The following is a 72089-nucleotide window of genomic DNA, read 5'->3' as shown; positions in this document are numbered from 1 at the left end:
TCATCAAACAGACACTAACATCGATGACTTAACACATGCCCTTTTATCTTTTTTTTTTTTTTTGGGGGGGGGGGGGCTATCGTTTTGTCATAAAGGTGACAACGTTTTTTCCAAAATCGCCAAGGATTCCTCCCCTTTGTTGACGCCTCTTTTTCTTGGAACGACTGTGTCTTTTCTTAGGGTAACGTCGATGCTTGGCTAAGCGCTTTCGCGGATGACGAGTCTGTCTTTGTCTCTTTCTTTTTTGACTTCTTGGAGGTGACATCTTTTGGAAGTTCACTGATACCCTACTTGGTCGCAGGCCTTTTTTATACTGGAACGCGTCGCCACTGATTGTCTTTACGGCGTATCAACTTGAGGACAGGCATGACACGTCGTGTAGGGGTACGCAACGGACTAAATCGAGCCAGTTCTTGCTTGGACAAATCCAGTAAACTTTGTAACATGCCCGATCTCACTTGGACTTTGATTTTGGGAGCAGGTACTTTGTGAGCCACAGCCACTGCATCTAAATGGGAAGGTCCTGCCACTGGGGAAGTTCTTGGGGTCATCAACGGAGAAGTTCTTGGTGTGATCAACGTCTCCAAGTCGTGGCATGGATTCCTGTTTTTATACTCTCTTTGTTTCGGAAGCAATACACGTACGTTCTAGCCAGAGATCTTCGTTCTCCAGTGGGGAATCTAAATCTTGCATACTGTAACCTAAACTTCAGAGTTCGATTAGAAGTTTCCTCTTCCTCTAAGTAGATTCCACGTAAAATATGTTGGTAATCCTTTAACTTGTCTTCCTCAATGCGATGCACTAGGTGAATCTCGAAGTAACCAAAATGATGAACATTTCGTTCATTCACTAACTCAAAGTGTTGAACAAGGTCTGACCACTGAAACAATTTCTGACGAATCAGATCTTTTATACCATTCAGATACCAGTGGCTAAAGATCTGGTGACGTAACGGATGCAACTGTTCTTTACGTTTCACTTGTATTTTGACCAGCTCTCGGTAAATGCGTTCTCTCAACTCCATAGGCAAAGCACAAATGTTCTCTTGTAAAGTATCCATGAATAGGTCATACTAAATTCTCTTTCTGACACAATAAATGTACTGTTTGCACAGACATGGTTTTAATTCATTGTCGAATCTAAATCGTTTAATCACTAATTTACACATTACAATTCGTTCAGAAGTTTCCTCTTTCACTAAGTTGACATTGCGTAAAAGATGTTGGTAATTCGTTAACTCTTCCTCTGGAATTCGATCCAGTAAGTTTACAATGTAGAAGATAGACTTATCAATACCAAACCAATTCTTTTTAAAACCAGGGGGTCGTTGATCAATGTCTGTCCAATGGAACACTTTCAACTCAATCAGTCCTTGTATATCATTCAGATACCAGTGGTTCAAACACCGGTGACGTAACGGATGCAATTGTTCTTTAGGTTTCACTTGCATTTTGACTAGTTCTCGATAAATGCATTCTCTCAACTCCACAGGCAAAGCACGAATGTTCTCTTATAAAGTATCCACGAATAGGTCAGTCCGTACAATTCACAATCTTCTCCTAGAGCAAAAGTAATCCACATAGTGAGTAATTTCTGACCACTGCCATTCAGGGTAACTTCCAAGAATGTCACTGAACTCTTTTGATGTAAACGGTCTAGAGTAATATAATAGGACGAATGCACACTTGACCCAGAGAAATCTAACACATTGATTGATATTTTTCACTTTCCTTTTGTCAATTTCTCGGTACAAAAGTTCTACAGTTACCCATTGAGATTTCACTCTGGCAAGTCCCTGCCAAACTTCCTTGTAAATCTTTTCTTGCAGTTCTTTAGGTAATGATTCAATATCGTTTTTGAAATGAAGTTTAAATACTGGTCTCGGTGACGTCCAACATTTGACTCCTAACCAATCTGGTTTCTTCTTCAATGACATGGTAAGTTCCTTTAATGTCTCGGTCCCACTAAGTGTAAGTAATGACAATTCGGTGACCAACGAGCATGTTCTAGGTAGGCTGAATCTTGTGGTTCCAGTGGTGAAGTGACACATCGCAACTGAAGCACTTGACCTTATCTCCTTCGCCCAAGTAGAAAAATCCGGCTCTGGCTAATTCTTCGGGGGTCGGGCCTCCCAGATACTTAGGCCATTTTCCTTTGAACGATTGCAGACGATTTTCAAAGTCGCAGTATTCCGACAAACGCACAGGGAACGAATATTCGTCTTTCACATGTTCGTTTCGATGAGGGTTGGCTGACATGGACAGGAGTTTGCTCAGGGCTGGATGACATCCGTAGGGGGGTAGACGTGAAGGTGAACATCCACCTTTAAAACGAAACCCAGTAAAGTGTCCAAGAGGACGAGCGGCATCGCTTTCGCATCCCTGAGGTTTGGCACGCACAGCATCACTTTCCATGATAGGGGTAGTGAGAACAAAATTCACATGATGCTTTACGGCATCGCTAAGGTCGCAGCGTACAGCATCGTTCCCATCGCAAGGCTCACAGTCGCATTCTACTTCCGAAGCCCCACACTTGAATTGTGCCTGTCTAAACTTGTTGTGTGTTTCTCTGAAAGTATTCATCTTGTTCGCTTGGTCTTGGTAGTCACAATGAACTATCGATCTTGACCATTGCCCCTTTTCATACTGGTCGCAATGCAGTCTCAAGCTTGTACATCGTTCCTTTTTTATGTTTTTATGTCTAGTTTTGGAAGGTACCGTCTCTAAGGTACCGTCATCATTGTACCGTAGTGTCATGGGTGGAAAGGCCATAGAAAGATAAGGACAGTGCGGAGACCATCGAGTATGTTCCAGAATAGCTGAATCTTTATAGATACATAGATCCATTCGTAATATCAGTCCACAACTGAAACACTGTACTTCGTATCCCAATCCAGTCTCAGGTCCCAAGTAGACAAATCCTGTTCTAGCTAAAACATTTGAAGTAGGTAATCCTTCCCTATCCGTGGGCCATTTTTGAAACGTGTCCAATCGACGGGCACAATCACGATAGTCAGGCAAGAAGACTGGAAAATGGTGGGGTTTGAACTTGGAGTTCTCATCGGGTTTCTCACTCGATTCTTGCTGTGACGAAGTCATGCTTCTGGTGAGTGGCTATCCTCTTACAACCAATGTTTTATACCAACCTGTTCATACGGCAAAGTAAAGTGGTTGGGAAGTCGCACTCGCTTCTGGTACACGATATGATAGACTTTTTCCAAGGGTCGACTGACGATGTGGTGAGTGGGTAAACGTACAATCTTGTTGGGTTGATAGGTGGTCACTTTAAAGTGTTGATCTTTTCCAGACTGTAAGGCGTCTTTCAATACGCCAAAGTTGACCACTCGACTGGTACGATAATTCAGAGTCAATCCTTTCACTTTACACTTCGTGTGTACTTCTCCTTGTTTGTCCCGGTATTCGTAGCCGTAATTTTTAGGACCGCCACTGGCGAAACTTAGAATCTTGTCGTCGGGGTGTTCGTCTGTCCAGGCTCTTAAACGGTCTCCTTCGATGTCAGGGTCCTGTTGACTCGGGTGATCGATGTAAATGCAACTGTTCGTGTCAAAGTACAGGACACGTTCCCCTAACAGTTCTATAGCTTCGTACAATTTTAAGCGAGCATGAGCTTGTCACGTAAGCCGCAATGATGACATTTCCAAAGGGGTCGTCTTGTACAAAGTCCAGATCTTCTTCGTAATTGACTAAGATCAAATCCTCGCGAACGACGTCCACGTGTTTCATGAATTTGGTTTTGTCGTGAATCATCTGAAAGTAGCGGGAAGGTTCTGTCAAATATTCCGTCTTGGGTAAACACGGTCGTTGTGCCATTTTACCCCACAAGCAATTTAACATCACTTTGGCAAACGATCGCCTGCCTTCGTTTTTCTCGATGTGGTCTAAAGAGATGCCTTCTTGTGCCCAGTATTTCTCTTTGAATGTATTTTGGTCTTCGGGAGTGTGACACCAGGAAGGATAGCCACTGGCTTCTTGCTTTAGTTTCAAAAAGGCATCCACGTAGTCTGCGAAAATGCCTTTCTGAGTGGGGTCACCCTTGTGGTATTGTTGTGTCTTGGGAAAGTGACAAATTTCGTACAATTCTAATAGTTGGTATCCCATGTCCAGAGCGTTGAACAATTCTACGCTGACCCACGTCCCCGTCAAGGCCCGTTCTTCCTGGGTGTGCTGACAAGTCTGGTTGTACGTTTCGGCACAAGTACGGCACAAGGGAAACATCAGTTTGCCTTAGCAATGGTGAAGTAAGACGGGATGGTACAAGTCCGTGGGAGGCAAAACTTTACACTTGATCAGACCTTCGTATTGTCGAATGTGGTCCAGGTCGATGTGTTCCGTCAACAATTGTGGGTGCCCTGCAGGAAAGCGACAATATTTACACACGCAGGGATACAGCGAACACACGTCCAAGTATTTGATTTCTTCTCCTTTCTCTTCGTCGACTTGGTACAGCAAACAGGTGGCATTGGTCCTTCCTCCGTACAAACTATCCCTCGGGTTCAGCGGGTCCATGAACTGGTAACTTTCCACGACACGTTTAAACTCGGGATCGGTTTTCAAACGGTGATCGTATTCGTGTTCCCACAGTTCCACCACATGGTATCCTTCCTGTTCTAACTTTAGACGTCGCTGACAAGTGGCCTGGTACAAGTCTTCCATGGTTCGTTGTAAAAATTGATTTTTAGTGCCGCGGTCAGGGTAACAGACGGGACATCCGTGAAATAAGCAACCGTTAAACTCGTACACGATCTTGGGGTTTTCTAAGTCCCAGCCATCGACCGAATACGTTCCGATGGTCTTTTCGCCCCCTCCGTTGCGGGCATGCTCAATCCATTTGTCTTCCTTGTCGCACATTTAATGTAACCAGCGTAGGGTTTTGACCGAGTATTGACGTTTGACATAGTTGGTATTTTGAGGACTGATGACTGCCACGATGTTTTCAGGCATGAATCGTTGCCTGTACACTAAGGAACACGCTTTGGCAATGGTGCAAGCTTCTTTCAAAGGATCGACCCCTCCGTGTTCCATGAACAGTTCTCCAAATTTTCCACAGCAACGTCGTAAAATGTCCACGTCGGAACGACAATACTTTAACATTTCTTCCTGAAAGTCGGAAGGGTCTGAGGCGTGAGCCTGGTACCAAGCGTAGAAAGCTTTTCGTTGTTCGGTACGCATGTTGTCGTGGTCGTAGTCTTTAGCCTCAGGCAGATGGGGCAGAACGGCGTGTTGATTGGCTTCCGTATTGAAAAAGTGTGGAAAGTACCCTTTAGCCATTTCTGTCATTCCAAACGTTTTAGGCATTCGACTCAAAGGCATGGCCAAGTAACTCATCGAATCTTTAAACTGCACTTGTCCCACTTGCATGAAAATGATTTTGGCTCCGTTCAAAGTGACTTTAGGACGTTCGGTACCATGTTCCGTATAGTACCTCAAAAGAAACTGTCCATCGTATCCGGAGAAATTGTGAGCCATCACCGTGGCATGGCGATGACAATCTCCGTAACGTTCGATGTCCTCTTGGCTCCACGTCTTGTCGATGGGGTCTAAGACCCATCGGGCTAAATCGGCTAGCGTGTTCGGTCCCCGAAAGATTTGTTCACGCCCTCCAGGAATCTTACTGTAGTGAGGACAATGACTGAAAATAGGTTCTTCAATGCACTTCTCACACGCTCGATGAGCCACGCAGAAATTAGGAATGTGAATGCCGGTCTCTTGCATGCATTCGAAATCGAACAAGATGAAATTGCCTTTTTTATTCTTGTGACCGTCCTCTTTCTCTGGTTGGGGTTGGTATTTTTGTACGTGGCATTGGTGTTCCAAGTCCACGATGTGGTGACAAATGTGACATTTTTTCTTTCCTCGCCATACGTGTGCCTTGGCATTATTGGTAAGTATGCCTTGTCCACACGTAGGGCACAATCTCAGCAGTTGACAAGCACATTTCTTCTGTGAACCTTGCGTCTTCAAATGTTGTTGGTAACAGGATGGGCTGACAAACGTGCGCAGACAAGTTGAACAATGCACTGGTTCTTGTCCTTCGCTCAGACAGGGTGGAGAGGCCAAACATGCTGAGCATTTCGATCCACAATGCTTGTGTTGCTCTCGATTGTTATAGCCATAGTCACATTTCTCACAGTAATAACCGTATCCCAGGAGTGCGGTGATACTTTTAATGGTATCGAAATGGTCATCGTGATGATAAAGGTGAATGTATTTTCCATCCTTAAAGTCTTTCCCTCGAAACAACAGAGACCCGCGCACTTCTTGAGGGTGCACTTTCAAGGTGTAGCGTGGAGCTATTATATCTTGCAAGTTTTGCAGCTCAGGAATGCCACAGGGTGTATCTGTGGACAGACCAGCTTGCTGCAACAGGAGTTCTGCTTCGTTTCGTTGTTTGGCTCGGTCCGATTGTCGAACAGTTTTCCAGGCTCTTTTCCATTCTGCCGTGTCGTTCTTGTTGACATAAGTTCGTCCCACCATGATAGCCCTGGCTAAACACATCTGGTCTTGAATTTGGACGAGGCTACGCTTAATGCTGCGAAGGTCGTTCACCAATAACACCTTATTCCGTTGTCCGGTCCCTTGAGGAGGTGAAACGTGGGTCATGTCCAGTGTGGCTTTTCCATCGGTCAAACTGGTCATTGGATTGTTGTACGTGTTGAATCTTGTCCATGACTTTGGATGCGGTCAATTCTGCAGGGCTGCTAAACTCGATCCAAACAGGGGATTTCAAACCGTCGTGTTGTATGGAAAGTCTCAAGCGATCGTCTTCTTTGGGTTGACATTGTCTCTTGAGTGTGGTAAGCAAAGAATTCCACACCCCGGTGATGAACCCTTTTGCTTTCTCCAACGGTACTTCGGACTTGAAATCTTTAAACTTCACCGTGTATTTGTAAGCCGTGGATCTACATTTTCTAGAGGAGCGCTTTTCCGTCTCTCGAATGGAATAGTACTTTTCAGGGTTGACTAAGGGTGGTGAACTTTGTTTAGAGGGTTTGGATTCTGGTTCACTCATGTCCTCTTCAAAATCACTGGCAAGAATTTGTGCCAAGACTTCAGCCCTGGTAAGAGGCGATAGATCACGTTTCTGCCTCTTACTTTCCTCTTCTTTCTTCTCATATGAATTGGATCGTTTCATCTTGAGTGTAAAAAGTCAAATGACTAAAGTTTAAACACCATAGGTTACTTTATAGTCATGGCAGACCAGCGTATATAAAGGGTATGTGTCTTGTCCTTTCACTATTCATTTCACTCTCTAACCGAGAACAACGATGGAAGAGACTAGCCAAATCGAACGTTTCATCAGAGCTTTGCGATGGGTCATTAGAAAATTTTCTTCAGACCAGCCTTCGGACTACTCTCCTTCTTTTCGAGATAAAAGTGAAGATACTTGCTATATCTGTCAGAAGAAAGGGCATTGGTCTTCAGAGTGTCCAGACCGTCAAAAAAGCAAAAAAGGGGTTAGAAAAGACAAAAGTCAAGACACCTGCTATCATTGTCAAGAAAAAGGACATTGGTCTCCAGATTGCCCAAAAAAGAAACAAGAGGAGTCAGAAGAAGAAGAAAGGGATTCTTCAGAGATAGAAAAGGAAGAAGAAGAAGAGGGGAAAGAAAGTAGACAGGTAAAGAAAAAGAAACAGGAGAAGGAAAGAAGAAGGGAAGAAAGTGAGGAGGAAGAAGAGGAAAGTCTGTGACTGTGAAGAAATTTAAAAAACAGAGAGAGTAATTAATGAGACAGAAGAAGTCTATGAACTTTTTTAGAGTGTTTTGTTGTGAATTGTGAATTGTATTGTAAATATTTATAAAAGAATAAATTAATTATAAAGGTAAGTGTCTTTGGGTTTTTTGATTTTAAAATAAGAACCTACACTCACGCACTCATACACAGACACGTACAATAGGGGTAATTTTTTTTTTTTTTTTTTTTTTTTGTTATTGGCAACTGAAAGTCTATCTCTTTTCGAGAGACGTGGGTGGCCCTGAAAAGGGCCTTTTTTTTGGTGTAGGGGTGAGTTTAAGCAACCAACTTTAACTGTCTTACGCCTTTGCCACGGCCGAGGCCTACTTCTGATGATGATGATGATTTGGTTGAAATCGCTAAGGGTGGTACGGTAGGCTTAGTCACAGGGCTGGAGTGTTTAGCTCGGGAAGGTCGTATTCTCTTCGGTCGTGATAAAGAAGTTTGATAAATTTGTTTCAGACTTCTTAACTCCGCTAAAATATCCAACACTACCGTAACTGTTTGACTTTCACCCTCTTGTTTCTTTGCTACTTCTTCTTCTTCTTGTTTTTTTCTTACCTCTTCTTCTTGCTGCTGTTGCTGTAGGAGAAAAGCTTGTTCTGCTTCCTTTTGCTGCTGTATAAATTTCTCCAATTCTTCTTTCTGTCTCTGTCTAAAATTCTCCACGTGTGTTAATGAAGGAGAAGGTGACGAAGGTTCTGGAACAAATTCTTGCGAGGTAAGAAAATCCACATAATCCCAATTCACCTCTTCTGAAAGTAAGTCCGGGTTCCCTTGTGTAGTCTCAACGGCTGGTGCACCCCAATTGATCGTTTTCTGAGTTTCCGTCATGTTGAAAAACTGTCGCATGGATTGACTGCACACAGGCGGTAGCGAATCTATATAGACTACGTGACGTCACAGACTGCTCTCTTCGGATTGGACGTGGGCTGACTGAATTTTGTATCGCGTGTTTTGATTGGTCAACGAACTCTATCCGTTTCAATCCTTTCTCTCCCTATAAATAAGTGCAGTTCACTGAATTCATTCACCTGTTACTCAGCGCCTCAAGATGTGGACTGACGTACAATCTTCCACGCTTGTGTCTTCAATGATGTTCCGGACGGACATACCCATGTATGTCCTATCCAACTGGGCAGTTGTCCGTAGGACAGACACGAGTCTATGGATACGTAGGATTTACGTGGAGAGGCAAGGATGCCTCAAAAGGGTCCTGATTAACGGTCCTACAGTGAGATGCAGCCTAAGGACAAGAAGAAGACCAATGCGGTGCCCTTTATGTTAATATACCCTTAATATTAACATAAAACCAAAGGCCCTTTTCAGGGCCACTCCAATCTCTCGAAAAGAGATAGACTTTCAATTGCCTACCCCATTTTTTATTTTATGTGTGTGTGTGTGTGTGTGTGTTCTATCCCTCTCCCCTGTTCCATTTCCATAGACCCATCAGGTCGGGACCGTATTAAAATAGGGTCCCGACCCTGTTCCATTTTCCATTTTAATTTCCCTTGAGGCTATACAGTCCCAAAATCTATTGCCATGTTTATTTCCCCTTGAGGCTATACAGTCCCACTATCTATTCCCATGTTAATTTCCCCTTGAGGCTATACAGTCCCAAAATCTATTCCCATGTTAATTTCCCTTTGAGGCTATACAGTCCCAAAATCTATTCCCATGTTAATTTCCCTTGAGGCTATATAGTCCCAGGGGTTTGGGTAACGTTAAATTTCCCATTGAGGCTATATGGTCCCAGGGGTGTTTTTAATGCTAATTCCCATTGAGGCTATATCGTCCCACTTTACTACTAATGTCCATTCGAACCGGTTAGAATTTCTGTATGTTTTTCCAGGTAAATATTCACCACATGAATTTCTTTATCTTTTACGAATTACATTTCTTCTTCCATATCCCTATTTGCAGACAAGCATGATGATGACAACAATACTTATGAAAACATCCTGATAGGAATCGATGTTAGAAATCGAAGGAAAATGTGCATGTAAGAATGGTGTCCAGGTAATTGTCTTAGCAAGTCATAAAATAATCACTGAACATTTCATATGGAAACTGTACAGGGAAAAAAGCTATTTCTTTTTAGATTAGAGACATACCAGAACGGAGGTATCAAAACGGATGTGACGATGGCGATTAATTTAGGCATATGGACGAGAATGAAGACAACGAACCGGTAATCTCAAGTCACATAAAAAACCAAAGCTACTAAATATTTAATTGCAATATTTAAATGGTTCAGCGGCAAATCTAAACATTTAGCTGGTAAAATATAATCGATGACAAGGTTGGGTGTTGATTTGGATTTTTAAAGTAACTTTAACAATTTTTCAGTCATATCGTTACGATGTATGCAATGTGGCAGTTTATGGCGATGTCTAGTACTGGGTCATCATGCTGCAGACATGTAGCATGCTGTCCCACCCAGTCACATTATCCTGACACCAAGCAAATCAGTCCTAACACTAACCTCTTAATGCTGAGCGCCAAGCAAGGTAGCTGTTAATAACATTTGTATAAGTCTTTGATATGACTCGGCCGGGGATCTAACCCACTACCTATCGTATCCGAGATGGACGCTCTGTCCACTTGGCCACCGGAGCGGTCTCCATTACGATTAGAAAATCATCGAAATTAATGAAACACAAAGGCTAAGTGTGAGAGAACCGTTTCCCAAATCGGAATTTCCTTATCTAACATTAATAGATATACAAATTTTACGATATATAATATAATACATTGTTGCCCACCTTGCCAAATTTTTGTTTCATTTTGTCCACTCTGTTTTGAGAAAGACTTGTGCACAAAAGTGTTCATAATAAAATATGTTCAGCATCTGGAGCAAAAACGTCATCGTCACTTTCTTATCTAAGGCCGTACGATGACGTCAGCCATTTTTAAGGAATCGAGAAAGAATAGCATGTATCTAATGCTTGATTCGTAATGTGAAAATGTAGATTTTTTGCTCGCGTCTCCATATCAGAAAACTGCGTGAAACCGCCTGCAAAAGAAAACCATGGATACATGCATATAATATCAATGATCCGTCTCCAGTTGACGTTTAATGTGAGATCCGTTCAATCATTCATTCTCATTTCCTTCTTTTTAAGGAATAACCCTACCAAGCGCCTCTCCGTGCAAGAAATACCAAAACATTGATGGTTTGAGAAATTCCGCTTAGAGGACTTAAGAATAAAAACATTGAAACCACCTTTCATTCCAAAGGTTAGAATCTCTCTCTCTCTCTCTCTCTCTCTCTCTCTCTCTCTCATATATATATGCCCATCATGTCCGCCAGTTCTGTGCGTCGGGTAATCCTGCCCAACGATACGACAATTTTGTAAACTTTGGATCATATGTTGGTTTTTGCCCGAATATCCAATTTGTATCAATAAATAACAACGTCCATTAATTCAGGAAGTTGTATTAAAAAAGTTTGAAAACATATCCCACATTTCTATCCTAAATGCACATGAAAAGAAATCTATTATTTTTTTATGATTTTTAAATGTTTAAATAGCCTGCTGCTATTTCTAATTTTTCTAGAGCATAATGTCTGCAAGATAATTCATTAATACTTTAATCCTGAGGGTTGACCCATAATAATTTCAACGCACACAATTAAAATGTGAGGAATTCAGAGAGCGGGGAGAACGTTAATTAAATTAGCGAAGATGTAAACAATGAAGGCTCCTGTTAATCAATACTAGCTTTGCTTTAGATCTACACTTATCTTCTACCACAACAAGTCTGAGCTGAAGCTAAATGGGTCACTCTAACTATTGTTCTCACTGATTTCATTTCGGCAATTTGGATTCAACTATATGCACTGAGGTATGTTTATTTGCATGGTTTTTATGTTTAATTTTTACATTAGCTTTCACAGTTTGAGTCATATCGCAACGATGTCTGCAATGAGACAGTTTACAGTGATGTCTAGCACTGGAGCATCATGTTGGAGACATGTAGCATCATGTCCCATCCAGTCACATTATCCTGACATCAGGCCGACCAGTCCTAACACTAACCTCTTAATGCTTGACGCCAAGCAAGGCAACTGTTAATGCGCATATATATATGCATATATATATATATATATATATATATATATATATATATATATATATATATATATATATATATATATATATATATTCCATGTCGGCCAATTCAGGGCGTCGGTTAATTCTGCGTCATTTCTGTATACATTGTATCACGTGTTATTTTGGGTCGAAAATCCATTTTGTATCAAGAAAGAACGATCGTACTTTAATTAGGAAAAGTGACATTCATAAGGTGTACAAAAATATCCCACATTTCGACTCGAAATGCATATGAAAATGTGATTTCTAGATGACAACATGAAGACCCACTCCATTACCTTCTTGAACTTGCAACCCAGAAAATACTATTTACTATGTATCTTTTAGAATCATACAAATAAATACATTATATATAAGATGGAAATTTATACCTAAAAACAATAATGCATTTTAATCCAAATTACAATTTTTGCAAGAAGTTGTCCACACGTACCAAATCGTTTGCTATCCAAAATGTCAACTTGCTGCGAGAACTGGATATTGAAGAAATTCTCCGGCGTATAGTCTGTTTCTGAATTCTCTAGTATTTTTCCCCATAAACGAGATGTTGTAAACACATTACGTACTATTCATTGCTGTTTCTCTTCAACATAATAGCTTATTTAAGTTATAAAATGTTCAACTTAACTGATTTTGTTATAAGATTGGTTTAGTTTGCTTAATATCTCTTGCCATTTATTGGCATTTTTACGTTGAATTTTGTAAAACCACCTATAAACCTGACCTAATTATTCGACAAAATGCTGACAGAAACAGTCCAAAATAATGTATTTAATTGTCATTCCCTGATGAATAAACATTACATCTTATCAAAGCTATGCGCATATAAGGACGACATATCGCGAGTCAGGAAAAGACGGGTGTGATATCACGTGTGTCCAAAATTCATGATTTGAACAGAATATTCTGGTGACAATTGCCTCTTTTCAAATAGTAAGCATTGCATTATTTATAAGTTTCTGCAATTGTATGGGAAAATATGAACGAGTTTTTGGATGGAATACTGCACGACCTTGTGAGTGCAATATATCCATCTGACAAAACGAGTTCATATTTTCCCATACAAATGCAGTAGCTTTTTATTATATGCTCATTTTCTCAGTGGCTTCACTAGGATTGGTGTCACCCAGTGAGGTAACTCATGATGTCACCCCCATGGACCTTCTTTCTGCACAAAAATTCTAACTTTTTATAGACAGTCATGTACGGTAACTCATGGTGTCACCCCCATGGAACACTTCCTGCACAAAAGTCGAAAATTTTATTAACAGTTATTTGGGTGTCACCCCCTCTGATGGTGTCACCCGGTGCGGTCCGCACCACCCGCACCCCTCCCCCACCCCCCAGTGACGCCACTGCATTTTCTTATTCTGCCTTAGGCTTAATTGTATAAACAAAATGCACTACAATAAACAAAGTAAATGAATGCATACCGTATTCCAAACGAAATTTACAAGCGCAGATTCATCATTACACACAAACACCATTATTAATGCGCACATAACTCCGTCCAGATACATTTGAACTTAGTCGCGCGCTCGGCATAACTTTCGAAAGAAAATGGCTTGTCTAGTTAAAATGGAAATTTGCAGTCATATTGTGAATGAATGAGCATTGCAACAACTTTTCCAATAGATTTTGGTATTTTGTTTCGATTCTACGAAAGTTCGTGATTGTCGACTAGATTCATCTGTGCAAATTATACATGAAATACATAGGTTTAAAGGAGCGTGAGAGAAGCGTGTTTACATCTGCAAGTGTGTTTGTTCTGTTATTGACTTTTTGAAATCATAATGTTGGAAAAATATGAAGTGTTTCAATTACACTAATAAAAAAGACTATTGAAATTAATGTTTATTTCATTTTGAGTGCAGTAAGGAAGACGTAATTTCACTAGGAATATAGTCGAAATTACACTTAAATTTCGAAATGTGTAATCAAACTGTAAGTATATTTTTTTGCCATTCTAATTACTAACTAACGGAGACAGTTTATGCCTTTATAGCTTGCATGTTATCTGTAGCTAGCAAGCAATTTTATGCAATCTGGTGTCTACCGCAAAATCTGAAACAATGTATCAGAAAGTTAACGTGGAATGTAACAAAGCAGTTGGTATGTTGCAGTCCACGAAACATCTGCTTTAGTTCATTCAGAAACAAATTTAATCAACCAAAACGTACTGCGCCTACTCTGCAAATGTACCTGATTTGTTTACAAAGCAGTTCCTAATGCACTATTGTGCACACGTGTCCTGCGCTTGCGTACAATACGAATGTGTGCAATATCGTAAACTATTGAACGATTCTGATAACGTAAAGTTAACGGAGAAACAAAATGAGCAAATAATAGTTTATTTTCTTCAATCGGTCGAATTCGGTATGCATGTTGCGTCAATATTGGTGTCATAAGTTACAAAATCACCTTGCTAATATAATTAAAGTCACAACAAGATTGGGAATTTCTTTAAATTGCATAATGACGGAAACCATTAATATACCGGTACAGTGAAAACCCACAGTAGTAGGTACCTCAAGAAACAAAGATACCGCAGCACCCGGTATAGTGGTAATCCCGGGCACCTCTAATCGCCGGTCTAATGTCAACCACATTACGTATTATTTTCCCTAACTAAATTGGATTTTCGCTATTAATATTGTTTACGAATTATCTATCCACCAATTTATCTTGATATATAATTTAGTTTATTCGGGTTTTTGTTTTGTTCCTTCGTTTGTTCTCTTCAAACTGAATGTTAAACCAAGGTTTATAGTTTTGGTTTATTCAGATCCCATCACCAGTTGATACCAGGAATTTCGATGTTGATGGCTTGCCAATAGAGGCAAAGTATTCATGCACATTTAACGTTTCAAGCTGGGACACAGAATTGTAGCTAAATCTCATCACTCCAACCTTTCGGCGGTCAACTTCGATTATTCTCAATCAGCGCGAGTTTGAAGCTGAGATACAATGGGACGGGATTTGAGTAATAGTTCATCCTGATGATGGTGGCTATAAAAAATACTTACCTTGATCATGTGAACTTCATTAATTAAAATCAGGTAAAGAGTGAAAGAAATTAAAATAAATATATCGATATGTATGTAACTAAACATTTGCTGGATATTCAGGTGATGGCAGCAGTCACTTTGTGTGAAGGCAATTACCATATTTGAATTGGACATACTTGAATTTGATACTCACAATATATGTATTTCTCAATCATCAGTTAGTAATTTCTTCAGAATACACTTACAACAAGCACATTAATTGTTTTTTTATGTTACAGGAAAAACAGAAATGACGATTAAATTCAACGTTTTATTGAACATTGTATGCGTCATTTTCGGTGAATGAATCCTGAGTTTCTCGTAGTAATACACGCCGCTATACTTTATGAAAGTGCGCGGGTAAGTGCGGTGATCATCTGAGAGCAATGAAAGAAACTAGAGTTATTAAGGAGTATGGAATATCCTGTTGTTAAAGAATGACAGGATAACATCGAGATTAGGATGAACACAAAAAAAACCTCAGTGAAATGACGCAGTACAAAATTGAAGATACAACTATGTACAAATTTTCACGGGGTGGGGGTGCTTTTGTCCTTTTAAGCTTCATTCTTTGCTGTCATGAAATAAGTAATCATGTGGCAGTTATATTTGCAACACAGTCTGCGTCAGGTTTAAAGAATATAACTTCTGTTTCTTTACGCTTAGTTCTGAGTCGTACACTGTCATTCGTGAGATAGTTATATGTAATGTGACATGAATAATTTAGACTGGTTCGACTCCAGCTTTGGAGAATTGTATAACTTTTGTTTCCAGGCTGGCAAATTCTACTGTGAAGATCCGCATTTTCATCCTTCATCAGTGAGTACTGGGTATTGTGGTCCATCAGTCCTATATAATACTGAAAAATAAGGATCAAGTCCTTTATTTATGTTATGGTATTAGCCAAGACAGATGAGACACAATACCCATTGTTTATATGTGAGCACGACGCTCAAAAGTGAAGCCTTTAAAGTAGAATTGTCAATCACTCCGTTTAAAAACAACAGTTACGAACTCTTCGAAGCCGTAGCCCCTCAAACGAAAATTATGCAGTTCACAAATGTCTCACGAATCACATCATACGAATCCAACCTAAGCGCAAAGTAACATAAACATTCCTGACACACACTGCCGTTGCAAGTTCCAGCAGGACAACAATAATGAATAAGAACAAAGTCACCCTCACCACCAGCTTTGTGGGATCTTCATCACTGTACTTATCATATTATTAAGGTACTAATTTGTTAATTTTTCAATATTATTATTTGGATGTTTCTCTGACAACATGTATGTCATCTATGCACCTATATTACACTCAAGTCTACATCCTATTACGCTCACCCTCACGTGACCCTCACATTAATTTGCCATTTATAAAATTGGATTCTTAATTTGGTTTGTTTATTTGTTTGCTTGGCTTTGTGAATTGTACCTCTAAATGAGACAAACGTATATACATTTGTTGAGAAAGGTACTTGGTCATTCTGAATATATCATCTCAGATTAGGTCATTCTTACAAACGTAGTCCAACTTTTTTCAGCCCAATGAAACAATTATTGTCATCTTTCTGTGGCTGATGATTCGTCTACCCATCGGGTATGTTACATTGCAACCAGGTAACATTGCATATTCTTCGGACGGACAATTCGTAAATTAACTTCAAGATATTTGTATGATTTGGTAACCTTATAGCTAGCATCCAAGTACTGAAGAAAAGGTAGTATACTACCACTAGGACGTCAACACACACACACACACACACACACACACACACACACACACACATATATATATATATATATATATATATATATATATATATATATATATATATATATATATATATATATATATATATATATATATATATATATATATATAGTTAAGAGTTGAAAGAGCTCGGACTAGTTAGATACTAGTTGTGCAATGTTCGTTGTCAGTTTATGTCATCGATTTGTATTCTTAGTGTGTGTGTGTGTGTGTGTGTGTGTGTGTGTCTGTGTCTGTATGTGTGTGTATTATTTCAATGCATTGCAACCATCATATTTAATAAATTTAGTTCAATCAAACTTTGTTTCCTCCGTGGCCGTAGTTGCAAATGGACTGGGTTATGTTGCACTATCGATTGACTGTGATGAAAGTGGAATACAGTTGTGCGTGCATGCGAATGTATTATATCTTCATTTTCGAAAGCGCTTGCTTTGGTCAAGGTTTCTGTCACAAGGTTCTATATAGAAATTCGGAGCTTAACTAGGAGCTGCTTATTTACAAGCATTCCATCCTAATTAGAAAAAAGCCACTGTGACCCATATTTCATGTTGTACTATGATTAAATTGTGTGTTCACTTTTTCAGTCTGTGTGCATCACAGAGTTATCAGGTTAGATGAAAAAGTGCGGTACATACATTTATTAGTACCACGTCTGTAAAACAACAAAAGGTCAATGTGATCTATATTTAAATGTAATACCTTATGCTAAGATTTGATTTAACTAATGACCACACATCTTTCCTGCACCCTGTATATATATTGATATACCTGGAATATTACTTGGTGCATGTATGCATGTATGCATGTATTACAACTTCATAAGACAACCCAGGCACTGCAACCATTATTACAAGCTTCACTGATTTTTGTTGGCCATGTCAAAATAAAAAAAATTAGAGTTTAAAACTGACCGTAAGATAACTGTTGCGCTACCACAAGGAACGTATCGTTAATAACAATTAATATCACATGGACTGCTAAGTCAACGTGTAGATGAAGTGATATTCCTGTGTTATTGCTAAATATAAATACTAGGACTAGTGGACAACATACCGCAGAGACAGTGAGTAGAATATTACCTTAAGAAGTATTGTAAATGTTGGCCAAGACTGGTGTTGACTGATCAAGTTTCATTTCAGTTCTCCGTTGAATATTAGGATGACCATGTAGAAGAAGATATCTGAATCATCCCATATCTGCATTATTCAAAATCTAACAATGAAAACGCTCTGTTGACAACACTTTCACAGGTAGATTAATTCGATCATGTTTTAATTCATTACTCAAGAAATAAATTATAATAAAATAAAAAGATAATATATTGGGATTTACATTAATCTTAGTTTACATAATATTACCAGATTCATAATTTGCTCTTAACTATCATTGTCATAAACCATGTGTAATGAGAAATATAAAATGTTGTTTGTTTATTTTTAGTTACACGAGGAAGAAAATTTTATGTTTAAGTCTTCATTGCTATTTCATATAAAACATATACTTTGCTACTTCTGTAATTAATAAAATATTCTTCATCTTAAAATTAATATTTTTCACAGCATACAATATAAAAAGTTCTTAAATAAATAAATGATAAGAAAAGGATTACATAATGCCAAATGTAATAATTTGGCATTACCTTACCAAAGTAGTTCATAATACACTACTGGGCACATGTGTCGTGCGGAGGCCCCTAGTGGCCGAGTGGTCTAAAACGCTCACCGTTACGGATCACTATCATCTCACCTCTATCTACGTTGGTTCGAGTCTCGGATTCGGCAAATGTGGTTATGTGAGAAAGCTTGCCAGTAGCTTCTCGTGGGTCGGTGTTTTTTCCGGGGGTTTTCCGGGTTCTTCCTCCACCATTAATACTGGCCGCCATGTATAGCCTATCTTGTGCTGAAAAATGGCGTTTAGCCCTACAACAACAACGACAACGTGTCGTGCACGTGAGTGCAATAACAAGTGTGCATTATCGTAAATTATTGCACTATCCTGACAATGTAAAGTTAACGGAGACAAAAATGAGCATATAATAACAATCATAGGATTAGTTAGACCCTTAGATTGGCTACTATTGGTTTAAGTATTGATACGATGATGACGTTATTACTTTCATGCAGGACCTTCCCATGAGCGATAAAGAGATACGTAACAGAAACCCCAAACTAGTATTATAACTGTGAATGAATTTGATTTTTAATAACATAACGATTAAGTAAAATAAATTTCAATTTCAATTTTAAGACCTTAATATTTCTTTTTTAGTTTATAGTGGTATAACAGGTCAGTCTCCGAATCGTACAGAAAGTAACTCTCGAATACCGTTATGAGAGTTGTTTGCATCGGCAACTGACAATTTATACCATGATAAACAAAGAAGAAAACAACATAAACTCTTATATATTTAAATTGTGTTACAAAAATGTGCATTTAGTATTCATATATTGTTATATCTTCAAAAAATTAGATGTTACCCTTTCTCCTTTTAATTAAGTTATTGATTACACTTTTCTGTGCGTGTTGCAGATTTTTGAGAATCTAAATATTATATGATTGATAAAACAAATGCGGAAAAATATGAACACATAAACATAAGCAGCCATGCACATAAAACAAGTAAGAAGTAAAGTAAATGTATATCGGCTTAGCCAACGAATACAATCGCCTTCTAGGAGCTATATTTTACAGCTTTAATAAGCGTATGAATATTCACGTGTGCCAATAAAATGCCAGACGATCTCCGTGTTGCCTACACACAATGAATCACCATTCTAGATTACTGTATACCTCCGCTAGTGAATGTCATAATGTGTTAATATTATCTTTGAAACCATTGTGTGATTTAAATTAGTTCGTGGTTATCTCCGGTTTGGAGAAGGAGCAGTTGTCCATATCAGGATCAAATCGATAAACATCTGCTCCGTAGACAAGTGAAGTTATGATTATAAACATTATATGACGCACAATAATCGCATTGTTTTCACACAGTAAGTCATCATACGTGAACTTTGGTGTGTAGATCTGTTTTCCTTTCACAATGCCGATTGTATTCCTTATATTATTAAGAAATGATGTTCGCATTCAAGGATTTGCATATGTATCCTTAGTTTTAATCGAAATGAACATTTAAGCGATTGCAAATCATGTGATTTAATTTGGTTGAATTTCAGGCGCCAAACGAGGCGTCTCTGTCTTTAAACTGTTGAAAATATCTTCATATTCAACAACATATCAGCTGTTATAAGGCTATATTTAGCTACCAAAGAAAAGGAAGCTATAGTAAATATAAGCTTCAGTATACTGAAGTTCATTTGAAACTTTCATCTTCTAACCAAATCTTTATGAAGTCATAACTTCAAATCTTTCTTTTGGTAATGTAGTGTCCAAGATGTCAAAATGTCTTCTTTCCAAGTCGCTCCGTGTTCATAGAAATAAAAAAAGTTTTTCATGCACTGATAATAGGAAAAGATGCAACTTTAGACTAGGCGAATTAATCCTTTCAAAATTGTATTTGTAATGTTAGCTAGGTAATCCCACACGCATGGTATAAATTTCAGGCATCTAGTTCTGTGTAAATCGAGCTCCGTCAATTTTCACTTTAAAATTGTACACTTAACAAGCACCTCAATGGACAAGGGCTGAATTATTAATTAATGTGACTTATAGCATTGAAAATGGTAACAAAGAGAAAATAATACATTTCAATCTTCACATATATGTTTCCTCTTTCTTATCACAAATACATCAAATAAGATTAATTGATCGTTCAATCCAATTTCAAAGGGGTTTTCTAATTTTAATCTAAATATTTGCAATGACGATCACTTTTTTATTATTATAACCATTTTGTTATAAATCTAGGCAAAATGTAAACAAATTAAATAAAAAGTGTTGCATTAATAACGTTATGTTGACATATGAAAGTAGCCTCATCGCAGACTCGAGTTCGAGGAGCTATGTTCAAAAAGTTTACTTCCTCATGACGTTGTGGAGAGTCTGGTAACACAATTTTACAGCTACTTATGTATTTCAAAAGTGATGTTTCTTAATGCATATTCAGTCTATAATAACACATTCAGTGATACATATCATTTACACAGTGTTGGTATAGAAACAAACCTCGATCCGCGTTTGCTCAGGTCACTTGCACAATTATTCATCTCAGATAATTTATTATGCAATTTCTTTACGAGCATAGTTCTAGTTTTAAATCGTGTTCAAATGTGTAAGGTTTTTAAATTAAGCCCCAGCCCCCAATTTGCCCTTGGTTTAATTCCACTATTCGTAAACAAATTTAAATGTAGACAAGATTATGCGTTTTGTCCAATGCGTTAGTTACTTTATGCAATGGGTTTTATAAAGGGATCGTGGGTAAACAATTTTAATTATCACAACATAAATGTGTCTCCAAACCCAGGTATGAAAGTTTAGAATAAATTGTATGTCTTGCATTGGAACCAAAAGACACAATAATTATGATCGTTTAAAAGTGCAGGAATTGGCTCTGCGAATGGGTCAAAGGAATAAATTTCGTCGTAGCCATCTCATATATGCCGAAGGATTCGTGATCCAAACCAATGTCAAATAGATAAACATCTGCTTTGATGTCAAGTGGGGTTAATTTCGGAACAACATGTAACGACCATCGTTCACAATCTGATTACACCGGCAGTATTCATTGCACCACATTAGAGACAGACTCGGCATTCGTCTAGAAAGGTTCGGCTTTTAAAAATAGATATTTCAGTATGGCAATAGTCTTTCCTTTTCAGCTTTAAAGTCTTGTCGTTCTCGAATAGTCGATCTAGTTCAGCATTGGCATATTTAAAGGAATGACCGTTAAATCGTTTAAATCTATACTATAAATTTCGGTCGAAATTAAGTCATGTGCCATACTAGCAAATTATGACTGTACACTATTTGAAATATGCCCGTTTCAGATGATCTAATGTGTATTAATTAAATAGATTATTAATATATCGTTTATCAGTAAGACGCCATTGTTAATCTGTATGGACACTATTTTAATGTGCTGTCTTCTAACTGGAAGGGGGTGTAAACTATATTAATCCCATGATCATCTGTCTCATTACACTTTACAGGACGTACTATCACCGGCGCAGAAAGCCAATCATTGCTTTGGGAAAAAGTGTGTATCCATGTGTGCATATAAAGCGCAATGCATAACCGCTATACATTCCTCTCAATGTCTCCACTTTGTATCAAAGAATATTGCATATCAAGTACCTATGGATAAGCAACAATCTTCACTTCATTTGTTATTATTATTATTATTATTATTATTATCAAACACCTGATTTAATAATGTCGATTAGTAGATACAGTGACAATACTTCACACTCGCAAATTCAGTAATTGAAAGAAAGGAAACAAATGTTTAATGAAAAATGTGGAAATCTTATATTATTACTACGTAAGACAAAATTACTTTAATTGTTGAAAATTAATAAATCACATTATAAGAAATCGTATTATGCCTTTTTTTCTTCCTTTCATCTTTTAATTCACTTCATTCCTTTTTCGCTGCATTTATTACGATTATGCCTCATGATGTTGGTATTGTCCTTAAACTAGGTTGTATACATTTTGCATATGTGTTTTGGTGGTTATTTCAAATTTGTAATCTGACAGAAAAGCGCCAATAAAACGTAAATTTAAGACAACTCTCTCCACTTTCTAAAACGTCCCATCTATATAGGATATAAACACATATTACGGATCAGAGATTAATGTTGCAACGTATGACATTTTCACACAAGTACAGCGTGTAAGCGCATCCTTTACTTGCCAATGTAAGTGATAATATAAGGAAAATAAATGTTTCTTCTATCATAAATTGGGAGTATAAAAGGTAATTTTGATCCTAAGGATAAATTAACATTCGGCGAAAAAATGTTAAGATAACTTATAATAATAATAATAATAATAATAATAATAATAATGTTCAAGATAAAATACACACGATTTTATTAAGTATGTAAAAATATTTTTATTTTGCTAGGCTTTGTTGAAAAGTAGACAGAAGCTATAGTTCAGCGTCGTATATGACAAAAACTCATAAAATTTTAAACGGAATTCAGATGGAATATCCATATGTATTTGCGTATCCAACTTCAACCGTTTCAAGATATCAATAGATATTATTTGTTAAGTCACATCATCTAAGGCAATCATGCTAATGAGTAAAGGTTTTGGTATTAGCGTCACTTATTGAAATGGCTTATATTATAATTACTTATCCATTTGGACTATCTTGCAAACTCACTCATTTTAACTGTCTTTTGAAAATAACTGAGTTTAGTTTTATATGTACCAAATATATATATATATATATATATATATATATATATATATATATATATATATATATATATATATATCGTCATAATGACTAAATACACATTTCACAATGAGAGAGATGGTGGGGAGGGAGAGAGAGAAAGAGAGAATTCATACATAACACATTGGGGTTCATTTCTCAGTTTTTGCAATATTATTTATTTCAGATTCGGCCATGACAGAAGCAGTGCTGAAATATTTCTTCTTCGTTAGTTTAATAGTTTTGAGGTTTCTGGGACAGTTATGTAATATATTAATAACAATTTTGAACAAATTAAACAATTTTAAGAATAAATATATAACAAAATAAATAAATATCAACAGAAAGAAAACGTTTCAATTATATTTACGTGAAATTGTTATTAAATACGTAAATATTCTCTTTTTGATCATTTTTTTCCTTGAAATGTTGATAACAGTGATGGATGTTAACATAACTATTACCTGATATTGTTGTTTAGTTTATGATTCTGTTATATAACTCGGGTTACTTATCCTATCAACCAGTACACTGTCTAGCCTGATGTATTGTGTATCCTGCCTAAAGTTGCATTTCTATTTGTCTTTTTAACTCTGTAAGCTGAAGTCGTCTACAGGTGCCTTTTGTTGGTATGTAGTTACAAATACTCTTAAAATCTGTCAATGCGTTGTCTTTTTGCCATTTCGATGGGTTGTTTTACGTTTGTATGTTGGTGCTTGTTCGTTCGTCATTGTCTTTGAGAAGCCAATTGCAATTCAAAAGGTCATGCATCCTTAATAGCGCTTTCATTGACTGGGATGTTTCCAAAGTTTTGTTGTCTTCTTTCCCTAGATTATTTTCTCGAATCTTGTTATAGAGATTTGTTTGCTATATGCATTCTTCTGGCATTGCACATGCATGTACTTTGTTATTTTCTCTTGTTTCTTGTACTTGTAGTCGACATGAAAAACACCGATGCTACTTTGTCTATGAGGATATGAAAGAGGTCATTTTTTTGTCTTTATTGACCAGTTTTCTTTCTAGCTATCTGTGTTTTATCTTGTGTTTCATGTCATCAGATTATATTCTATTTTTCAACTTACCTTTCCAAGCTAATGCCATTTCCGGCTGTGCTGCCGAATTGTTGCTCAGTTTCTCTCACATATTCTATGTATACACATTTCCTTTTTCTCGTCTTTGCGATGTTCTTTCATTGTGCATCTATATTGGTATAGCATTTTCAGTCTGGATTATGAAAGTCATATTCTTTTATGGAGGAAAAAAAAATAAGAATTAGTTTTAACTCTCTGTTTCATTTTCTCAGATTCTTTCTCCTTTGCATCTTTTTTGTTTGTCAAAACATGATTCACACCTTCAGTTGATTTATCTTGTTAGACGATTGATGTATATTAGAGTGCTCAAAGCTTGAATATGCACAGTGTCAATGTATATATAGTTTGTTAAATGAGTATTGATGTTATCTATTATGTTTTAGGAAATTTCGAACAATTTGTAGGATAACGTGGTATCCAAAATGATTAAATGATAATAACAAATATGCCACACTCTTAATGTTATTGCTAGCACGCTAAACACTATAAATTAATTACATTCGGATTGTTTTAGCCAATGCTCAAGAAAATGGACAAGAGCCAGTTGTATTTACCTTGGGACAAGAATCTCATTACATTTGTTATTGGTTCAACGCTTAGTTTCAGCAAGGTACTTTTCAATATATTTCTTTAACATGCTTTCTTTACAAAGGATACATAACGTGGCATTTGAACCTTTTGTTAACTTGCTATGTAAAAATTTGTATCTTTAAGTTGTATCTATGTAACAATTTGTATATATATAACCAACACATATCTTCATCTGAAATAAGAACGTCGTTTGCAACTATTGTAAACCAATGGAATCATTCGTAACCATTTCTTTTAAAACTGCAGTTTCGAGATATCAATAACAATATTCATGCGTTTTTAGATGATCGCATGAGTTATATTGTATTTTGTTTTGATAATTCAAGATCACGTATTTTGTATAAATATTGAAATGTCTGTCTCTGTCATTTTTCTTTGACTTCCCGATCGTTACTATGTAGATATCTGTTTTACTCTGTATACTAGTATTACGGTGATCATTTCAAGGCCTTACCTTGTTTACAAATCTAGAATATTCCGGAAGCGAACTTCTGACCCATATCCTGGTCAGCAGAATTATACATTCTTCCTTTCAGTTCCATCTGTATAGTTATTTATTGTTGTATTCAGATATAATTTCAAACAATGCATTTATTTACGTTATCTATTGGACTATCATCGTGCTCGTTTTAGATTACTGTGTGTTCATTTATATTTTATATTTTTATAATATATCAAAGCTGTAGACAAATCCACCTATTCAAGACTATCAATACATCAGTACATTCAATACTGAAATTCAATCGGAGCCTAATGCACCTTTGGACGTTTGATAGAACTATTAGGATTATTTGGGACTCAATTTAAAATGCTGTAAATAGCTCTCAAGTAGTCACTTTCACTATCAAAGAAATAAATGTATCAGTTGAGTTTACAACATGTTGATGGTTTTGGTTCTTTCGGTTACATTGTTTAATAGCTTAAAGTCATAATAAGTGTCTGATTTCACTTCATTCGCCTGCTACTGTAAGCAAGAATAGACGATACTCTCTACTACTATTGGTCCATAATGAACAGTTACAACTGGCTCCGTCTGGAGAGTATCTTCTGGTGGATAAAGCGGATGAGCAGATGTGCTCATCCATCGGCTGTGAAGGGAGATATTAAGAGCTGTGCTGACAGCGAATGAGGATCAGCTCAAGTGCAATAGGAACTGATGGCCATCATGTGCATCTTGACATGATTCCAGAAGTATCGATAATTTTCCGGCAATGTTCAAACAGGCCCAGAAAATTTAGTCAAGGCTACTATACACAACGTGTCGTCACTCACATCCAGCTCACGCACAAGAACGACACTATTCCCTTTCACCACCAGACACTTTCTATTCCTGCGGCGATGATCGAGCGGCACAGAAGCAGTTGAATATACAATCAGAGCTGTTGATGCAGACCTGCAGTCATGCGGATCAGAATGTAGGGTCGCCTTTCACTGGAGGGAAGTAGCAGTACCTTATAAGCATTTCTATGATCACAATGCTTACCGCCATAGCACGAGGAAGGGGCTAAACTTGCCTGTTTAACATTAACACTTTCATTACACCGTGGCCGATCGGAATGTCATATATAACCGTAGAAAACCAAACATGAATACGAATGTGATGCAACTCACCATTAGTGCCTGGAAGTACGACGCTAATGGACAATACATCAGAACGTAGACCAGAGAGAACCAGAGCCATAATTAGTAGAGAAATGGACAGACAAAATATTTCGAAAGCACCTTTGAGTGAAACCAAACGTACCGAATTAGGAGCTGATTGCATTTTCTTTGGGAGTGTCAAAGTAGAGAAGTCTAGGGCGGTGTGAAATTAATGTTGGATTTGCCATCAAATCTCAGCTAATTAGCAAGCTTAAAGACCTTCACATGGTCGTGCATGACTGACCAGCAGACAAGTGTTTTATGAAGATCTGCAGGCTCTTACTGCAGAACTACCAAAAAGGCAAGAAATCTCATCAGCCTTTAGACTTCAATTCTAGGGTTGGCACAGATCACCAGACACGGTCAGGTGTCATTGGAAAACATGGAAGTGACAAATGCAACAGCGATGGTCTGCTTCTACTGAGATAATGTGCTGAACATGATCTCCTAATCACGAACATATTATTCCTTTTGCTCAACCTAAATAAGACGTGTTGGATACACCTAAATTCAAGGCTCTAACAACTAACTGATTACTTTACAGTCAGGAGAAGAGACATGCAAGATATCCGAGTGACGAAGGGAAGTACATAATATTGGACTGACCTCAGGCGCATAGATTCCAAACTCAATATTTAGATCCAGTCTAGGAAACGTTCACAAGTAAATAAAATAAATAAAAGGCTAATGTTACCAATTTGAAAAAGTGAATGTTTAACATGCACTTGTTGAAGAATTATGCAGTCAACTGGATACACCCGATACCATCCTCGAGAATGTAAAGGGAAAATCTATATTCCTAAGCCACATTGTGTATTAAACAGCATCTAAATACTCAGTCATACCAAACGTTCACATCACGATTGATTTGGTGAGATCGATAGTGCCAATGGGAAAAATTGGCAACATAAAACCTATCTAGAAGACAGCACTTCATTATCGAAGAAGGCAGCCTTTAAGAATATGAAGATGACTGTCTAATGTAAACCTAAAGAGCTACAGGACCCGTGGTTGGGCATTAAGCAGATGATATTCATTCCTATGAAGACAATAATTATATGAAGCACTTCTATGATGCTTTGAAAACAATCGCCGGAATCAGTGATCACACATGTATCTAATACTGAATGCTGGTTGTGCCACATTGCTCATTGACAAGCAAAAGATGCATTAAAGACGGGAAACAGACTTCACAAACAACCACAGTCAGTGTTCGTCTATTAGCAGTGATGCAATTGATCGAGTGCCCCAAGTGAAAATCAACATGTCTTTGACTGATCCCCCAAAGCTGACTGAAACTTTAAACGCAATCCACCTAAAGTTAAATGGAAAATAGTTGGAGCAGATACTGCGACAGCAGAAGTCTATAAGGTAGGAGGCTTGCACATGGCACTTAAAGTGACTGAACCATTACAATCATGTGGATGATGGTAACGCATTTACACCATTCCCAGGCACCAATGGAGTTAAGCAATGTTGTGTGTTAGCCCCAGTTTTCTTGAGGATTATTTTATTTGCAAAGCTTACAAAAGCCTTTCGTGGCCATGAAACTGGGATCCACATCACATACCGGTCGGAAGCTAGCCAAGCTGTTTAATTTGAGTAGAATACAGACAAAGAAAAAGTAACTCGATGTGACTGTTTCTGATCTCATATTTGCTGATGACTGTTCGCTGAAAGCAAATTCTGAGTCTGATATGCAACACAATACAGACCGTTTCTCTGCAGCTTGTGACAATTTCTGTCTCCAAATTAAAACCAAGAAGTCAAAGGTGATTCACAAACCTGCACTATTATAGTAAATGGCCAAACAATCGAGGCAGTGGACGAGTTCACGTATCTCGACATCAAAATGTCACGTACTGTCAACATAAATGATGAAAATCAAAGCTATAATTCTTGCAAACGAAATGCAAATGTGTAGGAGCGTAGGAGTCTCAATCTATAAACAAAATTAAAGGTCTACAAAGTCAATGCATTGTCCAACTTGCCGTATGTTTGGAAACACTGGACGGTGTACAGATGTCATGCGAAGAAGCTGAACCATTCTGGCATAGGCTGTCTTTTGAAACTGAAGGAGGGAAAGCAATTTCAGGGTGGTCAGAAGAAACGCTTTAAAGATTCTCTCAAATCATTTTTGAAACACTTAAATAATGACCTTGAGTCATGGGACGATCTCGCACAATATCGCACCATCTGGCCTGAGTCTTATTCATACCGGAGCTACAGAGTTTGAATGCAGGAGGACTGCATACAGTGGATAAGACAGAGCAGTGCAAATCTCCGAGAAACGTCACATCATCATTTGATCAGGCAAACACAAGTGGCATCCCATCTTAACTATGACACAGACTGTTCAGGACACAATTTGACCTTGACAGCCATTTACACACTCACAGAAACCACACCGGTCAGTGAGTTCAAACTCCAAGGACGAACAAAAAATGACTTATTTCATGCATGTTTGTCTTAACTAAGTTTCGAATCGCATGCTCTAGATGTACAACAATATAGCATAAGCTATGCTACTAATGGACGTGTATTGAACGTAAGCATTTATAGTATAAAAATCCAGTTTGAAAAGCATGTGTAATCTACCAATATTGGTTGCTGTTTACATAAGACTGTTTAAAAATTATAATGCTTATAGGCATGATTACTGTAATTGATTGAGAATAATAACTATAACAGATGTATCGCTGCTAAATGCTATCATTTTGGTAGCTTTCTGTCTCTTTTTGTCGCTACTAAAAATTTAAGTTGATTATATATTTTAAATCTTCCATTGCACAAAAGCGTCTATTTCAACTATGTCATGCACACACATCGTTGGATATGGAATACAAGTAGGTGATAACTGGTATTGGTCCGGATTAAACTTTCTCCTTACCTGGGGTTTTCACAAGTCACTTTCATGGAATCTTTAAGATTCAGTTGTATGTCTTAAGCCATATATCGTGAAATCGGTTCAACTTTACAAACATCAATCCACTTAAATGCATTATACCTCTTTTTATTTAAAGGTAATAACTCGTATGGGTCCGGATACAGAGTTTTCTTTCCCTGGGGTTTTCACCAGCCCAGCAGACGGAATATATAAGTTTCAGGTGTACGCAATGAATCAGTCGTCTGGTCGAGTTTGGCTTGAACTTACCAAAAATCAAGATCTGGTCGCATCTCTCAACGGCTGGTCTTCCAATGACTTTGCTACGACAGGAAATGCAGTTATACTTTACTTGAACCAAGGAGATGAGGTTTCAGTACAAGCAAATGTTCAAGCAGATGTAAGTTTGTACGGTTCGTCATATGAGCTCAAAACAACGTTTTCTGGAGTTCTAATGGTTGCCGGTGAGTTACATAGATAGCGTTGTATCTAATCAATCCAACAGAATGGTCTCTTGTCTTAAAGGTCTAAAACTCTATGATGTACAACCAAACTTCAACTCTTTAATTTGCACAGACCAAACACTAGAACACCTAATAATATACAGCAAATAAAATTCGTCTCGTTCTCAGATTACTCATTAACGATGAAAAATTCCCAAATGACTCGAAATAAAAACTAGCATGTCTGATTTCAGAAATTAATCTCTTTTTCACAGTCCTGCTTATATTTAACAGTATTTTATTCATGATAAATTGTACTTATCAGAAAGCCTTGGTTGCATTTGTTCATCCAATTGCTAGTTATGACAATCTTCTTCTTGCTGTATCTGTAACAACGAGTTTTTTTTTCAAATAACATTCAGTATCTGATCTAAAATGAACTAAACTGCCGAAATACAATATTAAAAATTCCCTACCAAAATATTGCCTTTTAGTACATGAAATTTAAGGAAATCCGCAACTCTTTTGCATAATTACCACATATATTTATAATATTTTCAAAAAATAGTTTTATTATCTCCAGTATCATTAGCACAATAATACATGCTCTCAGACTGAATAAAATTTTGAATGAATTTTAGTGAAACCGTTGCCAGATGTTTTAAATCTCGTCGTGTAATCCGCATGTTTTATCAACAGCGAATGGTTCTGACACGAGCATTGTATTCTCTGCGACCTTGACCTCACATGAGACTTTTCTTCCGGGATATCCAATTTTGTACGACAAGTTACTACTCAGTCAAGGCAACGGATACAACACCAATACCGGAGTATTCACAGCACGTGTCCCTGGCGTCTATATTTTCCAATATATTTGTTCGCTATCTTTGCTATCAGCGACAGACCGGGCGCAAGCCGGAAACACAGTCATTTTGCAGTTGCATTTGGGTGATTATGTGGCGGTTAAAGCGAAACGAACAAACAAGCTGTTCCGGGAAGCAAAGCAGATATACAGCACGTTTTCTGGGTCCCTTATTGGATCCGATAACATCTTCAGGTACATATATTTCTATTTCATTATGCTAGTGTCTTACACGTGATATTGTATTTTCCCGCTTTTCCAAAACAATAAACTCGGGAACTAAGATATTCTGCCATTCTCTCGGAAGTTTCTAATGACTATGAATGTAATGTTTAATATTATTCATCTCTTTTTTCATCAAGCGTGTCAGTCTTGAGTGTTGGTATTGTTGGTCTTACTTGTGGTACGTTCTATGGATAACTTATAGAGAAGGCGTTTGCTTCTTTACTGCTTATTTATAATTTCACGATTTTACCAACATTTTCATAAATAACGCAGACTAGTCAGTGTACCTTAGTAGTGAAGGGGGACACCCTAGGGACTAGGGGAGTTCCATGTTAAAAAGGCAATATCCACTCTGGGGCATATAGAAAATTTAACATGGGAGAAAAAGATATCCACTCTGGGGACAAGGGAATTTAACATGGGAGAAAAAAATATCCATTCTAGGGACAAGGGGAATTGAACATGGGAGAAAAAAATATCTATTCTAGGGACAAGGGGAAATTAACATGGGATTTGTTTTGTCTTTTTTGTTTTTAAAAAAAGAGGGTTGGCAATTGAAAGTCAATCTCTTTTCGAGACCTATGAGTGGCCCTGAAAAGGGCCTTTGGGTTTCTTCTTCTTCTTCTTCTTCTAACTCCTCAACTTCTTTATCCATCCTCTTATTCTTTCCATCATTCCTTTCTTCTTCTTCTTTTCTGTTTCCGGTATCCAGTCCGGGTGACCCATGGCTCGGAACTTCTGTTGGATTTTTATCCAGTTAGCGTTCAGTTTCTCTAGTTCTTCCTTTTTCTTTCTATTTTCTTCTTCTTTTCTATCTTTTGCCCACCTGTCCTTTATTTTCTCCACTTCTTCATCTATCACCTTTCTCATCTTTTCTTCCCCTTTTTTCAATCTTTCAACACTCCTTTTGACAAAGGGCCACTCTGACCTTTTTTCTATCTCTTCCACAAACCTTCTTACTTCTTCTACCTTCTCCAGGGCCTCTTTTAATGTTCCCACTCTGACATAAGGGGGATTTATTAGACCTCTCAGTCTCTTCAATTAATCCTTCTATCATCTCCCTGGCTAATTTTAGTTCGTTCACGTAGTGCACACTGGTTCTTAACCTCCAATCTCTTTCAATCCTTTCAACTCCATATTCACCATCCACCATCCAAAAATAAACATGCCTTAAATCATTGAACAGTTGGGACACTTCCATCTTCTTTTTTTATTCTTTGTAGAATGGTTTGAACGACGAATTATGTGGGTTCTTATAGTGAAAGCGCGGACGTGATGGAAAACATCCCCCAAGACATAAAATTGATATTACCTAGATCATGACCAAACAACGCGCGGACGTGAAGGAAAACATCCCCTACTTTTCTCATTTCATATGATCTACTATCCACATACGTGAACCAGCAATAAACAAACCCCAAATCTACTATTTACCCACGCAAATCATTAAAACTAAATTCATAATCTACTATCTACACAAACGTACGTGAGCGCTTACAAAACCCCATAATCTACCATTCACACAAACCTACTTGATCACTTACAAACACTAATACATACACTCGCAATTAAAAAAAGAGTCAGTGTTTATATTCACACTACTCTACATACACACAATGGCAAATCGATTGTTATTTCTTTTCTAGATTATTGGGTAGCCCTGAAAAGGGCTGTTTGTGTTTGAACTCCAGTGACACCTGGTTAATGATAGCACCTTCCAGGCCTGGCACCACACACACATCTTCTTCCCCAGTCTCCTTTTACTTTTTTTCTTGAAAGCGCAGAGGGAGGATGATTGGCTTCAGCACCCCAATCCTCTGTCTCTGGTATCTTGTAAGCCATCCTCTCTCGTATTTTCTTTTCCTCCTCTTCTCTCTGCCTTCTCTCCTCCTCTTCCTTCTTTATTCTTTCCTCTTCTACTATGGCCTCCGCGGCCAGTTCATTTAACAGGCGCCTGACATATTCCAGATGTATCTGGAGTTCAAGAAGTTTGCTTATTCTGGTATTCATTGTCTTGTTAACGAATGAACAGGGTAGCTAGACTGCCCAGTGAGTTTCAATTTATATTGAAAGCGCGGACGTGATGGAAAACATCCCCCTAAAACAAAATTGATCTTACCTAGATCATGACCAAACAACGCGCGGACCTAAAAGAAACACTCACTCACTTTTTTATACTGCCTATTACTAATTTAAAAATTTTCATTAATCACTTCAACATACTATCCACATACGCAAAGCAATCAAACCCCAAATCTACTCTCCCCACACGTCAAACACGCAAAAAACATGATCTTAATCTACTATCCACACAAACGTACGTGAGCACTTACAAACAAACAATCATATACACAAACACATACACTCACACTATAAAAAAGTGTCAGTGTTTATATTCACACTACTCTACAAACACACATTGGCAAATGGATTGTTATTTCTTTTCTAGAGTATTGGGTAGCCCTGAAAAGGGCTGTTTTTTTTTTTTTTTTTTTTTTTGCTATGGCAATCTTTTACTTTCTAAGAATGCGACATCCTTTGAGGATAGACTTTCTGACGATAGGTCTGCTTCTTCGGAAAGAGAAGAACTCTTTGGTGTCGATACGACATTCGACAAAGACTCTGTCAGGTTCAGGTTCCTGCTGCTGCTGCTGCTGTTGTTGTTGCTGTTGCAGCTGTCTCTGAAGTCTGTACTTCTCTGTCCATTCTTCTTTCTCCCTGTTCACTTCTTCTCTGAAGAGCTCTTTTATCAGGTCTTCAGTGACTTTTAAAATTTTCACATTCTCTATCTCTTCAGCTTTCGGTATCAGACTGTGTCTGACCCTATGCAAATTCACGTAGGCTTCGTTTAGCTTAGCTAGTTTGGAGCACATCTTCGTAGGAGGATGAGTCGACAATGGATGGTTTGACTGGAAACTGCCCCGGTTCTTAAAGTCAAAGCGCGGACGTGAAGGAAAACATCCCTCCACGGTTTTCGAGCCGCAACGTTCAATGAATGTCATGAGAGGGATAGAGAGAAGTTAAAGAGCATGAATCAACATTCTTATAGCCAAACAAAAGACAAAGGCATTTTTTTCAAAACACAACATTTTTTTATTCAAAATCACTTAACACTAACCGACAACTCTAAGATTTTTAACAATAATCCAACAATATAACATCAAACATTTTTTTTCTTCAAATCTCAAACATTTTTTCAATTCACACTCTACGTTGTGAATAAAATTGTGATTTCCATTGTTGGAAGTCATTAGGCCATTGATGGACACTACTTTTCCTAGCTTGAGACAAAAGATAAGCATAATGGTCACAAAACCATCGATCTACTTTCACATCGTTTCTTGAAGAAGAACGAGGATCAAAATGAGTCACTAAATGTTCTAAGGAATAGCCCAGGCTGCGATGATGCAGAAAATACACACAGTACTGTCCACACACCAAGGAATCTGTGCCTTGTAATTTCACATTATTGAATCGGGTGGTCTGAGCATTTCTTCTCATAAAGTCGATGATATCGTCTTCCAAAGGGGTCAATCCGTACGAATCAAAATATTCCACACATCCTTCTTGAGGAAAGTAGACGGCTACCCAGTGGGTTCCTGGGATATGACTGTCGTCCGTGTTGATGACATAAGCTAGATGGTCTTGAGGTTTGCGATGATGGAGTTCATCTTTAGCACAGACGACAGGATTCAAAGAAGCCGTGTACGAGCTGTGGTTCAAAAGATAATAAAGTTCCCAGGTATCCATTGATTTGTGTGTTTTCTTCTTCACAGGTAATAATATGTCATCAATTCGATCCTGACTTTTTGTTTGAAAATGTCTGACAAATAACCGTTTCTTCGTTTCGTCTCCTCACTCTGATTCAGGAGAGCTTCGATACGATGGATCTCTTGAGTGGTTAATGGTGGACAAGAATGTTCACTCAAGTCTTTATACCACTGATGCAACACGACATCGTCCGAGATGAGACTCCAAGCTTCGTCCAGATACTCGTCCAATTTTTCTTCTTGACTCAGCATCAGGCATTTATCGTGTTGAATTTGACTGGGATGATCGTTTTGACATCCATAGCAATCTTTCTTGATCAATTCCGTCATTTTTTCGACCAAGTGTTTGGCAAAACAGGAGACTAAATGCGCTTCTTGTTCTGGCCATCTTGACTTCATCATAACTTCGTCGTCTTTGTCTTGGGATTCTCCTTCCACGGTCTCCTCACATTCCATCTCCAAAGTTTCTCCGCTACGTAAAGAGGGATAACAGTCTTCCATGGCTTCTAATAGTCTAGAATGACTTCTCTCAAACTGTTGATTTCTATGGTATTATCGAATTCGGCATACAGGAGGACGTTCACCGTCTCTGTTAGATTTGTAGTAAACTGAATTTCCACACCAATCTGGCCAGATTTGATAGGGTGGAAATGTCCCTCGTCGCTGCCTTGGTCTGGAGTGAAATCGAAAGCCCACAAAGCATAGCCTCCTTCATAATCCTCGTACGTAATGCCGTGACTGGTGTTGGTTCCTAACTGACCGGTGGCTTCGTACAGGGACAAGTACGACCTCAAGTAATTCTTCTTGTCAAAGTTAGGTTCGAAAGGTCGGGTACACAAGGTCTTGCCATCGCGACTGACTTCGATCTTGGACACGTCAAAGTGTTTTTAAGTGAAAAGGATTTTTAGCCAAAGCTCCGTTGAAGGCTGCATTCTCGACGATACCAAGGATCAAACGTTTGGGTAACTGTCCTTGGAACAGATGATCTTCGATCATGGAACGCAGCCCTGTAGGAATGGTGAAGGTTTTCACTTCCACGCGTCGTATGGGATACTTGGCGGTCGTTCTGCTCAACGTCTGACTGATGTCGTTACCCACTTTAGGTAACACTTCCACGCGTCGTACGTAGAGCCTGGCTTCCTCGATGACAGTGTTGCAAGCACTAGTACCTATCAAATGGAAAGCGGCACTACTACGATTCAGACTCAGGCGGAGATTCACTCCGTTCAGCAAATACTTTTCTTGTAACCACATGTCCAAATGCAAACGATCCATCAGTTCTAAGCTATCTCCACTTTTGATTCTGTCTCTTCGTTCTACAAATCCCGCATTGTGTTCTTTGGTTGTATTAATTTCGAATTCTTCAAACTGGCCTGCATCGTCAGCTTCCCATACCACACAGGCATTGAGATGAGTGTTCTTGGCGTCTATTCATTACGTCAAGAGATTTTCCAGGTAGGCACAATAAGGGTAAGTATTCATGCTGCTACTGACTAGTTTGTTATTCAAGTACAAGTCCACTCCACTGAACAAGGAATGCATGAAATTGTTGACGGGAGCTATTACCTCATCGCCATCTAGGGGCGAATTATCCTCATCGACAACTTTGACTTTCAGGTACAAGTAACTGCTATTCAGATCGATGTAATCTTCGGGCTGTCCTTTGATTTCAAACTCGATGGGAGCGGAGGCTGTCAAAGAGGAGACGGGGTGAAATTCCACCCACTGGGATTCTTGCATGGTCATGATGGTGGGGGCATGGCAAACAGATCCAGTTCCGATTTGGAACAAGCGCAAGATTCTCGGTGCATCGTTTTGCTCTTTCTCAATAATTGAAAACGTCTAAGTCTCGAACGGTTCTTCTTTTCTTTGTCTTTCTAGCTTTAGACGTGTGAAGTCTGGTGAAAGGGTGTTTTCTTCGTCGTCTCTTTCTGCCTTGTCCTTGCTGAATGCCTGACTCGGTAGCGTGCAGGGCATTTATAGGTGTTTCTCGTCGGCTCAAAAGGTCTTTGCCCGTTTGCAGCAAGACATTTTTGCCTGCCCTCAAGAAAGCTTCTTTGGGGTTTTGTTTGTCGATGATGACATTTTGGAGAAATTCTTTGCCTTGTGTCAATGCCGCATCTTTCAAGTAGTGCAATCCGCGTGTCACCATCGGTTTCAACACCGGGGCCACCGAACGAAAGGCCGATTTAACATATCTCCTAAACCGTGTCCTCGCTGTCGAGCAACCCCTCCGTACACTGGATACATGGCTTACGAATCGTGAGAGAACCGTTTTCGGAAATGGAGTTTCACCGTGACTTTTCCTTTGGTGAATGGAATATTTTGTCCCAGATCTCCTTTTATAGCAATGTTGACCGTGTCCAAACAAGACTTACTGACAGGCAAATAGTGAGGATTTACAAATTCGCGGTGGACGTGATAAGTGTTTCCACCTTCCTCGTCAGCGACCGTGGCAGAATCCACTTTGAAAGGAATGACATGCAGTAACGGTACGGAGGTGTGTCCCACCATGTTGTACCCCACCACATCGGAGTACACAAACATCAAATTCAGTTCTTGGTTCAGTTCTACCGGGGCACGAAATAACGTGCTTAAAGACTCGTTGTCGTAAACGACTGGCAATTCGTTTTTCTTGATCATGGCCCTTCTCATGTCCATGTCTCCGCCCAACATGTCAAACAATTCAGGACAAAATAAAATGGACACGATTTTACTCCCGTCAAATTTCATCAAGAAGCGACGAGCTGCTTTGTGGTATTCCATAGTGACACTTTTTTTGACACTTTCCAAAGCTTTCAGAAACACGACATTAAACCTGGAGGCTATGGTGCTCACCAAATGTTGACCACTAAAATAATAGCCTGGGGGAACGAACAAGTGATAGGTGGTGTACTTTTGATTTTTTGTGCCAGGGGTTTTCTTGTCATATTTGCCATGGGTATCCAAGTACTGTTGCATTTGCTCGTCATAAACTTCCACATCAAAAAAGTTTTGATTGGGAAGGACATTGAGGACTTGGGTCGGGTAAATGATTTCTACCAAATCCACTTCCCAATTGGCTTCGTGATCTAATGGGATGGCCTGAGGTAATTTGGCCGTGTAACAGCACAACGTCTTGTGGGGAAACACCTCCATGGAACTGTCACTGGGTAAGGTTAAGTAAAATTGGTTTTGATGACTCATAATTCCAGAGTTCTGTGGCTGTCCGAGTGGTTACTGGACGTCAGAGGCGTGTCTCCGCTCAAAATGGGGTTCTGGTTGTGGTTGTTATTGGAGTGGTGAGTGGCACTGGCACTGGACACAAGGTTCCCGTGGTTCCCGTTCGAGGAGAATTTCAGGGAGGGATTGGGAAGCAGATAACCGATGGAACTGCTCAATAAAATGGTCCACAATTGTTTGTCTCCTTGTTGCAAACTCAAACTGGCGATGGCTGCCCGGATGACACAATACACCACGAAGATTTGGCAGAAAAAGACGATTTGCGTTTTAGGCACACGTTCTCCGCACCACACCCACAAAGGTTGTTTTCGCAAATCTTGCACAGAACAACTGGGTGAAGGAGTGGTCGACATAGCTGCGTCTGTGTGAAAGGGCATGATGGTCACTTCTTTTTATAGTCGATGACTTGCGCAGCGTCGATCCAAGAATCAAAACTGGGTGGATATCCTTTCCAACGTACTTTGACTTCTTTGACACGTCGTTTGCCCACTTTACGGGTTCTGCGTTCGAGAATGCTTTCGATGTCGTACACGTCGTCTTCTTTTTTGGTCACACGTTGTAACTCGGGCAAATAAAACGTTCCTTTGAGCACTTCTCCGTTCATGTCTTCCAATTTATAGACGGCAGGATGACGACCATGCACTCGTCCAGTGACACGAAACAATTCGGTCGTCCAGTTAGGTAAGTAACCTTTGTCGAAAGTGCGTTTGGTTTTGTCAATGCGCACCCAATCTCCTACGGCCAACACTCCACTTTTCTTGGGGACAGCCCTCGTCGGGGACGTACCAAACAGGTGCTCAAACACCAACACTTCGTTGTCGGGAGTCACTTCTTGCGGGGCACGTCCGATGCTTCGATGGTAAGATTGGTTGTACGCTTGCACCAGGTGCGGTAAGATGTCGATGTACTTCAGAGTGTGGTGATGCGTAAAATATTTCCACATGCGTTCTTTCAAAGTGCGTTGAAAACGTTCCACGATGCTGGCTTTGGTTTCGGGATTCTCGGTGGTAAAAAAATGAATGTCACGTTTCTTTAATTCTTTTTGGAAAGCTTGGTTCAGATATTCGGTGCCTTTGTCCGTTTGCCATCGAACAGGGTGACGACCGCTTTGTTTCAACACTCGTTGCTCGCACTAACTCGCTGCTCGATTTGGAAGTCAAGGGCACGACTCAGGCAAATTTGGAAAAGACGTCGATGACACAAAACAAATATTTGTAGCCACGATTGTAGCTGGCCAAATGAGAGACATCAGCTAAATCGGCTTCCCATTGATGATCGATGCCTTCCACTCGGGGGCGACTTCTGGAAAACTTGCGTCGAATGGGTTTATGTAAAGTGTAGGTAGCTTGTTCTTGTAACCATCGTTACACTTGAGGTAAACGGAGACTTTTCAGTCGCATTTTGGCAGCACGATACAATTTTTGAACTCCTGCGTAACCTGCAGGATGGGAGGGATCGTAGTAAATGCTGGCTAACACTTTTTCCATTTTTTTGTGTTTGTGTGTTAATAAGACATCCACTCTTGGAGGATGCTACTCTTTTTCTCTTGCGGTATTTTCTTGGATTGCAATGCTTTGCGTGTGCGACCAGCAATAGGTGTCGAGGAGGAGGATGTGCGAACAGGGGATATCGGTTCTTGTTTCACTTCTGTCTTCACTTCTGTCTTCGCTTTCTTTTTCTCTTGTGATGAAGAAGGGGTGGCCATCATCTTTTTAATCCATCCAATTCTGGAGGTAGGTGGTGTTGTTAACTTGCGTACTTTTTCTGGTGGAGTTTGAAACCCTTCCTCTTCTTCTTCTCCTTTTTCTGTCTTGGTCACTGGTAGTGGTGGTACTGGTACTGGTGATGGTGCTGGATTTTTCATCAAGGTCTTAAAATCTCTCAGAGTGGGTAGAGCAGTTTCGTCTAAAGCTTTCTGTTGAAAGAGTTGCAGTCGTTGCAAGAGTTGACCGTACTTTTGCGATTTTTCTGTTTCGGACAAATCTTGGCGATCCATCAAGGACTGCAATTCGTGTTGTAACTGGGACATCTCGCTCAAATGGGGATTGGGAGGTAAATGCGGGGTGCGTTGTTCTTGCCAACGATGGTATTCCATCCATTGTTTGTAAGGCAAGGCGTTCCTAACTGTTTGGCTAAGACTTGCACTTGCGATTTATCTCGAGGGCTTTTAAACAAGACCACGTAATGCGCATTGAGACTGATGGTGTGATGAGCTTTACTTTGTTGAAACAAATTATGGGTGATGTAAACGACACTGGCATTACGGTGATGCCCTTTGCGCGTGAACCACAGTTTAATTTCTTCTTCGTCTTCTCCTAACATGTCGTCGAAAATGACCAAATGGGTTTGACGGGAGTCAAAGACGATGCCGTCGTCTTCTTTAGGAATGCCTTCGACAAACACGATGGAATCGCCTTGACTTTCTCGCAAGAGGCTATACGCCGATTGCCACTCTTTGTAGCACCACACGATCCGCTGAGGTGGTCGATCGATCAAATGATGTTTATGTTCGATCAAACGTTTGACGAATTCGGTTTTGCCTGAACCGCTAGGTCCAACAATGAGCATGTTAAAGGGATGGCGAAGATACAAAGCCTCCCAATTGGCACGATCTAAGTGTTCGTCGATGACTTTGACAGTGGAGGAAGAGGGAGCAGAGACAGCAGAAGTAGGCATAGTGTCAGGAATGTCCCTTGTGACACGAAAACAGACAAGACGAGAGTTTATATACTTTTTTCAGAACACGTTTATTGAATGTTTTAAACATGAATACGAAAGACAAAAATACATAAAAGCCAAAGGCTTAAGTACAACGATAAAAGGCACATGATAACCATCAACGTGGAATAGAAACAAGTGTCTGTACAACATGTTTTGGGTAAAGTTCTGACGAGTTCTATAGTAGGGGGTAAGGTCACATAAGTGTCCTCCCGAAAGGGTCTTTCAGGCCTGTCCACGACAGTCCTGTCCTGGGTGACGGGTTCTTCTGGCACCGTCAATGACACAGGTTTAAAAGTAACTTTTTTCTTTGGACGTTGAAAGGAAGGATCACAACTCTCGTGCATACTGGGCCACTTCTTAGGTCCAAGCCTCAAAACCCCCTTTTTTCCAGGCACGGACATCTGTCCAATGGGGGTGTAAGTCACAAGCTACACACACATCGTCATACACGTCTTGGGTAGCTAAAAGTTGACGAATCTTTTTTTCCCGTAGAGGTCGAGAAGTATCCAGATGAAAACATAAGGCTTTGAGCAAAAGGAGTCTCTCGTGAACATTTAACGGGACCACTTTCATGTTGAATGGGTGGTAAATACTGTTCGTAAAGAGTCCACAAGGAATCGGCTGATAAACGAAATTCCAGAAACAAGTCACTAAGACACACACTATGCGTCGTCCCAAATTGAATGGATACAGTTATTGTAATAATCGACGGTAATGATCCACGGTTTGAATATGGTCATTGAGTTCCTTCCACGGAATCTGTTGGATTACATGCGATAAAGGTCGTGGCATGGCAGCCTATTTTTATAGTCTCTGTGTTTCGGAAACAATACACGTACTTTCTAGGCAGAGATCTTCGTTCTCCAGTAGGGAATTTAAATGTTGCATTCTGTAACCGAAACGTCAGACTTCGTTTAGAAGTTTCCTCTTCCGCTAACTAGATTCCACGTAAAATATGTCCGTAATCCTTTACCTTGTCTTCCTCAATGTGTTGTACTAGGTGAATCTCGAAGTAACCAAAATGATCAATGATCATCGGGGGCCTGGAAGTATTGAACAAGGTCTGACCACTGAAAAATTTCTGACGAATCAGTTCTCTTATACCATTCAGGTATCAGTGGTTAAAGATCTGGTGACGTAACGGATGCAACAGTTCTTTACGTTTGACTTGTATTTTGATCAGCTCTCGGTAAATGCGTTCTCTCAACTCCACAGGCAAGGCACGAATGTTCTCTTGTAAAGTATCCATGAACAGATTATGGTAAGTTACTTCAATGTCTCGGTCCCACTAAGGGTAAGTAATGACAATTCGGTGACCATCGAGCATGTTCTACGTAGGCCGAATCTTGCGGTTCCCAGTGGTGAAGTGACACACCGCAACTGAAGCACTTGACTTTATCTCCTTCGCCCAAGTAGAAAAATCCGGCTCTGGCTAATTCTTCGGGGGTCGGTCCTCCCAGATACTTAGGCCATTTTCCTTTGAACGATTGACGACGATTTTCAAAGTCGCAGTATTCCGACAAACGCACAGGAAACGAATATTCGTCTTTTACAGGATCGTTTCGATGAGGGTTGGGTGACATGGACAGGAGCTTGCTCAGAGCTGGATGACATCCGTAGGGGGGTAGACGTGAAGGTGAACATCCACCTTTAAAACGAAACCCAGTAAAATGTCCAAGAGGACGATCGGCATCGCTTTCGCATTCCTCAGGTTCGTCACGCACAGCATCACATTCCATCATAGGGGCAGTGAGAACAAAGTTCCCACGATGCTTTACGGCATCACTAAGGTCACAACGTACAGCATCGTACCCATCGCAAGGCTCACAATCGCATTCCACTTCCGAAGCCCCACACTTGAATTGTGCCTGTCTAAACTTGTTTTGTGTTTCTCTGAAAGTATTCATTTTGTTCGCTCGGTCTTGGTAGTCCCAATGAACTATCGATCTTGACAATAGCCCCTTTTTATACTAGTCGCAATGCAGTCTCAAGTTTGTACATCGTTCCTTTTTTTATGTTTTTTATGTCTTGTTTTGGAAGGTACCGTCTCTAAGGTACCGTCATCATTGTACCGTAATGTCATGGGTGGAAAGGCCATAGAAAGGTAAGGGCAGTGCGGAGACCATCGAGTATGTTCCAAAATAGCTGAATCTTTATAGATACATAGATCCATTCGTAACTTCAGGCCACAAGCGAAACACTGTACTTCATATCCCAATCCTGACTCAGGTCCCAAGTAGACAAATCCTGTTCTAACTAAAACATGCGAAGAAGGTAATCCTTCCCTATCCGTGGGCCATTTCTGAAACGTGTCCAATCGACGGGCACAATCACAATAGTCATGTAAGAAGACTGAAAAAGGGTAGGGTTTGAACTTGGAGTGTTCATCGGGTTTCTCACTCGATTCTTGCTGTGGCGAGGTCAGACTTCTGGTGGGTGGCTATCCTCTTACAACCAATGTTTTATACCAACGTGTCCATACGGCAAAGTAAAGTGGTTGGGTAGTCGCACTCGCTTCTGGTACACGATTTGATAGACTTTTTCCAAGGGTCGACTGACGATGTGGTGAGTGGGCAAACGTACAATCTTGTTGGGTTGATAGGTGGTCACTTTAAAGTGTTGATCTTTTCCAGACTGCAAGGCTTCTTTCAATACCCCAAAGTTGACCACTCGACTGGTACGATAATTCAGAGTCAATCCTTTCACTTTGCACTTCGTTTGCACTTCTCCTTGTGGGTCCCGGTATTCGTAGCCGTCATTTTTTGGACCGCCACTGACAAAACTTAGAATCTTGCCGTCGGGATGCTCGTCTGTCCAGGCTCCTAAACGGTCTCCTTCGATGTCAGGGTGCTGTTGACTCGGGTGATGGATGTAAATGCAACTGTCCGTGTCAAAGTACAGGACGCGTTCCCCTAACAGTTCTAAAGCTTCGTACAATTTTAAGCGAGCATGGGCTGTCACGTAAGCCGCAATGATGACATTTCCAAAAGGGTCGTCTTGTACAAAGTCCAGATCTTCTTCGTAATTGACCAAGATCAAATCCTCGCGAACGACGTCCACGTGTTTCATGTATTTGGTTTTGTCGTGAATCGTCTGGAAGTAGCGGGAAGGTTCTGTCAAATATTCCGTCTTGGGTAAACACGGTCGTTGTGCCATTTTACCCCACAAGAAATTTAACATCACTTTGGCAAACGATCGCCTGCCTTCGTTTTTCTCGATGTGGTCTAAAGAGATGCCTTCTTGTTGATAGTATTTCTCTTTGAATGTGTTTTGGTCTTCGGGAGTGTGCCACCAGGAAGTATAGCCGCTGGCTTCTTGCTTTAGTTTCAAAAAGGCATCCACGTAGTCGGCGAAAATGCCTTTCTGCGTGGGGTCACCCTTGTGGTATTGTTGTGTCTTGGGAAAGTGACAAATTTCGTACACTTCTAACAGTTGGTATCCCATGTCCAGAGCTTTGAACAATTCTACGCTAACTCAGGTTCCCGTCAAGGCCCGTTCTTCCTCGGTGTGCTGACAAGGCTGATCTTGGTTGCACGTTTCGGCACAAATACGACACAATGGAAACATCAGTTTGCCTTGACAATGGTGAGGTAACACGGGACGGTATAGGTTCGTGGGAGGCAAAACTTTACACTTGATCAAGCCTTCGTATTGTCGAATGTTTTTCAGGTCGATGTGTTCCGTGAACATTTGCGGGTGCCCTACAGGAAAGCGACAATATTTGCATACGTAGGGATACAGCGAACACACGTCCAGGTATTTGATTTCTTCTCCTTTCTCTTCGTCGGCTTGGTACAGCAAACAGGTGGCATTGGTCCTTTCTCCGTACAAACTATCCCTCGGGTTCAGGGGGTCCATGAACTGGTAACTTTCCACGAGGCGTTTAAACTCGGGATCGGTTTTCAAACGGTAATCGTACTCGTGTTCCCACGTTTCCACCACTTGGTATCCTTCCTGTTCTAACTTTAGGCGTCGCTGACAATTGTCCTGGTACAAGTCTTCCATGGTTCGTTGTAAAAACTGATTGTTAGTGTCACGATCAGGGTAACAGACGTCCGTGAAATAAGCAACTGTTAAACTCGTACACAATCTTGGGGTTTTCTAAGTCCCAGCCATCGACCGAATACATTCCGATGGTCTTTTCGACCCCTCCGTTGCGGGCATGCTGAATCCATTTGTCTTCCTTGTCGCACAAGTAATGTAACCAGCGTAGGGCTTTGACCGAGTATTGACGTTTGACATAGTTGGTCGTTTGAGGACTGATGACAGCTACGGTGTTTTCAGGCATGAATCGTTGTCGATACACTAAGGAACACGCTTTGGCAATGGTGCAAGCTTCTTTCAAAGGATCGACCCCTCCGGGTTCCATGAACAGTTCTCGAAATTTTCCACAGCAACGTCGTAAAATGTCCACGTCGGAACGACAATACTTTAACATTTCTTCCTGAAAGTTTTAAGGGTCCGAGGCGTGAGCCTGGTACCAAGCGTAGAAAGCTTCTAGTTGTTCGGTACGCATGTTGTCGGGGTCGTAATAGTGAGCCTCAGGTAAATGGGGTAGAACGGCGTGTTGATTGGCTTCCGTATTGAAAAAGTGTGGAAAGTACCTTTAGCCATTTCTGTCATTCCAAACGTTTTAGGCATTCGGCTCAAAGGCATGGTCAAGTAACTCATCGAATCTTTAAACTGTACTTGTCCCACTTGCATGAGAATGATTTTGGCTCCGTTCAAAGTCACTTTAGGACGCTCGGTGCCATGTTCCGTATAGTATCTCAAAAGAAACTGTCCATCGTATCCGGAGAAATTGTGAGTCATCACCGTGGCATGACGATGACAATCTCCGTAACGTTCGATGTCCTCTTGACTCCACGTCTTGTCGATGGGGTCTAAGACCCATCGAGCGAAATCGGCTAGCGTGTTCGGTCCCCGAAAGATTTTTTCACGTCCTCCAGGAATCTTGCTGCAGTGAGGGCAATGACTGAAGATAGGTTCTTGAATGCACTTCTCGCACGCTCGATGAGCCACGCAGAAATTAGGAATGTGAATGCCAGTCTCTTGCATGCATTCGAAATCGAACAAGATGAAATTGCCTTTCTTCTTGTGTCCATCCTCTTTCTCTGTTGGGGGTTGGTATTTTTGCACGTAGCATTGGTGTTCCAAGTCCACGATGTGGTGACAAATGTGACATTTTTTCTTTCCTGAACATACGTGTGCCTTGGCATTATTGGTACTTATGCCTTGTCCACACGTAGGGCACAATATCAGCAGTTGACAAGCACATTTCTGCTGTGAACCTTGCGTCTTCAGATGTTGTTGGTAACAGGCAGGGCTGACAAACGTGTGCAGACAAGTTGAACAATGCACTGGTCCTTCGCTCAGACAGGGTGGAGAGGCCAAACATCCTGAGCATTTCAATCCACAATGTTTGTGTTGCTCTCGATTATTATAAACATGGTCACATTTCTCACAGTAATATTGGTATCCCAAGAATCCGGTGATACTGGTAATGGTATCGAAATGGTCATCGTGATAATAGACATGAATGTATTTTTCATCCTTAAAGTCTTTGGGTTGACATTGTCGCTTGAGTGTGGTGAGCAAAGAATCCCACATCTCAGTGATGAACCCTTCTGCTTTCTATAACGGTACTTCGGACTTGAAATCTTTAAACTTCACCGTGTATTTGTAAGCCGTGGTTCTAAATTTTCTAGAGGAGCGCTTTTCCGTCTCTCGAATGGAATAGTACTTTTCAGGGTGACTAAGGGTGGTGAACTTGGTTTAGAGGGTTCGGATTCTGGTTCACTCATGTCCTCTACAAAATCACTGGCATGAATTTGTGCCAAGACTTCAGCTCTGGTACGAGGCGATAGATCACGTTTCTGCCTCTTACTTTCTTCTTCTTTCTTCTCAAATGAATTGGATCGTTTCATCTTCAGTGCAAAACGTCAAATGACTCAAGTTTAAACACCATGGACTAATTTATAGTCATGGCAGACCAGCGTATATAAAGGGCATGTGTCTTGTTCTTTCACTATTCATTTCACTCTCAAACCGAGCACAACGATGGAAGAGACTAGCCAAATCGAACGTTTCTTCAGAGCTTTGCGAGGGGTCATTAGAAAATTCTCTTCAGACCAGCTGACGGACTACTCTCCTTCCTTTCGAGATAAAAGTCAAGATACTTGCTATATCTGTCAAAAGAAAGGGCATTGGTCTTCAGAGTGTCCAGACCGTCAAAAAAGAAAAAAAAGCAGGGGCTAGAAAAGACAAAAGTCAAGATACCTGTTATTATTGTATAGAAAAAGGACATTGGTCTCCAGATTGCCCAAAAAAGAATCAAGAGGAGTCAGAAGAAAAGAGGGATTCTTCAGAAGAAGAGAGGGATTCTTCAGAGGAAGAAAGCAGCCAGGTGAAGAAAAAGAAACAGGAAAAGAAAAGAAGAAGGGAAGAAAGTGAGGAGGAGGAAGAGGAAAAGACTGTGACGGTGAAGAAATTTAAAAAACAGAGAGAGTAAACAATGAGACAGAAGAAGTGTATGAACTTTTTAAAGTGCTCTGTTGTGAATTGCATTGTAACTATTGATAAAAGAATTAATTAATTATATAAGGTAAGTGTCTTTGGGTTTTGAGTTTAAAATAAGAACGTAGACTCACGCACTCATACACAGACACGTACTATAGGGGTAAAATGGTTTGTTTTGTTTTTTTCTGAATTATTGGCAAATTGAAAGTGTATCTCTTTTCGAGAGACGTGGGTGCCCCTGAAAAGGGCCTTTGGTTTTTGGTGTAGGGGTGAGATTAAGCAATCAACTTTAACTGTCTTAAGCCTTTGCCACGGCAAAGGCCTGCTTCTGGACTGCGTACTGTTGATGATGATGATTTGGTTGAAATCACTAAGGGTGGTACGGTAGGCTTAGTCACAGGGTTGACGTGTTTAGCTCGGGAAGGTCTTATTCTCTTCGGTCGTAATAAAGAAGTCTGATACATTTGTTCCAGACTTCTTAACTCCGCTAAAATGTCCAACAGTACCGTGACCGTTTCATTTTCACCCTCTTGTTTCTTTGCTGCTACTTCTTCTTCTTGTTTTTTTCTTACCTCTTCTTCTTGCTGCTGTTGCTGTAGGAGAAAAGCTTGTTCCGCTTCCTTTTGTCGTTGTATAAATTTCTCCAATTCTTCTTTCTGTCCCTGTCTAAAATTCTCCAATTGCGGTAATGAAGGTGACGAAGGTTCCGGAACAAATTCTTGCGAGGTAACAAAATCCACAAAATCCCAATTTACCTCTTCTGAAAGTAAGTCCGGGTTCCCTTGGGCGGTCTCCACTGCTGGTGCACCCCAATGGATCGTTTTCTGAGTTTCCGTCATGTTGAATCACTGTCTCGCATCGATTGACTGCACACAGGTGCTAACGAATCTATATAGACCACGTGACGTCACAGACTGTTCTCTTCGGATTGGACGCGGACTGACTGAATTTTGTAACGCGTGTTTGGATTGGTCAATGAACTCAATCCATTTCAATCCTTCCTACCCCTATAAATAAGCGCAGTTCACTGCATTGATTCACCTGTTCTCGGCGCCTCAAGATGTGGACCACAGTCGAATCATCCACCCTTGTTTCTTCAATGATGTTTAGGACGGACATGCTAATGTATGTCCGATCCAAGTGGACAGTTGTCCACAAGTCAGACACCAGTCTGTGGATACGAAGAGTGTACGTGGAGAGACAAGGTTGCCTCAAGAGGACACTGATTTATGGCCCTCGAGTAAGACGTAGCTTGAGGACAAGAAGATGCCGCAGATGCCCTTTATGTTAAGGGCATATTAACATAAACCCAAAGGCACTTTTCAGGGCCACTCATAGGTCTCGAAAAGAGATTGACTTTCAATTGCCAACCCTCTTTTTTTTAAAAACAAAAAATAAAAACAAACCCCATGTTAATTTCCCCTTGTCCCTAGAATAGATATTTTTTTCTCCCATGTTCAATTTCCCTTGTCCCTAGAATGGATATTTTTTCTCCCATGTTCAATTCCCCTTGTCCCTAGAATGGATATTTTTTTCTCCCATGTTAAATTCCCTTGACCCAGATTGGATATTTTTTTCTCCCATGTTAAATTTTCCATAGTTCCCAGAGTGGATATTGCCTTTTTAACATGGAACTCCCCTAGTCCCTAGGGTGTCCCCCTTCACTACTTACCTTTTATGGGTAAAAGTGTGCTTTTTATGTTGTGGCAATGTGACAAACGATTTCATGGCAGGAGAGCGTTTTTATTAGATTACTAATAGAATTTAATTTACGGTATATGTGCTATCGATTCAGTAATAGCATTCGATATCTGGAATACTTCATCTATGTATACATTTCTTTGTTTTTATATTAGGAAGCAATGGTGTGATTGCATTTTCTGCTGGCCTGACGAGAAGTTTCACAATACCCTCGGACACGATGATTGTATTTAACCGAATCTTTCTAAATCTGCAGCACGCCTTTATTCAACGCATCGGGAATTTCACTGCACCCGTACAAGGGTTGTACGGATTCAATGTGCATGCACAATCACAGACAAACCATATTGCTAGGCTTTTCCTTTATCGTAACTCTGAGTAGGTTTGAAAATCCTTTCCAAACCACCATCACCGCATAAACTCTACTATTTATGCTACTAATACTACTACTATCGTTATTACTATTACTTAAAATAATAATAATAATAATAATAATAATAATAATAATAATAATAATAATAATAATAATAATAATAATAAAAGTAATAATAATAGAAACCATGATAACAATAATGACTGCAGTAACGTAGAATATGACAAGGAAGAAGGCGAGAGGAACACTTGTCAAGCTATATTAAAAAGTTTTCAAAATAAAATTTCATTTAAAACTTCCGAAAATCATGTTTGTATTTTAAGTTTAAAATTCAAGTTTGACTCATACAACAATAACATGAGATGTTTAGACGATTCAGAATTTTACGAACCGTGCCATAAATAGTTTTAAAAGCTGTACTATTCCTTGCTTTTTTTACACACATTTACGAACAGGTTTTGTTAGTTTTAGACTTTGGAGACATTTTCATTAACCATTTCAGGAGGATAGTAGCCATGCGGAGCAATGTTCCAAACCAGTACAACAGCACTCCAGGCCACCACGGAACAGGCGGGAACTCCGTAATTCTCCATCTGCAAGTCGGTGACTCTGTTTACCTAAAGGCAGAAAGGTCTGGTTTTGTTATGTATGGCACTCAGGATCAAGTGTATTGCACCTTTTCTGGTTATCTCATTGCTCCCACATATAAAGGACTTTCCGTTATTGGGTGACGTTGCTGAATTTGCCGTGCTTTGTTATCTAGATTCGCTCATTCAATTGACGTTTCTAATTACAGAGATTTCTTATGGTTGTGCAGTCGTATACATATATGTAAACTGTACTGTAGTTGAAGACATCTTAAATCTGAAATTATCCAGTTATATGCACAACCTTGTATATGAAAATATATCTGAATAATATTGAATATATTTTCCTAAACATTGTTTTCAGCCTTTAAAGCTAAACTTAATCAAGGTTCATCACATTTCGAACCAGATACTTTCTTAAACGAATCCAGCGAGGCGGTCGCTTTTCATGTGCGTACGAAAAATCTCTATCTTGTTCGCTGACGTCCATGTGTTAACAGATTTTTAGCGAAGTGGAGTTGATGATTTGAACGCTCTAAAGACGTGAAGCCGCCATTACGCTGTCAGGGATGACATGTTCACTAAGGAAATATGGTAAATCATATTGTTTATACTTGAAACACAAACTTAAATACAACGTATTTAATTCCAGAATCTAAAGATGTAACTTTAATTATCCATCCTATCAAAGCTGTATTGAATGAACAATATCACTGCAGCGCCCGAATACTAACCTTATTGAAGAGTCCACCCTGACAATGTTACTTTTGCTGAAAGAGTTTCATGGCGTATACACAAGTGGTACAAATCATTTTAAAGTTATTTTTAACATATGGTAGCTAACGACAGTCACGATATTTATAATTGGAGCACGGAACAACGTTGACGTCATATTGACATAGGCGGTATGGGATTTCAAAGTAGATTATCGGTGTAAAAGCTTCATCCAATCTGCAAACTCACAGTATGCTATGCTTAAGACTAGTTATATCAGAAATATAAGCAACTGACAATTTTTATTTAGAAAAGTACACAAATTAACAAAATGACGAAAACACAATTTACCTATGATTCCACTCCACATCTTCTAATTTTGATTGAATTTCTAAATGAAAAGGAAATCCTGACAATTGCTATGTTTTATAATATTATATGGTTTAAGGTATAATTGACAAATTCTTTTGTTGAAGTGAATCAGTTTCACTGAACCGTTTCAAATATTGGATACTAGATTATTATGATCACCAGATGGTTTTGACTGTTGAACTATGCTTTCAAATTGATTACCTTGTTCTGAACAGGAGATATATTTATAAAATGTGTGAGAGAATATTTCGTTTAGCCGGTTATATTTGTTTGAATTTGAAATAAAGCACTTAAATTTGTGCATGGAGTACAGTTAGAAATTTCGTTGATCCGAACAATGAAAAGGCAAACAAGATAATTAATTTCAGCTATTTTATGTTACAACGGGTGCGAAACAATTCTGACGTTACAAAGCGACAAAATAACCCTTTAGAAAGATAGAGAACTTTTAATTTTTTATTGAAAGAGATTATATAAAATTATTAAACATGTTTCACCGGAAAGAGTTAATTTCATGCAAGGGACAAAACTTTGAAAAATAATATTAAGCGGAAAGAAGAAATGGGTTTAAGGCTACTAAAGACACGTGTATCTTGCTTATTCTAGTAGATGGAACGTCTGAAGTAAAGTGTGTATTACGGATTTACAGTATGTCTGTTTTGCTTTTGTGATTTATTTCAAGATATTAGATCGGTCATATCATTAATGTTTTCATGTACTGGGATAGTAAGAGCTTCCTGACACTTTATCTCCTACGGCCAATGAATACGCTTTAAAAACATGTATCCTGTCCAGTTATATTTGAACACAACTAAAAATGATTCCAAAAAATGATATTAAGAAAGGAATTGTTTATTTTATTGATCACAATGTTTAATTAAAACCTTCTTATAACTTACAAATGTGGCCATAAAACATCCGAAAACTCCTCTAGGCCAAACATATACTCTTATTACTGACAAAGATGGAGCGCACAATACAAATTTATTATACATAACACTGTGCTGAATTCTTATGTCTTATCTTGATAGTGTTTTTTGTTTGTGATCAATATTTCAACATTAAATATTTCTTAGCTTATGAGTGAAACTTTTGCCTGTTATTTTAAAGAACAGTAAAGTTGACCGATTAATAATGCTCATCTCTCTCTCTCTCTTTCTCTCCCTCTCTCTCAAACTTCATCAGAGGAGCCAGAAATTATTAGCCATATTTTTTCTCTAGTATCTATAAATGTAAATAGGTTTTAGGTTTCCGTTTAAACGGAATGTATGAATTTGTACGTAGGAAATTATTCAGAATTGTTGCATGCTAGTTTCTGCATGCTATATATTGAAACATAACTCTTGCATTTTTTGCTCTTAAATAAGTTTATTACGAAATCTAAATTAACACCTTAATCAGTACAATATCTTATTAGCTCGATTGACTTTTGGACTTATGCAAAGAAACGTAACTTGCATCTGTTTTATGATACATTTTAAGTGGTCTAATAAGAAAGATTGTATCGTTTTTCCATCTCAAGGTACTAATCTAGCTACTTGGATGCACTATACTACAGAGATACACATTTAAACGCTCTAGCCCATCTTGTGCTGGATGGGTGGCGTTTGCATCCAGTTCATATGGACCATCTAGCAAGCTGAGGGGTTATGTAAAGTGTCGAGGTCAAGCATTCATAGGTTCACATTACAGGGCTAATATAGACTATTTGAAGACATGGTCATATTCCTAGCATAGCAGTGTTATTAATGAATTATAAAAAGAAGCTTCCCTATAGCATCAAAACTATTGTAATTGATTATTCAGTACCAGAGATTCAGCAACGTGTTCGATCTCACAGAATTCTACGTAGTGTATCTGACAACACTCGATTAATTGACTGAATACATTAATTATGGCCAATATAAGGCCTTCTCCACCACATACCAGGTTCTGGGCCAAACCAATGTATTTGAGGTAGAAAACTTTGCTAACAGCGATATGATACCTTAACATTGGTCTTCCGTGGTGTATGTGGCTGCCATTAAATTGTTTGATGAAAGCGGGTTCCAATACGTGTATTTACTTCTGTATCGTAGGAATCTTCTGTCAACTGAAAATGCCCAAGCCTATTAAACTCAGCCATACTGAATTTGAATGTTTTGCTGTGCACTCTTATTTGAGCAGCATAGACCTCTATCACCCTTTTTTACATTATAAATGCCTGCACATGAGTTTTTGTGAAGGTGTATGAATAATGTTGCATCAACCTCTTACCTACTTTGTCATTTCCCTGCGTTCTATAATATGAAGGTATGGACTTAGAAATCTTTTTATAGACCACATACAGGTTCTCCAAAGAATAGTTGTAAATTGAGCAAGTAATCTTTGCATATTCAACCTTAGACATTTCGTGTATAATCCTCGCTTAGTGATTGTCGATTTACAAGATTTAAGATTTTGAATGTTTAGTTGTCCCCTGCTAGTCATTGTGGCTTGTCGAACTTTGCATGAACATTTCATACGAATACATTATTTGAAGATTAAAACTAAATATAGATAAGAATAATAAAAACGCAAAATATTCAAAATATGAATGAAACTTATTTCTTATCAAATCAAATGTTGCTAAAGTAAATAAAAATAATTTAATATAAATTGAGCATCAACTTCATATAAATGCTCAGTAATGAGTTTAATTTATGTTTGCACCATATAAATATATTTAATTTGATCTGCAACATCTGGTACACAATAAGGCAACCCATGGTTTGCTCATTTTAAGTGATACATTGTTTTGTCACGCTACTCCCACGTACGTATTATTTAAGGAGGTCGATGTTTTATCTGACATCTGTAGGAAGATTTAGTAGCTGTTATTCTTGTAAATCATTAAATTCATACCTTGTTTTCAATATAGGATGGGCAAATGTTAGAAAAACGATCACATAACAATCGGAAAGAAAGTAGTGGACTTACAATAAATCAGGTAAAAAATTTCGCTCCTGTGATGCCAGTATCTCGTTTGGTGGCGACTCACATAGTATATTGGCAGAGAAAACTCGAATGCTTACTAGCCTTGGATTTATATATAATATTACTCTTTTTCACGCCACACACCATGATATTTCTTGTAATCAACATGTTGATGTCATGTGTTTAATTCTAGACTAATAGTTTAACCCCAAGTTGACTCGATACTCACACCTAAGAGGGATGTGGTGGTGCCATGCTCAACAGAGGCAGACGCAATAACAGCAATGAAAACCATTTCAGATATCTTAATCGGTATATGGATTGAAGAAAAACCTCCACTGACTGAAACAATGGACATATCGTCCGAATTCTGCGAAGATGGCATCTAGTCATGCAGGTTTTGAATTTTAGTAGGACATATTGGCATTTTTTAAGCATACACTGAGGATGAACATGTATGGATGTCTCGTGAGGATGTGAGTGCCAGTGGGTCAGCTGTGATATTTGTTTCATATATGTTCAGAACATCCTGGATATTTGTATCATATCTTTGTGTGTTACTTCTTGCTTGTAATAGGCTTCTCATTTATGCCATTGACGTTTGTGCCTCTGATGAACTTGAATCCACACAGCACTTTGACACTCTTTCCATCTCTACTTGTTAGGCCGCTAGCTCAGCTTCCTCTGGTCTGCTTTCGATGTACTCTTTTTAGTTTCTTCTAGCACTTCAATTCATTTCATTGTAATTTTGTATGTAGGCCGAATTGAGTTGATCCTGCATTCTTGAAGACTTGGTGGTCAGTAGCTTCCCTTTTCAGGACATATATGTTGTGGAATTTATTTTAGGTCTCACGTGTTTGTTCTTCTGGATATTCATTTGCCTGAAACTAAGTAATCTTTTTGCTTTCCTCACCGTTATTGAATTTTGAATTGATTTAATCTTTTAATCCGCAACAACTATGCCATTGGCTGGATAGTGCATTAAATATGTTTTAGGATTACGCGAATAACAATGCCTTTATCACTAGAATTCGGATCTTTTCGATGTCAATGCATCACCTCATATATTCAGCCAAACGGTTACTTGTGAACATCAGGCAAGTAAGTAGCGGTGACTGTGGACATCAGCTCCCTCAACGGTATATCTATCAATGAATTATTTAAAGTCTTTTTATTTGCTATTTTATTAGTTTAAATTGTGACTCTAGAATTTTGATGTCAAAGTGTATTTGTGGATGTCTTTGTGATGGAACGGGATATGTTCCACAACTTGTTTATTATTCATAGATCGACGTGGTGTTCATTGTTGTAGCTGACAACATGTATACCTTTGATGCCTTCTCTGTCCAACATTGTGCTATTCCACATTGTAGCTTTGTCATCCATATCAAGTATCAAACAATGCCTATGAACTCTGGATGTCATAACTTGCAGCTTTGCTCTGAAGGCGGCCTTTTCTTCATTGCTTGCCCGATTAGTTGGGGAGTAACACTGTTGAAGAATACGAATGCTTCCTCTTTACTGGAATATAAAATAATCGTTCACAGTATGTATTAATGTGCCCTGTAGTGGCATTTACCTATTCCAATTTAAGACCAAACTCTGCTGCTGAATAATGTTGATGACTTGGGCTGTCTTGAATGTTTCGTATATGGTGCATACTTTCCACGCATCCACTCTTAAAAGAAGTTTTGGTTTCAGTAGACTTTCAATCCCACATTTAACTTCTCTTAAGTGGCTTTCAACAGGGGTGTTCATTTCTATGTTTCCAGGATGAAACGCTTCCAAATGCTTTTCTATTTTATCTGGAGACGAAGCTGTTGGCATGGCTGGGTTGCTGACCCGATGCATAATTTCCAATATCAAAAAATCAATTCGGAAACTTATATGAATACATAATAAAAAGTTGAACACATGCAATGCTGACTGGATCTGCATTACATAAAATTCACAGAGATGAGATGTTGAGGAAAATATTTGATTTGTGGCTCAACTGTAACATTTATAAATTATAATCATTTTAGACAATAATGCTGATTGCATCATATTCTTCTGCTTCTGCTACTGTAGGTATCACGGTACCAATTGTTTTTCCATATACCTCAATGCTAATGTTTTGTGAAATAAATATACTTTCTGTCCTACTTGGGCATGCATGTCACACACTGTCATATAGAACAATGCTAGATTGTCAATTTGACAATGACATAACCAGGTACTCCATTGCATTTAAGAGAGATAACTCTACTGGAACTAGACAGGGGTAAGAGTTATCTAGTCACAACAAGCACATTTTCAGCCATGTGTACCATATTTTAAAAAAATCATAAAAAATACAAAATATGATCTAGATAGAAATTAACGCAAACTCACATGTTGCCAAGAGGCTCAACAATTTTTTAAGCCAAACAGAAAGTACAACTCTTGCATAATGCACCAATCACAGCTAGTGTTGTTCTTTAATTCTGAATACAATGTTCCATACACCTTAAGCTCCGCCCACCTGGACTTGCGCAATTGGTACCGTTATACCTATAGCAAACCTTAATTTTTCCAATAATCTGTGAAATAGTTCGGGACTGTATAAGTAACAAATATACTTAGTCTCACTTGTGAAAAACAATTTGATGAGGTACTAACCTATGTCTTATATGAATGTGTATAGAAATGTCATTGAGCTGTTTGAACTATTGTTTTCATACTTTTGCTTCACCATCAAAACCATCTTTTGAAATAAAATGAATTCTTTCAACTATGACTTGTATCTTATTCCTATCAGCACTTATTGAACTTCACATAGGTGATATGGGATAAATCACATTATGTCATATTATGTAATAACTAGGTCAAAGGTCAATGTACCAAATAGTATGTACCTGTCCTATGTCAAAATGTACAATTCACCTAAAAGAAAGGAATTTATATTTGTTTGGTAGATGCAGAACTTAACATCAGAGACAGGTGGACATGACCCAATCTTATTATAAAGTATAAGCTTTGACCACATTACACTATCTGCAGATACAAGAAGTCACTAACCACCAGTCCTCACACAAAGGTCCACCTACCCATCCTCTTTGTAACACAAATAGTAAGCTTTCCTCCTTTGTAATGTGAATAAAATTGTTTCAATAAGCCAATCAGTCACCAAATATAGTAAATCACAGCTTCTAAGTGGTTATGTTGCATTGGGGGGTGAACTTAGGGGAATAAAATACAGAAAAATGCCAAATATAAACACTAAGTATAGCACATCAAATGGAGTTAAAAACAGGAGGAAAGTGTTTATCTAAAAGGGAGAGGTAGCTTATGATAAAGGAATTAAAGGAGGCAAAATCAGCAATGCTGAAAATGAGAAGTGAAAGTTTGATGACCTTACCTTGGACAAATATATGGGGCAGGGCCCAACAGGTCCAAGGACAGCCCAATGGCAACTGTGCTATAACATCCCTTACAGGTACCCAAATTTCAAGTGAAGTTGTGTTCATTTCCATCTAATATGAAAGGGTGAATACTTTAGATAATATAGATACATATAATGTATATTTCTTCTACATAAGAATTTAATAATAATTGGCATAAGATAGAGAGAAACTTATCTCAGATCCAAACAGAACATACCTTATCAGTTTTCAAACTTGTAAACTTTACTGTGAGAAATTATTAAATTGCTTCTACTTACATTTGCATCAAGATAGAGGGCTAATATAATACTTCACAAATCTTCTCTTTATTTTCATAACCAGTTACTGAAAATGTGAGATTTTATTTCCTTGAAATGTTATGACTAGTGTAAGGGAGATAACTGAATGATATACATAAGGTGTGGTAACCTCTAATACAGTATCCATGTAATATAGATGAGTTCATCAACAACCTGTATTAACTTCATTGCAATTCAATTATCTCAAAATACATTACTGATAAAGTGAGAACCTAACATTTAGACTCCTATATTTAGTGGAGACCTCAAGAGTCATGTAATTTTAATTTCTAAGATGACGCAGCTCTTTCATATCACATAGTTCATATTTTCTACAATGCCAGCATGTAGAGTGCAGCCTTCCATAACCATGCAGATATCATCTCATGCCAATTTGGATTCTTGCGATGAGATGCAAAGTTTCAAGAACAGTGTGGATTTGAATGGAATGAATACGCACTGTGTGACTAAAATGGTTATCATTCTGTAATGTTGGACCAAACATGGAAATTCCACAAGAGCAGCTTGACACAAAGAAATAGGATTAATTGAAAGTCAATAGTAGATTATAATTGGGCTTATACAAGTGCCAATGGGAAATGCTGACTTAAGGAAACTGTTCTTGTTTGTTGGTATTCACTGCTACTTCAACAAAAGGGAATGCAAGAGAACTGAACTAACTACATGAACAATTTCAAAGCAGGAAAGTGTGAAAAAAAAGGACAATTAGAGCAGGACAATTCAAATCAAAGTGGGAAGAAATACCATATCCTTAATAAATTACCTAAAAATTACTCATGCCAGAACATCCCACATGGTACAAGTGATCTATCTACAAGTGTACTTAGAGTGTTCTCTATCCTGGTTTATGGCATGCCTTACAAGAACAAGATAGCTGTTTTTGTACACATGATTTTTCATCTTTTGCAGGTAAAATAGCCAATATTTGGCCAAAATCAATTATATTATGTTTACATAACTTATTTTGTTGCATGCATTCCAATCTAGGAGGTAACAGCACATACATAAAGGCATCAGGTAACACAAGCCTATATCTATCATAGCTATAGTTATCAAACGTCCCCATCCAAAGCCAACTTGTGCTATTTTCTGAAGATTTCATACATTTTATTCTTAAAGAACTTTCAATATTTGACCAAAACTGTTCAGTACACATTTGTTTTCCTACATCAAACTAGTATAGTTCATAAATGCCGCCCACATGTATGCGTTTCTATGGATAAACTGTGAGGCTATTCTTTCCTTTAGGTATCACGGTACCAATTGTTTTTCCATATACCTCAATGCTAATGTTTTGTGAAATAAATATACTTTCTGTCCTACTTGGGCATGCATGTCACACACTGTCATATAGAACAATGCTAGATTGTCAATTTGACAATGACATAACCAGGTACTCCATTGCATTTAAGAGAGATAACTCTACTGGAACTAGACAGGGGTAAGAGTTATCTAGTCACAACAAGCACATTTTCAGCCATGTGTACCATATTTTAAAAAAATCATAAAAAATACAAAATATGATCTAGATAGAAATTAACGCAAACTCACATGTTGCCAAGAGGCTCAACATTTTTTTAAGCCAAACAGAAAGTACAACTCTTGCATAATGCACCAATCACAGCTAGTGTTGTTCTTTAATTCTGAATACAATGTTCCATACACCTTAAGCTCCGCCCACCTGGACTTGCGCAATTGGTACCGTTATACCTGTAAGGTCTACAGCTCATGTCTATGACTTCAATGTACTCCAGCCTCATAGTCAAGTCCTGAGACCACCAGGAACCCATCGTTAACGATGGCACTAAGCAAGCTTAGAACTCAAGGCATTCCGATGTCTAACTCTGATTTGATTGATGCTGCTCATCAAGCACTTCATTGGAGTTTTCATGCACGATCAATTATCTTACAAACCAAACCGCATTGAAACTGTTATCATTAATCTCGATGGAAATGTCGGTCGGGATACTTACTGGGTTCTATATGCTCTTGATCCATATAGTATTGTTTATTTTTATTCATATGGACTATCGCCTTCGAAGGAATTTCTCAAATATATCAGCGGATCTGCTGGCGTTCCACTCTGGTCTTCAACAATGCCAAAGCAGACACTAACACTTTTCCCTATACGCATTAGGAAATCGCTAGCGATACTAGATGCTATATCAAGGTCATGGACCACTGGTGGCCCTCCACCGCATTAAGTCGTACACGCATTTACTAGTGAAGGATATACTTGCTGTTGTTTTAAAGAGTCCTTAGTTTATAATGGTATATATTTACAGGCGATCTTGCGCTGGCGCAAGGGTTAAGAAACCTAGTGACGTTGATTTGTCATCTTATGCAACAAAAGATGAGTTCGATAATCTTATGAACATCCCTGGGGTTGACCAGGATGAAACTGTTATTCATGATCAGCATGGACGATTAAAAACAAGTAATATTAGGTGGGTTGGTATTGTCTAAGGAGTCACCGATAATATCCCAGTATTTACTGATGGCGGAAGAACCAGGGACTCAAGAGTATCAATCTTCACGATCATAAACGAGATCCGCAATGAGGTCAGTAAACGCGTTGCAGGTCGCTTGCGATCCACCGGTGATACAATGACCACTGAACATAATATGAATAACAATAAAATCGTTCTCTTGAGACAGCCAGCATCTGACGATGACACCGCAACCAAAGAATACATAGACGGCATCGGCACTGCAATTAGTGATACACTAGCCGAATTGCGAGCTAATTATGATGTTCATGTGAACATGTTTACCAATCTTCGCAAAAACTTTCGATAAGGTCACCGATTTTTTCTGTGGATGTCTAATGGTCGTCACTATAAATCTCACCGAAATTACAATCGGATCACCCACATTCAGATGTCAATTTGCGCTATCAACAAAGCGATCTTAGATATAACTAGTGGAATTACTGAATTGTATTGTGGAATTCCTGAATTCTATTGTGTTTATTACTATTGTGGAATTCCTGAATTCTATTGTGTTTATTACTATTGATAATTTTCTTATAATCGCTGTAGTCATAAATAATTTGTTTATGATTACTCTGAATTAAATGCACTCTATTAAAACTATTCACGGGAATGTGCTCTAAACCTATATAGCCTCCAAACAAATTATCTTGTAAATCATACAATAAATGTATGAAAGGTGTTCTATAGTGCTAGCAGCGCTCCTCGCTTTTACAACATGTATCATACAAAACAATTTGAACATACAATAAATTGCTTTTAATTAGAACATGCCGTGCAAAATTTATAAGTTTTTAAACCATAAGTGAATGATTAGACAATATCATTAAAAGCTCATGCATAATGTTTCCTTGTACATTTTGTTAATACTGCCAAGCCTAAAGTATCTTGTTTAGTGTTGCAAGATTATTCAATCTCGCTGAATTAGGCCGACGTTTTATGCATGTTCTACTAAGAAGAGTGCAAACGTTATAGACCTGCACAATCTTTATTGAAGCAAAAAGTTAAGCAATAAAGATATGTAATATCAATTTATTGAGAGTCGCAGGTTCCAACAATGGTCACTTTCAGCCATTTTCAGAGAATACTCGGTCTGATAGCAATTGAGGATAATCTTAGACACGTACTTTGTAATCGGGTTTTGCTCCTTGCAAAAATCTGCTAACTAATAACAATAAAGTAATCTTCCCTTTCTTTAACTTTAATATTAACATTATTGACACCTAACTATATGTATGTATGTATGTATGCCTATCTGTCTGTCAATCTATCTATCAATCTATCTACATATATATATATATATATATATATATATATATATATATATATATATATATATATATATATATATATATATATATATATATATATCTATATATATATATATCTATATATATATATATATCTATATATATATATATATCTATATATATATATATCTATATATATATATATCTATATATATATATATATATCTATATATATATATATCTATATCTATATATATCTATATCTATATATATATCTATCTATATATATATCTATATATATATATATATATATATATATATACATACATATATATATATATACATATATATATACATATATATATGTATATATATATATATATATATATATATATATATATATATATATATATATATATATATATATATATATATATATATATATATATATATATATATATATATATATATATATATATATATATATATATATATATATATATATATATACATACATATATATATATATATATATATATATATATATATATATATACATATATATATATATATATATATATATATATATATATATATATATATATATATATATATATATATATATATATATATATATATATATATATATATATATATATATATATATATATATATATATATATATATGTATATATATATCCTGCCATCTGCACTGCTTGACGTTGTATTATCTGTCCGTTATAAATCTGTCCCTGACAATAAAACTAAATCTGGTTTACCTGGGCAGAGGTTTCAAATATTTAAACACGAAATATGACAGTCAGAGCACTTAAAACTGTTTAAAAGTGCTCAAACAAAACACATTTCTCCATAAAGATGACGAATATAAATGAAACGTAGAACATTTTGCTTTGTTGTATACTGTGGTGTATAGTTCCTCTGAATTCAAAATCAATTCTACTTCCACATCAGTACGGGCGGATGGGGAAGATTCTGAACGGAACCAAAACCAGTGATATTTTCATCAACGTGTTCGAAACACGTCACAGTAATTTGCGTCATGATGGAAAAAGGAACTACAAATTCGTACAAAACAAACACATATTTTATTCGAATATGAATTCAAATTGGATATGTCATCTTCCTTGTCAAATTACAATATAGTTAGTGGGATGTGAAAAGCAGATTCTTATAGTATGGAACTAACTCCCCGAATTCACTTAAGTATCAATCAATACATTATACGATTCGTTGAAGACGGACTGATTAAGAATAGCAGAGACAACAGTATCCAGCATGGAAACTGAAACGTTATTTTCAAATAATTTCATATCACTTATGTTTTCGACGTTTATTCCTGTTTATTGTCGATACATAACGCAGCGTATGATAGGATAAGGATGATAAATGAAAAACAAATATGTATCTTTCCATTCTGCCTTAGGCACCTCGTTAATTATGGGGAGCACGTGCTTAAATTTTAAATATTTATCTAACATGGGCTTGCAGAGGAACTTAGATAACCTTGGGAAGTATTAGGTTTAGCTAACGTTGTAAAATAACTTTGAAACTTTTTTTAAATGAGGCCAGAATTGACGACATTCAGCACATAAAGTAATTTATTGACACTGAACCATGGTCTTTATTTATATCTCATCACATTGTTATTTATTAATCTAATATTAAACAAATATTATATTCAGCAAATAAGCATTGTGTAAGGAGATATCGACGAGTAACATAATATTGCAGCATATTGTATTATTATAATTTACAATTTATCTTGTGATTAAAACATCGAAACCCTAATCCAACTTATTTATTATCATTCTAACTTTGACAAGTTTGCAAATATTGATGAATGAACACATTTGATTCAAAGCTTGTATTACATCCATTAAACTCTTGATTACTGAATAGAGATTTTGTTATATGAACATATTTAGAAGATATAAACACTTTCATGTAACCGAAGATCACAGAGTCAGCATTATAGTTTGCATTCTGAAAGGTTATAACATATAGTAAATTGGAAAATGATAGCAGTTCATTAATTATATCAACAGGTTTTGCATACTGATTATAGGATGGTTAAAAATAAAATAAAATTAAGGACGTACTGATCAAACAATATATTAACCAGACTGGAAATAATACGATGATACAATTATAGCAGTATTGATTAAACGTCACTTCATTTAATCATATGGAAGACACACTATTGTCATCATTCTCATAATCTTTCAATAGGGAGAACACTACCATTTTCGATACGATATCGTTTTATTTCTTTTAATTAATATGAGGCCACAAAGTTAGTTTAACATAGACCTATGATGATAGCGTATACTATTATATTGATCAAAATCATAATTCTGACAGGACTGTCATACAATTGTCTAGCAAATAAAATGTTTAGCACGTTTTGCATATAATATAATATACAAGATAAAAGTAAATTCTACCTTCGTTTAAAAACTAATAGACAGACCCAAACCAATGTAATAAAAAATAAAAAACAATATCACTTCGTTGGCGCTGCTTTCACCGTTTTCTTCAATATTATTAGATGTATTATTTTTTCCCAATAAAATAAAGAAAACTCTTTCAACAAAGGGGAATGATCTGCTTTGAAAATTGTTCATTATTAACTTGCCAATGCAAGAGAAAGTCTTACGTGATTTCACTTGATTTGTATAAGAACATCGTCATTATCGCACGTCCAATCGGATTTTGTTTTGTTAGATGATGTTATGAACCGCTCAATGTACCTTGGAAATAACGAGAAACATCATATTTTGAAACAATTACAATTATTGTTTAAACATAGGAGGAAACTTAATTATAGTTGGTTGTAATAATCCTGGTCCAAACTGGCCACGGTCAGCATCACACACACACACACACACACACACACACACACACACCGTCTTACAGAATTTCGTATTTGGAAAGGTACACAGACTTGTGGATGTTCTAATGATCCATCGCTAGAAGATATGACCTATACAATAAATCATCCCAGTAATGGAACGAGACGTGGATGTTCCGAATGCTAAATAGGATATACACCTCGGTCGACCACTAATATCATACAACGACAACAAGCTCGTCTAAACGAGCAACCGATGCTCAAAATAAAATGTATTCCAAGTTAGAACCGTGTTTTGTTTTGGGGATTATCTGATTATGAACATGATTAGGTATGATCCCTGGTTCAAAACAACGTGTACATTGCCAAATATATGATTCTTCAAACCAAAATGTAAACGAGTCTTTCCCTCTGTTACGATAATTCGTCAAGGGGGTAGGTAAGTTAGATTTATTAGAAAAAAGCGAATGAAGAATGTAACCATTAAAGAAATGTATAAAATTGATAAAAATATTGTTTTCTATTTGAAACCAAATAACAATAGTTTATATTAGTAATAATGTTGTGAAAATTTTCATTCAGTATGATTAATATGACAGCTGTTTTCCTCTCTGACCACAAATACATTTTAGTTCAATAATTCTCGGTCAGAACATGCGAGCCAAACCTACTAAAACTGTTTCGATGTAAAGACTGAATATGACCAGTTTGTTCCAATCCCTGGTTGGGGTGAAAACGTTTCGCAATATATTTTTCAATTATCTGCATTTCGTATTCAATATATTTTAAGATTATGAGAAGCACACTTAATATTAATATTGCTTAGAAAAAGGTGTCAAAATTTAGTTATCAACGGTAGAATCTGAAATGTAATTCAATGCTTTATGCACTAGGAATAGTGAGTGATTGTATTGCCCAAATTGGTTTTAATCTCCTTGGCAATGTCAGATCAGAGTCAACATTGCTGTGCAGATGAGCCAAATTTAATAGCATGTATGTCAGGAAGTTTTACAACGATGCGACCATGTAGTCGGGTTCAGGGAACATTGCGAATATTTATGCGCAGAAATAACGGATTAATCCGGAAAAGCGTGAAGAGCTTTGCCTCAAGCGCACCTAGTATCATGTATATTAGTAGACTCTCAGTATATAGTTTTATGTCGATCAGTTTTTTAATGTCGCAGAAGTGAATTGTTGTTTACATGCTCATTTTATCTGCTGACTCCAATTATAAACAATTATATATTGGGAACTGGTTTACATAATACGACGTTCTCTAAACATCCGCTGTTGATGAAACATAAGACTTCTCAATGAACATCCGATGTTGATGAAACAGAGGCATAAGTAAACAAAATAATAGTAAAATAAAAATGTTTGCAGTGAAAGATCCTGGTAGATGACAAAAATTCTTGATGGACTACTTAATTATATAAAGCTCTCCCCTAATATTAGGATGTCAACCTGCATCAGCTGAAAGAAATCTCACGGATGCATGGAATGCGAATGCGAAGTCGTAAGCAAACAGCCGTGTTATGCATATTTCATTTGGAATGTTTGTTAGTCTTTTTATTAATAATATGTTATGGGTTATATAAAATTGTATTTTGAAGCTGATTTTGTCTACAAATAAAACTGATCTTGTCCAATTGTTTTTTGTTAAACAGCTAATACATTGGTACATTTCCTGTGTTATTGCGTGTTAAATAATTGTCTCATTATCAACAGAATCCACGTTATTTATCTTAGTCTGAATCAATGCTATTGTTATTTGTTCGTTATTATAGTTTTAGTAGCAGAATCGTTTAAAGAGGAAGTTTCCATTAAGTGAAAGTTTGGTTTTTGTTTGTTAGGTTATTTTTTTAATAATGCTAATTGTGAACTAGGTCAGGAGAAGGGATGATAATCTTGTTTGCTGGGAAATATATTTATGTGATGTAAGATCTTGAAGCAGAACAGTATTGGGGTTGTTTTTAGTATTTAATTTGGGTTGGAATTCATTTGCTCATATTATTCACTGGAAATACAAAGTACTTATCTATAATATCCTTGGACATAAACATTAACTTAGAATCATAGTGAATTAAAAGATGTATATCAGATTGTTGGTACATTATTACAATTCATGCCATCGGTATATTAGCACAAAACTGTCAGCGTTGGAAACTATTTGAAACACCACTAAACTTTATTTAGAACCTTATTTTTAGGACCTGTGCTAGGAATTCACATATAATAACTGTAAGATATTTTTAGATTTCTACTTTGTCTTTGAATTCTAAGGAAATAAATTATTTGGTGAATTTTAGCTCGTATGTTAGTTCTCACTCATTTCTATCACTTATTTAAATACGATAGAGTCGTAATTGAAACTTGGGAGCTGGTGTACGGGATACGACTTTGTATACAATATTTCAGAAAGCTTTGGTTTTTGAAATTTAAATTCACTTTGCTTTTGGAATTTGCCGAGTCCCAGCAGTTATTTCTTATATTTTATAAGTCTTTACTGAAGCCAACGAGCTTTTACAATGACATCTAAAATGGAGAACATTATTTTAAATCCTACATAGGAATGTTAAGATTTATTGAAAAAATATGGTCTATCTGAGGCGAAGGCTTCTTCCCTGAAGTAAGAAAAACATATTTTTTATTTCCTTCTAAAAGTTAGTGCGTAAAAAATGTATTGGATACAAGTGCTTAGGATTTGATTAGTGAATTAACATCTCGCTCTAACTTACGAACCTAAGGTATGTAACTGAAATCAAAACTCAGGTTAGAAACATAGTTAAGAAGGCCTTAGCTTCAGAAGAAAAAAGAAAGAGAGACAAATGCAATTAGAGAAAGAGAAAGAAGAGAGACGAGTGTAATTAGAAAACGACGAAAGAGAGAGGACAATGCGGTTGAAAAAAGAACAATGAGAGAGGCAAATGTAGTTTCAGAAAGAGCAAATAGGGAGATAAATATAAGACAGACTAACCAATGTACAGATGAGAAGTGAAAACGAAGAAAGTAAAATGCAGATATAAAAAGAAGGGGAAAAAGAAGAAAGGGAATTTTCAATTTCGATTAACGAATTAGGGCAAGCAATTGAAATGCACATCCCTTCTTTATATACATATTCAGGTGTTGATGTTATTTAAAATATTAGCTTAGTACTGCCTTTAAAGGATAAAGATGTAGCTAAATAGTTTGCTCATTTTGAGACGCTTGCTGCACATTTGAATGGCCAAGGAAGCATTGGATTATATTAATACAAAGTTCATTTATTCAGGAACCTTTGTGACATCAACACTTCGCTGTCATTGCAGAAACGTGTTGAATATGATCTAGTTAAAGAACTTATCTTGAGGGGTTATGAGTTAGCAGCTGAGGCCTATCAACAAAGGTTTGGGAACTATATGAAAAGAAACTGGACAAAAACATATCTAATTTGCAAGATAAAAATGGCAAATTTTTTTATTGTTAGTGTTCAGCCACGAAAGTTAGTCGAGACTATAATGACCTCAGACAAAACATATCAATGGATGATTTCAAGAACTGCGGTCACGGTGACGTTTAAAACTATCTTGCTGAAAAAAAGACAAAACTTTAGAAACCCTGATCGTATAGCTGTTGATGTCTCCTCAACCCAAAATCTCAACCATTGATTTCTTCAGAGTTGATCACTACTCACTGGGTTTTTTTGGGTGTGTGGAGTAGGGGGTTGAGGGGTTAGGTCTGCATGTACAATTTCCCTCAGCCCCAATTTTGGTTTCGTACAGATCATCTCACGGTTATTTTAGACCTAAAACAATCCCTTTATTCCGTGCAAGCAATGCCAACGAGGCCATATGGCGTACAGGAGGTGTTGATGATACGTTGACTTATCAACAATGACTTTGTGGATGCCTGTGATAACCCATTCACTGACATCAGAACCACGTTTCTTATCATTGCTAAAATTCATAATTGAAATTGCTTCATCGTTTAAATAATAATGCCCTCTCGCGGAGTAAATGTCTGCCTTGGACAAAGTCACATGAGAAAATGTGAACACGCCATAAAAAAAATAATGTTGCGGTCACACTAAGCCTTTCCTCAACATAATGTACTGAAAATGTACTGGAAATGTACCGTGTGATTTGCGCAAACACAACTCGCTCCGAATAATGCGTTCCCACATAATAACACATCTTTGGTGCTAAAGGTATCTTTATCATAGGTGGCATAAACGCCAAAGGCCGGTGGAATATTTCCATTCCTAGCAGCGTTGTTAAAAGCATCTTCAGTGGCTGTAAACTCTGCGGCGTTAGGGACAGCACTGGGAATGATTTTAATTAAGCGCGTTAGCAGACGCATTGCATTTGGTGGATCTGGAAGGCCCATGAAAAAGGAAAAGTCCTTTTATTATCCGGTGCGAACAAGTCGCTGAATGCCATTGGGAGGAGGTCTCCAATTACGCATACTAATGCAGACGGCAAGGCCGTTAAGACTAAGTCGGTTGCGTTTATCAAAATATAGGTTGATGATACCACTGCTACAAGAAAGCAAAACTTGGATAAACAAATGACTAATGTTCAAGAACCATAACGCGTAAAAACTGTATTTGCAGAATAACGCAAACTACTGACCAGCAAAGAAGACCACACACATGAATGTAATATAAATATAATTGTTTTTAATAGTGTAAAATACAAACTTCACTATTCTTTCTGTAGACTGATGCATCATGTTCCAATGACGAATTGATGATATCTGTGTTAGTGGTAGAATCATCTACTGGTAGAAGCATCTTCGTCTAATCATTGCAGAGTTTGGAATATATGTCTCACTTTCATGACATCTTGTAGCTTCCCAACATTGAAACAATGTTATTGTTGTCTTGACGCCTGTTCTTGTCAACATGAGCTTCACATGTGTTATCACTATTAACATCTGCTACTCTCCTCACTTTTAAATCTTGTAGGCGTCATCTCTATGCACCATTTGCCATCAGATGGTCAATCTAATTTTTGTCACTGAAATTTGATAAGCACCAGGTCAGCTTTTATATCTTATAATGACTAGATTTTGGACCAAATAAAACTCTACGTGTCTCAAACCGTTGTCATTATGTTAAGCACACCACTGTGTCACCATAACCCTGCCATGGTAATTGTTGTCATTTGCCACTTTGGCATTCCAATGATGATACTAATATCGTGATGTGATGTAGTTTCAACTTCTCATTAATGTTGCATGTAGAAGGTTTATTGTTCTTTTTCATCACTGTCACTTATTGGGGTATAGTATCCTGTTGATTGGTGTTCCCTAAGTCAAGCATTTTTTGGTTCCACTCTTCAAGATGATGGCCCCACCCTCAAGATGTTGATCATCGTTTCTTCCAGACAAAAAGACCGTTTTTGCTGATGAAGTCTTCAACCTTCCTGATCATGTCCGTCTGCTCTCCCTAACGCCCAGGGTATGTATCGTCTCATTTCTTCTGTTCTCTGTACTAGCTTGCCAGTGTCGGACATAGTTAGACCGTTCCAGTAATCAATACCGGTTTTTGTCTTGGTGGTCAGGACTTCCATCTTCATGACAATTGTCTCCTCGCGGCTTTCACTACTGTCAGTCATTAATGTCCCTGGTGTCGATTCAGGAAGGCAATCATCCACAGTTGTAGATGTATTCTATATTGCTGTTTTCGTAACAATCGTTTTCATCTTGAGGACTATGTTGTTAACGTTACAAACTGGAGGACCATTGGATCACGTTTAGCCGGGTCCCTATCCTTTGACCTGGCTGGCATCGACGATCCTACCAGGAACACTCGGATCCTGCCAGTATAGCTCTTGGGGGCACTGAGGCATATAGGTCCAACCACATCAACACCTGGACCTTGCATATGGTCTCGTTTTGCTTTGGCAAACCCACTAGTAAATGCAAGATAATACACAACACCTCTGCACATTTGCACATCATTTAGAACTGAGGGTAAGCCAGAAGAAGGCGGAGGTTATGTCTCTCAGCATAGAAACAACAGTACCTATCAGGATCGATTATGTGATTTATCCAGCACAAGATTCTGTACATACATGAGTATCATCATTCGACAAGATGGAGGCACCGAAAACGACGTGCAGAGTACAATAAACAAGGCCAAAAATGTATTACGAAGTATGAATAGTGTATGAGGATCAACACTATATGGTATCCCCAAAAAGATGTTTCCTATCAATGTCACTTTAAGGCTTAGAGCGCTGAATATGAGAGTTATCGTTCTTCAGCATCACAAGCTTTCGCAATATACAGCATATGTTTTGGTCGAAGAATGATTACAACCTTGACCTGTTTGTGAGATGCCACCAAGAAAACATGGTCACTGTCATCATGAGGGAAAACTGGAGATGGATCGGGATTAGAAAGAAGCAGCTTTAAGGACAGGATTGTATAGGACAAATGCAGCAGACATAAAACGACATTGTGCCCTGGGACGACAAGGAGGTGGGTTACATTTTAATTTGATAAAATAAAAAAACAAGAAGTAGGAGAAGCTCGACTGTTTTTTACTCCAGGGCCCGTGATTGCTCTCTACGACCCTGATTGCGCGTTACCGTTGAGACTGAGATGATGAACCTTCACCACAGCTGGTCCACACTAGAGACAATGGCCTAAGACAGACAGATGTGAAAGAGCTTCCTTGCAGCCATTCAAGCCAATGGGCAGTAAGGAAGTAAATAGGTAATTATATGACACGGACACTGAGAAGAGAAAGAGAGAGAGAGAGAGAGAGAGAGAGAGAGAGAGAGAGAGAGAGAGAGAGAGAGAGAGATTGCAATTTTCGCAAAAGAACAAAAACATCATAGCGATTATTTGAATAGGTACCGCTAGGTTGAAATCGAAAGCAGCAGCAGGGAAGTTCTACAGACCAGACCGTTCCAACAAAAAAAATCCTCCTACGAGAACTTTCTCCGTAGAAGCCTCAGATTTCAAAAATAAACCTTCCCAGGAAAAACAATTTGCGTAAATTCGACACAGAGTGCAATTTTTGTGTGCAAATTATATCATTCTGGACAAGGAAAAAATACGATTTTTTTTGGGGGGTGGGGTGGGAAAATGATCGGGTGTCGAGTGTGCATGCAAGGATCCGGCTGCAATTTCATGAGTAAATTTGATCAAGATCGATTCGATACCTACTACGCGGATCATGAAGATTAATCGTGATAAATCCGTGCGGTGTTGCTTGAGCGTGACTGAAGAAATTTTTAAATTTATTTATATCCATATCGCCGTTACACCAAGTCTGATGAATGTTTCTCAGCGTGTGAGTATCAACGCCATTGAATACTGATAAAATATTACAATTGTCCCTAATTACCTTTGGAATTTGTGTATATCGCTGCGTCACGTAAATCACATCGGTGTTCTTGTGTCGGCCACGCGAGAATATCCTAGCTGGGTTGGTCTGCTTATCCAGCATCACATCATCGAAAACAACAAGATTATTAACATCGCCATCTAAATTTTCCACTGATGGAGCTTCATTAATATCTGTGATGAATTCGATTGTGCCCTCATCGGTATTGTCGCTAAATTCTTTTAGTACTTGATAACATCGCTGATCATCAACAGATGGCGCAACCAAATACAATTTATCCCATTTCAACCATCGCATTATCAAATTTAATAACAACTGCGTTTTTCCAGATCCTGACGGTCCAATGATTATCATTCTTATCGAATTTGGTAACGCCGCGGTGTGTTTTATTTGCTCGCGTTTCTTCGTGGCCGAAAAATCAATTACATTCATGTTACTAGAATACATGGATCTATATTGTGTTAAGTGTCGCACGCGCACAGATACGATAAATCCAATCGAAATCGTTACACGCAACAACAGGAACGCAATCAAGGGTGAATGCGCAGTTTGCAAGACAATCAAATTTAGATTTGTAAAAAAAAAAGTAGAACCGGAGGAGACATCACAACCTCCTTAACAAATTTACCTGGAGCTCCTTGGGCGAAATATCCCGGAGAGAAGCATCTACCAGGATATAATTACTGCGGACCTGGCACGAGACTAGATAT

General features: G+C 38.0%; 1 protein-coding gene across 1 annotated transcript; it reads left to right on the top strand.

The window, feature by feature from the left end:
• The first annotated feature begins 29383 nt into the window (after positions 1-29383).
• LOC149800304 (uncharacterized) lies at positions 29384-51827 on the top strand. The gene is made up of 3 exons (XM_089957217.1): positions 29384-29702; positions 30381-30738; positions 49577-51827. Exons 1-3 carry the CDS (start codon positions 29390-29392, stop codon positions 49803-49805), a joined length of 900 nt encoding a protein of 299 aa, XP_089813343.1. The 5' UTR covers positions 29384-29389; the 3' UTR covers positions 49806-51827.
• Positions 51828-72089: the final 20262 nt, after the last annotated feature.

Source organism: Sinohyriopsis cumingii, chromosome 5 (genome assembly GCF_028554795.1).
Source record: "Sinohyriopsis cumingii isolate HCF-2022 chromosome 5, ASM2855479v2, whole genome shotgun sequence".
Lineage (NCBI taxonomy): Eukaryota > Metazoa > Mollusca > Bivalvia > Unionida > Unionidae > Sinohyriopsis > Sinohyriopsis cumingii.
The sequence above is the reverse complement of the archived record's forward strand: the minus strand, read 5'-3'. Positions and strand labels throughout refer to the sequence as shown.

Bases quoted from the DNA above. Each gene is read 5' to 3' on its own strand.
- LOC149800304 (XM_089957217.1), top strand. From the start codon at position 29,390: ATGGGTCCGGATACAGAGTTTTCTTTCCCTGGGGTTTTCACCAGCCCA. The intron at 29,703-30,380 runs GTGAGTTACATA...TTTTATCAACAG, and splicing joins TGGAGTTCTAATGGTTGCCG to CGAATGGTTCTGACACGAGC. The intron at 30,739-49,576 runs GTACATATATTT...TAACCATTTCAG, and splicing joins GGATCCGATAACATCTTCAG to GAGGATAGTAGCCATGCGGA.